General features: G+C 36.4%; 1 protein-coding gene across 4 annotated transcripts; it reads left to right on the forward strand.

Annotated features, from left to right (window-relative positions):
• The first annotated feature begins 17,748 nt into the window (after nt 1–17,748).
• Nucleotides 17,749–49,421, forward strand: chm (chameau). 4 transcript variants are annotated; one of them, XM_067126312.1, is made up of 17 exons: nt 17,749–17,975; nt 18,174–18,419; nt 21,279–21,424; nt 24,016–24,147; nt 29,497–29,735; nt 30,981–31,253; nt 31,799–32,074; nt 33,195–33,295; nt 33,669–33,824; nt 36,473–36,589; nt 36,981–37,130; nt 37,734–37,960; nt 40,096–40,282; nt 41,140–41,233; nt 42,643–42,789; nt 43,313–43,419; nt 48,027–49,421. In XM_067126312.1, the coding sequence occupies exons 2-17, from the start codon at nt 18,405–18,407 to the stop codon at nt 48,222–48,224; spliced, it is 2,565 nt and encodes an 854-aa protein (XP_066982413.1). In that variant the 5' UTR covers nt 17,749–17,975; nt 18,174–18,404; the 3' UTR covers nt 48,225–49,421. The 4 variants fall into 4 exon arrangements, with proteins under 4 accessions (XP_066982413.1, XP_066982415.1, XP_066982412.1 ...); XM_067126311.1 differs by lacking the exon at nt 17,749–17,975 and having other exon boundaries at nt 18,223–18,419; nt 30,981–31,257; nt 31,803–32,074; XM_067126314.1 differs by lacking the exons at nt 17,749–17,975; nt 24,016–24,147 and having other exon boundaries at nt 18,190–18,419.
• Nucleotides 49,422–72,089: the final 22,668 nt, after the last annotated feature.

Here is a 72,089-nt window from a genome sequence, read left to right on the forward strand (position 1 = left end):
AACAATGACACTTATTTATGTTTGTAAGCATTCAGGAAAGATATTCTTCTTTGTAAAAGCGTAAAGAAAGTGGTAAGAGAAACGTATAAAAGATGGGAGATGAACAGGTTAATTTAACAAAGTCAGCATTGAAAAATAAACAGGCCAAAACAACAACAAAAATATTTCAAAAATAAAGTCATGGATTATATATATATATATATATATATATATATATATATATATATATATATATATATATATATATATATATATATATATATATATATATATATATATATATATATATATATATATATATATATATATATATATATATATATATACAGTATATATATACTGTATATATATATACATACCCTGTCCTACTACGGATTGTTATAAAAAAATAGTTCCCTCAGCTGTGTGGACATCACGTATACTGACCTTAAAGTTTTACGGTCATTTTATGATCAATTTCACCTGAAATATGACACGGGTCAATTTCGTGGATTTTATAGTTTTACGTGTCAGCAAAAGGAATAGTTCAGATGGCTTTTATTTCATCGCTGTAGAACTTTGAGGTAATTTGAGTTAAGTTTATGAGTGAAGGAAGATTTACAGATGACTTATTAGTAATTTTATAGGATCAAAATCTGTTTGGCGACCCTCTATCTGTCTATCTATCTATCTATCTATCTATCTATCTATCTATCTATCTATCTATCTATCTATCTATCTATCTATCTTTCTAGCAATCTATCTATCTATCTATCTGTATGACAGATATAAACTGATTATGTTTAACAAGACTTCTTCTGTATTCTCAAAATATTAACCAACTACCTTTCATTGATATATTTTAAGACCTCTCTCTCTCTCTCTTTCTCTCTCTCTCTCTCTCTCTCTCTCTCTCTCTCTCTCTCTCAGGTTATCATATAAAGAAATTACAAATTTCATTAGGAAAAGCCCTTAATAATAGTAAATTTTCATTTTCATTTTTGTCTTCATACGAAGTATTATCCACTCCTCACTTATGTGAATATTATTATTATTATTATTATTATTATTATTATTATTATTATTATTATTATTATTATTATTATTATTATTATTATTATGATTGTGAATATATTCACAATAAACATCACAAGATATGTAGCATATGCTTTTAGAATATTCCATTCACTTCAATAACTCGAAGCGAATAGTGGATTTTTCCCCCGAAAGCAAAAGTAATATCAAGCAAGCGGTGCTCATAAGCTTGCATCCAATCTCACGTGGATTTTGCTTGAAACGAATCTCAAGCATGACTTCTGAGCGAGAGAATAACACGTGACTCTTTTTCTGAGCTCTTTCAAAAATAGGATTCTTTTAAACTTTTTGTTTTAGAGTTTCCTGTACAATACGTGTTGCTGAGGATTTGGTGAGATTGGGAATGTTACGCGGCTAGAGTTTCCCGGAATGAGAAAATGTGGCAGAAAGCTCCGTACGTATGTTCACACACATACACACACGCATATTTATATATACATTTAACTGTATGTATGTATGTACCGTGTATACAGTACATACATACATACAGTCATATGTATGTATGCACGGTGTATATACATCACCGTACATACATATAGCTGTATGTACGTACAGTTATACATATAACTGTATGTATGCACAGTGTATATACATACATCGTTCATACATAGATACAGTTATGTGTGGCAGAAAGCTCCGTACGTGTGTACACACACATACACAAACACATATTTATATATACGCCGTGCATACATATAGAACTGTATAATCATTTAACTTCACCCATTCATTGACTACCCATTATCCTAACACTATAAACCCACCTCCTTATTCACTTAAATGCTTCTCTATATCCATTTCATTTTTAAACGAAAAAAATCTTACCTTCCCAAAGGTAAGAATTTGGGTCACCCCTTGGCCTGCTGAAACAAACTGGCCCTATCCATCATTCTCGGAGATATTATTCATAGACTTGGGAAGGACGCCGTCCACATTTTTCGTAGGAGGCAAGCAAGCAGTCTGCTTTGCATGAAATATTTCATTTTTGGGACATACATTTTCCAAGACCTTCTGTCTTTAGAATGTACCTTATTCTAGATAGACTGTTTGTGTGTTGTCTACGTGCACACGCACACACACAAACACATACTATATATATATAATATATATATATATATATATATATATATATATATATATATATATATATATATATATATATATATATATATACATATAATTTTAATTTTTTTGTGCCCGGACGATGCATGAATTAATGTGAAAACGCTTCGTACTGAACTTCTGCCTGTCATTTTCCAGTGGGATTCGCTTATATACATAAAAATACATACATTCATATATCTATACATATATATATATATATATATATATATATATATATATATATATATATATATATATATATATATATATATATGTATGTATGTATGTCTATATGCTGCTACATACCTGATAAGTTTATGCAACATCTTATAAGGGAGATCTTTGTTTTTCCTACATCGCAATAGGAATATTTTCTAAGTTATAATCTTTTTCCGCTCTCTTCCTTGGTATAGGCTATGATATTTTTATCACTTCTTACCAATGATATTGTCTTCAAATCGAGAATTGCATATTACTCGGCAAAGCTATAAAAACAGTTATTGCAACTTACCTATTGACAGATGAACGAGAATGTTACACAAATTTGAAACTAGTGAAATTATTTTCCTTTTAACTATACCATCCAAAAACAAAAACATTCACAGCCAGATACTTAACAATTCTCTGTTTTTTTTATTATTATTATCATCTCTGTATCTCTATCCTATACACGCCTAGCCCTGACGCGCTGTCAGCTTCTACCACTATTAATAAGAGCCGCATTCGATCCCATCCTAACAGTCAGTACACCCGAGAGATAATTATTCGCAGATAAGCTTTTCCCACACGTAAATCAGAACCCACTCTCTTCATTACACTGCAACCCTCCTGCATCAGTGGATCTCGTTGACGCTACTTGTCGTCCAAAGGGAATGGAAGGCATTCGCCAGGTATCAACTTCACCAGAGAACCCTCGAGTCTGAACCGACGTTCCCGCCAGGGTTCTGTGCGGTGGAATTGTGCTGACGATTTTGTCCTGAGATAGGTGGATAAAGCGCATGGAGGTAGGGTAATAAGGTACAAAGTGCTTGAGAAGAATGTTTTCCTTAATTATAAAAGCTAGCGACTGAGTGTCTTTTTAACAAGCCTTTAGGTTTCATTTATGCTGTCCCAAAGGGGATTAGAATAAGGTTGAAGGTATAAAATGCTTGAGAAGAATGTTTCTTTATTCGACAAAGCTTTATTGAGTAAGGGTCTTTTAAACAGGTCTTTACATTTCATTTTCTAATAGGATTTTTTTTTTACAATACAAAGGGGAACATTTTAGTACAGGAGTACATATTACTATTATCGCTGCTATGCAGAAGATGAACTGCATTCATATGGAACAAGACCACAGGGGTCATTGCCTTGAAAACTAATATCAGATTTAAAAATCCTAGTATACATTCCATTACAATAGTGAGCTATTTCGTTGACAAAAGCAAGCAAACAACAGACGTCGTCCAAGGTATATGAATTCTCACGCTAGATACACCGACAACATTGTTCAATATCACAAATACTTGCGCTCTTTTTTATTCTGTTTTCCTTTTTTTTCAAATTAATTGTCGAGGCAGAGGAATAAAAAACTCTTATTGCACTAATTAAACTCGACAAGTTTCATTGGTATTTAAATGAATTCGCATTTTTGTCTGCTATCAAATGGAAAGTTGCGTGTTGTATTCAGTATATACTTCAAACTTTATCCACTGAATTGTTTAGTGGGAAATTATATCTGTCAGCAGCAAGTTCATTCATGAATTTAATTATATATTGGGCAGTTTGGTGGGACATATATATTTATATGTATATATATATATATATATATATATATATATATATATATATATATATATATATATATATATATGTGTGTGTATGTATGGGGTGTGTATATACATATACACACACACACACACACACACATATATATATATATATATATATATATATATATATATATATATATATATATATATATATATATATATATTTACATATATACATACATATATATATTTATATATATATATATATATATATATATATATATATATATATATATATATATATATATATATATATATATATATATATATATATATATATTTATATTTAAGATAAGTTTAAACGGCTGATATTTATTTTTGTAATTACAAACACAACATGCAAAATACCTAGACAAACCTTGGTAACTGAATACTCTCAGCTGTTTCCAAAATAAAAAAAAACCGTCTCAAAACAGGAAACCTGACAAGAAAACCACCAAGCAACCAATCAGGAATCCAACCAAGAAAAAAAGCAACCAAGCAACCAAACAAAGACAAAAAAAAAAAAACAAGAAACAAGAAGTGGCCAAACACGCTCAACCATCGAGATAAGCTACAGGAGCCGAGCTCCGAAGTTCCGGAGAGACGCTGAGCAAATGATTGCGCTGGATCATCGCGGGGTGATAAATTCTCTCTCGGCCTCTTAGGAAGGATGACGCGGGTGGGAGACTCGCGTGACAAGTGATGCCGAGGATCTTCTTCTTTCGATTTTTTTCCCAGAGATGGGGGACGCTTTCGCGAGCTGCGAAATACGGCAGATGGCCTGGAAATGTTTGTGTGTTTGTGTGTGTGTTTTTTTTTTTCTGGAGTTTACTTGTTAAGAAATATGTGCTTTTAAGGTATAGATAACTAAGGTGTGATTATTTCTGTACCAAAATGAAAAGTCAGAGGTTTAATTTTCAGGCGTGAATTAAAGTCGTAAGAAATGCTTTATGGGGAATTGTATTATTTATATATAATGCATGTATGAATATATACATACATATATATATATATATATATATATATATATATATATATATATATATATATATATATATATGTAGAATCTACTGGTCACTTTTTACCAGATACATATGCAACTGTAATCGCAACAGTGCCCTCTTAACTTCTCGAATTCTTCGCTACCGGACATTATAATTCCTTCAAATTTCTTGCACTTGGATCTAAGGCTTTGTAGTGGAAAGCGTATCCGAAAAATGCGAAGAATTCGAGATATTAAGAGGGCATTGTATATTACAATTACATATATATATATATATATATATATATATATATATATATATATATATATATATATATATATATATATATATATATATATATATATATATATATATATATATATATAATTTATATATAAATACATGTATAATATATATACTGTATATATATATATATATAGTGTGTGTGTGTGTGTTTGTCTGCACGTGTATAAAATAAATGGCGAAATCACAATGTAATTATTTATGAGCATACCTGCCATTCTTAACGCGATATTAACAAAAATTCGTAGAAAGCCAAAAAGGATTTCCGATAACTCATCTACGCAAAAAAAAAAAAAGGGATTCGCAAACAACAACCAGGAAACCGTTTACAGTGATTTACAGAACCAAACTCCAACTCCCTACTCAAAAAAAAGTTTTTTTAACAAACTATCACAAATAAAGATGCCCAGCGCAAAGCAGGAATCCTGTAATTAACCGGATTAAAAGTTTTCGTGAAAAAAGAAAAGTAAAAAAAAAAAAAAAAGTAAGCGCATTCAACTGCAAAACGTATTTACCCAGCTTCCGTATCGTTTCTCAATTAGCATACGTAATGAGGGAGGGGAAGGGAAGGGAGGGGAGGGAGGGTAATGGGAAGGGAGGGTGGGGGAAGGGGGACTTGTTGAAACTTGGCAGTCCCCCAGCGGGATTAAATGATCGCCGAAACTTTTTATGCAGGGGTTTTAGTAAGACCCACGCGCGGTACTGCTTCGATATAATGCTTACGTAAAACTCCCACTAAGTATGTCTGCAACTACTGAAGAATACACACATGTACACAAAAGTAATATATATATACATACATATATATATATATATATATATATATATATATATATATATATATATATATATATATATATATATATATATATATATATATATATATATGTATGTATATAGAACATATGTATTATATATATATATACATATATATATATATATATATATATATATATATATATATATATATATATATATATATATATATATATATATAAACAATCAATAGAAACCAAATTGAGATTGCATAAAAGCCTGTTTGACCCAACCTTTCTTTCCGACAACAAACTACATAATTTAAATACAAACGAAAGAAAAAATTTGAACGTGGTAATAACGACTTGTATATGAAACAACGTATCATCCAAAAGTCCTAAAAGAACGATAAAAGACGATATACGAGAGACGTGGTAAAACTAAAAAAAAAAAAAAAAAAAAAAAAGTTAATTTCGGCGGAGAGATGGACCACTTCTTCCGTGCGTCGGTTATGTCGCGGTGAAGGAGGTATTTGGTGATATGATGAGTGTCTGTCATTTTCAGTGGTAGAAGGGACCTCTTGGCTGACAGGACGAGTGATCTACGATAGGCTGAGAATACGCGTAAGGTAAAGGTGGGTCGGGAAATAACGCCATGTTGATCGTTTCCGGGAGAGAGAGAGAGAGAGAGAGAGAGAGAGAGAGAGAGAGAGAGAGAGAGAGAGAGAGAGAGAGAGAAGGAGAAATTACGGTTTTGAAAGACAGAAAGACAGAATTTGAGAGAGAGAGAGAGAGAGAGAGAGAGGGAGACATTTCGGTTTTGAAAGACAGAATTTAATAGAGAGAAAGAGAGAGAGAGAGAGAGAGAGAGAGAGAGAGAGAGAGAGAGAGAAAAAATTTCGGTTTTGAAAGACAGACAGACAGAATTTAGAAGGAGAGAGAGAGAGAGAGAGAGAGAGAGAGAGAGAGAGAGAGAGAGAGAGAGAGAGAGAGAGAGAGAGAGAGAAAGATTGCGAGTTTTAGAGAGACAGATTGAGAGATAGACTGAGAGAGTGAGAGAGAGGAAAAAAGAGAGAGGGGGAGAAATTGCGGGTTATAGAGAGAGAGAGAGAGAGAGACAGACAGAGAGAGAGACAACACGTCCCCTTGAACAATTTCCTGACGAACCGACCTTAGGAAATCAGCAAATGTAGAAGGAAATTGAGCACGATTGGAGCGTCTAAACAAGCCACAATCACTTCGACAGAAAACTTGAAAGAAAATAAAAGACCTTTTATTTATTTCGAGGTCCCATTTTAAATAACTAGGCATATAAACAAATTATAAATTCGACTTTGACAATCTGTTTTTCATCTCGGCATTCTAAATGAACTCTTTCCCTAAATAACATTCAGTTTCTTTTTGACTCATTGATGACTGCAGTTCCAGAGGTCCTTTGTTCCTCACACCTTTGGACTCTGGAACAGCCTCCCTGAGGATGTTGCGAAATCGGAACCTCAAAAGTTCAGTTCTCCTTGTAATTTAATAATCTATTCAAATTTTTACCTATTTATTGAATAATTTGTTAGTTTATCTTTTTACTGATAATTGATCTTTTCTCTCTATATTTCCTAGTATCTTATTCTACTTCTTCCTAATGAACACCATGTTCTTTGGAAGCTTGAATCTCAAGTCACTGGCCCCGATGGTGGGCTTATTTCCTTATGAATAGGGTTCATCTTCTGAATATTAATTATAATAACAATCAAGAAAGTTCTTATCTGAGTATCGTTATTGCCTGATATTAAGATATCTGGCGTCTCAGCTACCAAGGTCATGTGAAAAGCAGGCAATCGACTATTTAAACCACTTACTATCAAACTACGTTTGCCAAGTTCTAAAACCGAAGCTAAAACGTAACCCGGAGTCCCAACGCTAAAATCATTCCTTTAACGCAATCGACTATTTAAACCACTTACTATCAAACTACGTTTGCCAAGTTCTAAAACCGAAGCTAAAACGTAACCCGGAGTCCCAACGCTAAAATCATTCCTTTAACGCAATCGACTATTTAAACTGAACTATCAAACTACGTTTGCCAAGTTCTAAAACCGAAGCTAAAACGTAACCAGTCCCAACGCTAAAATCATTCCTTTAACGCAATCGACTCAAACCACTTCTCAAACTACGTTTGCCAAGTTCTAAAACCGAAGCTAAATAACCCGGAGTCCCAACGCTAAAATCATTCCTTTAACGCAATCGACTATTTAAACCACTTACTATCAAACTACGTTTGCCAAGTTCTAAAACCGAAGCTAAAACGTAACCGGAGTCCCAACGCTAAAATCATTCCTTTAACGCAATCGACTTTTAAACCACTTACTATCAAACTACGTTTGCCAAGTTCTAAAACCGAAGCTAAAACGTAACCCGGAGTCCCAACGCTGGCTCATTCCTTTAACGCAATCGACTATTTAAACCACTTACCATCAAACTACGTTTGCCAAGTTCTAAAACCGAAGCTAAAACGTAACCTGAGTCCCAACGCTAAAATCATTCCTTTAACGCAATCGACTATTTAAAACACTTACTATCAAACTACGTTTGCCAAGTTCTAAAACCGAAGCTAAAACGTAACCCGGAGTCCCAACGCTAAAATCATTCCTTTAACTGAACGAGGCAACTTTTTAAGTCGACTTTTCATTACCAGGAAAATCAATTTCCTTTCAATTCTCTGCGCCCAGACTCCGGAAAATACGGTTACATCTTTCTCTGCCTCACTAACCACCTACAGAAATATTACATTAGATTTCTTCTAAGGGGTTTCTTCTTTATTATTTTTTTGTATCTCCCCTTCCATGGCTTTCCTGAGAGAGAGAGAGAGAGAGAGAGAGAGAGAGAGAGAGAGAGAGAGAGAGAGAGAGAGAGAGAGAGAGAGAGAGAACGGAAAGGGAAAACGAAAGAGTGAAAAAACTCCTAAACTTGGCAGTGGAGTGAAAGAAATAATTATGAAAATAATTCTGGGAAAGGTGACTTGATTTTTTATATATACATATATATACATATACATTTATATACACACACATACATACATACACACACACATATACACATATATATATATATATATATATATATATATATATATATATATATATATATATATATATATGGTTTAGATTTTTATCGTGTTTCGATACCCGTGACAGGAGGTAGGCATACTTATCACTTTCTGTTTATTCATTATTTCATATACCTTTGTTGCATTTGTTATTGAATACGTTATTTATATTTGGATATAGTTTTGGTTTATGTTGTATATATTCGTTTCTTCTCAATTATCTTTTGCTGTTTTTTTCCCTTTTTCGCAAATGAGCATTTTATTGAAGACTGCTATAATGAGTGCGTGTCCTCGTTTCATTAGAATGAAAAACAGCAGCCATAATGATTATTATAATCGTTAATTAAATACCATGGCAGTTATTAAAAGTCCCCAATGACACAGAATAGTCCAATTACATCCCAAGTTATTCATTGCTGCAGAATTAAACTTGAAAAGTGTAGTGTAAATACCGTAGACTTTTTCATAAAATCGTGCCATGATCATTCTCGTTTGTATGAATCTCGAATCTGTTTAAAGAACCATTTCGAGTATTTTGACTAAGCCCTGGTGTTCCTTTCAGCCCAGCGCAGATGCAAACGTCTTTGAATGGTATGCAAAAACGTCACTTCCCGTTTTGGTTTTATTCTAAGACCTTATACTGGTCGCTGGTATAGTGGTTAGTGTCTTGGCATGCCACTCAGGCGTCATGAGTTCGCTCCTACCTCAGGGCGATGAAAAAATCACTGGCTCACTTACTGACCCCGTGCGGGGTCTGTGGTGGGAGACTGAAGCCAACATATTCTTTGGAAGCTCGAACTTCAATTCAATGGCCCTGTGAGCTTGTTCCTTATGAATACGTTTCATCTACTGGACAAAAATAAAAATAAATAGAAATCGAGAATTTCCCTAAAGCTTTCTGTTGACAAAATTGGAGATTGGTAAGTTACTGAGACAACAAGCCAGTTTCATTCGAAATTATTATAATTTAGAGAGGTATTCGCATCTATGTCTTACTTTATCTTTTACATTTTTGTGACCTTTGGACCTTGAAAATTGGTTTCTCATTAAGATTCAGGCTAAATCATTTTATGACAAATTAAACGGAGATCGGACAAGATAATAATAATAATAATAATAATAATAATAATAATAATAATAATAATAATAATAATAATAATAATAATAATAATAATATTGTTGAATAAAATGGCTCCATTTTGCGAATTGATTTTATACTGAGTTTTCTCAGTTCTTCTAATAATTCGCTTTCCCTGCACATCAATATTAGTCAACAATTGTTCAGGAACATTTCGTACAGACGAAATTAAAATCTGTTGCATATTCCTGAGGCATGAATGGAATTCATTCTTTTTATAAATGAAATTCTTTTCTTAACAAACGGGAAATCTTGAGGAACATTTCGCGCGGACGAAAATAAAATCTATTCTGTATTCTTGGACTGGAGAGGAATCTATAGTTTAAGGAAAATGTTTCCTTAATAAACGACAAAATCTTGAATGGAATGGAATGCAGAATTTAGGGCAAAGGCCAAGCACCGGAACCTATGAGGTCATTCAGCGCTGAAAGGGAAATTGAGAGTAGAAAGGTTTGAAAGGTGTAACGGGAGGAAAACCTCGCAGTTGCATTATTAATCAATTATTAGAAGAGGGTGGATAGCAAGATGGAAGAAAGGGAATAGGAATGGAGGTACAGTAAAAGGAATGAAAGGGGTTGCAGCTAGGGGCCGAAAGGGGCGCTGCAAAGAACCTCAAGTAATGCCTACAGTGCACCGCGTGAGGTTCACTGACGGCACTACGGGGACAAAATCTTGAAGAATATTTCAAACCGTTTTCTAGAGAAAATCTGCGAAAGAAAATATGTGGAAAAGTTTCGGTTCAGAAAGAATCAGACCCTTCTGATAATTATTCTTCCCTTTAAGCTGAGGGGAGGAAGCATTGTATTCTCTGGCAAAAAGCTCAGCTAGGGGAAAAGGCTTAGTGAGTGTCTGAAAAGGGAGTTTTTGTTTAGCCTTTTTTAAGAATTAAAAAATACATATTTTTACTGAGTACAGTGTTCTTTTACTGGCCACTTTTTTTTGTTTTGTTTTGCATAGACCTTGGTCGGTTTTACTGGTGTTGTAATATCTATTATTATTCAATATGTTTTTTTAGCGTAAGGCTGAATTGTTGGCTTACAAGATACTTAACAGAAGTGTCAGTTTTGATTCAGAGTCTTTTCTGTTTACAGAATCAGTCTTAGGTGTGAAGAAACTGGAATATTATGAGATTATTGTGACTATATATATATATATATATATATATATATATATATATATATATATATATATATATATATATATATATATATATATGTATATATATATACATACATACATATATGTATATATACAGTATACATACATATACATATATACTCTGTTTATGTATATATGCACATATACAATATATGCATATATACAGAGTATATATACATATATATGTATATATATACGATATATATATACACTCAGCAATTATGTTGAGCTCAGGTCACTACCCCCATGACTTTCTCGACCCAAGTCCAGCCCCATCACAGTCAAAATAATAGCCATGCCAAAGGTTATTCATCATTCTTTAACAGACAGTGCCCAAACCGTTCCACCTACATCAGGAATCGAACCCTGCCTCATCACACTTAGGAAGAGAGTGTAGTAACAACTGGAGTATAAAGAAATGGTACATTAAGTTCCAGAACCTCAAAGATTACGCACAGAGGGAGGATTGTTAAGAAAACTTTTCTCTTTTCTGGATAGAAGACTAATCTTACCTTTCACCGGGGCATTAGCATACAACCCAAGCAGCCAAGCAGCGGGGGTTGAGTTGCCTCCGGCGAGTCTGTCTTCGTCTCGAGAAATTGCGAAGCAATTCGTCACCAAAGTCGAAAAAGTTAGTTTGGGCCCCGCAACTTCGCTCGCACTTCATCACCGGTGCCTCAGAATTGTCGCTGCTGGAAGGAACACGCCCAAATGCCCTCACACACACACACACACACATCTTCCTGCTTGCGATAGGAATAGTTGAGGCTCTCTCTCTCTCTCTCTCTCTCTCTCTCTCTCTCTCTCTCAAAGATAGCATTAGCTCTGTCACACTGAGGTCACTTGCTAAATGGTTCTTAACAAGCGAGGAAAGAACTTAGCCACGTCTCCCCTAACGTCCAAATGACCACACGTCTTCCTGCTTGCGATAGGAATACTTGAGTCTCTCTCTCTCTCTCTCTCTCTCTCTCTCTCTCTCTCTCTCTCTCTCTCTCTCTCTCTCTCTCAAAGATAGTATTAACGTTGGCACACTGAGGACACTTGCCAGATGTAACTTAATACCTTCCATCAGGAATAAGGGAAGAATTTCGTCACGCTTTCCCCTAACTCATTTGACCCACGTTGACCTGAGTTGTGGGCTGTGTAACTGGTAGTTAGATGATTACTGTGAGTCATTGTATACGTGTATTGCCTCAACATGCGATCAAGATTCTGTCTCCGCTTGTATAATAACATTACTTTTCTTTATCTATCTCTAATTTTAGTTTTCTGTCAAAGAAAACTATTGGGATGGATATAATTATGTCTGTCCTTCCGCACTTTTTCTGTCCGCCCTCAGATCTTAAAAACTACTGAGGCTAGAGGGCTGCAAATTGGTGTGTTGGTCATCCACCCTCCAATCATCAAACATACCAAATTGCAGCCCTCTAGCCTCAGTAGTTTTTATATTATTTAAGGTTAAAGTTAGCCATGATCGTGCGTCTGGCATCGCCATAGGTGTCAATAACACAGGCCACCCCCGTGCCGTGGCTGAAAGTTTCATGGGGCGTGGCTGAGAGCTTCATGGGCCGTGGCTGAGAGTTTCATACAGCACTATACAGAAAGAAGAGATCCCGCTTATTGAGAAAGAAAAAATAAATTAATAAATTGATAAATAGATAAAGATATATGAAAATGCAAGGAAAATAGTATTAGGGTAGTAATGCATTGCATCTTCGCTTGAACTTCGGAAGTTCCAACTGCACGACATCCTTTGAAGGGAGGCTGTTCCACAGTCCAACAGTGAGAGGAATAAAGGACCTCTGGAACTTTGGAGAAGTTCGACAGCGAAGAACATTTACTGCATACTGGTGCTGCTGTTCAGTAAATCTAGTTAATGTTAAAGTGTTTCTTTTCCATCCCTAGGTCACAGAGACGGTAAGGTCGCGCTGCCAGTGAAAACTAATCAGGCCACGAGAGGGGGCTTGAACTCGAGACCACCACACTGTGAAGTCGTCTGGGCGAGCTTTGGATAACTTCTCGACATCCGTGAAAAATGTTATTTTCCTCTGGAGGTGAAAAACACCCAGCGTTAGTGTGAGTGTATAATAATCTTTCTCATTTATTTCAGAAGCTCACATTCACTTGCAAAAACTCTCAGTATTTTACACTAGTATCTGCAATTTTTCTTGGGATTGTCATTGCTCAGAATTCATCGCAATGTCTTTTGTTGCGAATGTTTTACAGATTATTATATCCGCTTCATTGCATCACAATCTTTTATATAAAAGGAACGAAATACAGAGAACAAACAATCAAAAATGGACCTGTATGGGTTGTCCTCTAAATGGAATACTTACATTCATATGCACCATACTATTTAGTCTATTCACTGCTACCGCCTCATTTGCAATGCTGTAATTAAACTGTAAATGTTCTCCCCGCTGCAGAAATTAACTTTTGAATTACGTTCGTGGAATTAAAAATATGAATTATGGAGAGTACAGGTCATCTCTAATGCTCCATGGATGAAAATTATGATTTAAATAAAGGACTGGCCAACTGAAATCCAGTTCAGTTATATATATATATATATATATATATATATATATATATATATATATATATATATATATATATATATATATATATATATATATACAGTATATCAAGCTCGATCAATCGTTCAATTGTGCTGTGTATTCTTACAAAGAATGACAGGACCTCTTTGAAACAGGATGGCGTTTAAATGAGATTTTACTCACGAAAGTTACAGGCTTTCGAGGGCTAACTGTCCCCATCGTCTGGTAGACTTTTGTGAGTGCATAACTTTATGTTCAGAGACTTATTTATTTATGTTATATCTTTTTATCATTTCATATTCTTCTATTCACGCTCTTTCTCAGCTGAAATTTGCCACCAGTTATAAAAATACATTATGAAGATACTTAGAGCTCTCGTTGATATGCTGTGTCATAAACCTTATAACATTATTCTCTCTTTCCCTTCTTCTTCTTCTTCTTCTTCTTCTTCTTCTTTCTTCTTCTTCTTCTTCTTCTTCCAATATTCATGCTTCATGTAAGTTCTTTATGACAGGACTTTGCGCCTCACCATGAATTCCACCCGTGGAAGTCCGTAAAACTCTTTGGTGTTATCGAATAATTAAATCTCGGTGTCTCATGTAAATTCCCGAGGATTAATCTCTCTCTCTCTCTCTCTCTCTCTCTCTCTCTCTCTCTCTCTCTCTCTCTCTCTCTCTCTCTCTCTCTCGTTCGGCCTGAGGAAGAACGACCTGGAAATGTTTCCGAGCACTTAATAGGAGACTTACCTCTTCGAAGTTACTCAAATATGTAGCCAGCTATGAACAGGCTTGTGTGTGTATGTGTGTGTAAGTGTGTGTTTGTGTGCGTGTGAGTGTGTGTATGGACATGTACCTAAGAAAGGATCATTAGAATTTAACTAAACTTACTAGGTATATTCCTTAGGCAGCCCTTTCGATGTTATCAAGTTTCGAAAAAATCGTCGATTATTCTTGCCGCGAACATCATCCCACCTCGAATCGATTTCTTCCAAACAGTCAGTCAACATAAAAAACTCCCTAAAGTATTTATGCGTCATGTTTCATGAAATGCCATCCACATGCTGAAGGAACTTTCTAATAAGTAACATAAAGAAGTCGGGAATATTGTTTCAGCAACTGAATGGCTCAATGGTTTAACGGGAGTCACTTAGGCCTAGAAGGACTAGCAACATCATTTGTGGCATAAACTCAGTGCCTAGACGACTGAACGGAGTTATCGGTGCTTTCGGAGGTTACACTAAGCATCAGGATGTGAACTGATGCTTAGTGAACTGGACTCGGCTAGACCAGTAACATTACCAGTAATTCATTTACGCTCAGGAAAAAACTTAGCCTCCCTCCAACATGGCCGGCGGAGGCAATAGTTCCAAAATATGGCTTCCGCGTCTCTTTGGCATACCTCTTCTTTCCCCGTTATTTTAACGGAAGCTTTTAGTGCAAGACTCCTTAATGCGATTGTGTTTTTATATGAAACTTGATGTCACACTAATATTGTATATGTTTCTTGTACATTTAGTGGATTTTTGAGTTTATAAGAAGAAGAAGAAGAAGAAGAAGAAGAAGAAGAAGAAGAAGAAGAAGAAGAAGAAGAAGAAGAAGAAGAAGAAGAAGAATATAATGCATAAATCGCGGATTATGGTTTTTTGGAAAACGCTGGGAAAGTGCTTGTTTCTCTTGTTCGAGAGTCTCTCTCTCTCTCTCTCTCTCTCTCTCTCTCTCTCTCTCTCTCTCTCTCTCTCTCTCTCTCTCTCTCTCTCCTTACCCATCCATATTTAATTGTAAGAAAATGTATAAAAGCAATTTTTAAAACACGCTTTTATTAAAATGCACTAAAAAGTACAAAATATTTTTTTTTACACAAACCATGATTTTCTTACAATTAATCATGTCTACAAAAATAAAAGCATGGGCACCAAACATGGAAGGAAATGCTACAAGAAAATAAATATATTTTTTTTTAATTTCTTCCAGCACTTCCTTCCATGTTTGGTGCCCACACTTCTATTTTTTTAGACATAATTAATTGTAAGAAAATCATGGTTTGTCTAAAAAAAAATTATTTTTTTTTTTTTTACTTTTTAGTGCAATTTGATAAAAGTGCATTTTAAAAAATGTTTTTCATAACTTTTGTTATTTTATACTTTTTAGTTTTGACAGAACTACTGCATGTGATTTCCTGTCGAGTCAAAGAAGGTTCGAAAAATCCGTAGAGTTATTAAATCATTCTACCGAGTTAAAGAAGGTATCAAAAATCTGCAGAGTTTCATACAAATCCTGAGATACTGGGAGAGGTCACTGTAGGGTCACTATAGGTCACTGCTAACCTACTGATCATGTAAGGTTGTATTGTCACTAGGTTTGAGTAAGCATGAAAAATTTAAAGTCCATAAGACAATGGGAACAGGTCGAAAATCGAGTTACAAGATTTGACCCAAACAGACTGACAGACAGACAGACAGGCTCAGAAGTCAAGTTAAATAAAAACATGTAAAATATTCCAATAGTCATCTTTCTTTTCCTTTTTTTTGTTTTTCTCTCTCCCTGATTCCTTCAAGGTAATAAACATCGGCTAATTTTCACAAACATGAGTACTCTTTTAACATGCATTCTGTACTCTGCTTTTGATTAACAAAGGTCGCTTTGTAAAGGTGTGCGTAAGCTTTGGTAATAATGTAGGTCAGATTTTGGTCATTAACTCTTCGTTCATTCAACAAAATTTTCAAAATTTTAATCAGTTTATTTGATTTATTTTTCATTCATTTGGTTGTGGAACCAAATCTTATTGTCAGAGTTATTCGCTCAGTTGTCATAGCAATTCGTTAACTTTCGTTTTTTGTCATCCGTTTTGCTGTGATTTTCTCTGGTTTGAGGTAGTTGTTAGTTGTCTCTGTCCACTCTTTTTCTTTTGTGATCACACACCCCAATGCCCTGCCCCTAGCCCCTAAAATTCATCCCTCTTTTTTACGGACTCCCTTGGCCCTTATCCAGTTACTAATCTGAGTGTTCGTAAGTGTTCAAGAGCTTAACTTTTAGTCTTAAGTTTCTTCTTCGTTGAATTTAATCGAATGAAGCAAAGCCTTCTATCTTACGTCTTTCCTATTTTTTTCTTATTCTTGTTGCTTCGTTAATCACTGAATCTTGTGAATATTGTTCTTTTAATCCTCGGAGTAATCTCGAGAATTACATCCCCTGAGGTGTTGTTAGTCCTGATTGTTCTAGACTCAGCAATGACGGATTGATTTTGAATTGCTCCTCGTCGTTCTATGGGCACGTCGTTTACTTTTAGGTGATTTTCAGCACATGAATTACAGGTACAAAAATTTACGGGCTGCCCAAGAGCAGGAGCCTGTGCTAGCATAAGGAGCGAAAGGAATGAAACGAGAGATTACAGGCAAGAGGCAAAGTTAATATTTCAGACGACATGAAACACATAATTATGCATATAAAAAAAAACTATGACACCGTAGACCAAGCTATCATAAATCATATAATCTTTCTTAAACACAGTAAATTAGGCCAATGATCAACCGAGATAAGAATGACTTGAGAATACACTAGGAATGATCAAGAAATTCGAGAGCGATTATGACGAAATTTGAAAAACCCGGTTCTTTTCCTGTAGTTACTTAAATTTCATTATGTTAGTTTAATTCAGGCGACCGTGAACAATGATACATGATTGCTGTTTAACGAATATTTTTTAGCTATTTGTGATAGGTTACCTTTTGAAATCAAGCTGCTGCAATCTTTTTTAAAAGTATATGAAATGTCTCGCCTTTTACTCGTTGCTGGAACCGTCAATTGTTTACAAAACAAACAAACTACAATCAATAGAACAACCAGGGAAAACGTTCCTTTAACGCTTGCTTATCTATTATTATCAAGATTATATTCTACGCATTTATGTTCATGTGGAATGTTAATTACCCTCCACAGGTATCGATATTTATTAGAAATCCCTCAACATCGACGGTGTGTTTGATTTAGAAGGTCGTCATCAACACTAAGTAAGCGAAACTAAGTAGGATTCCCTACGTAATAATGTGTTTAATCAACAATTAATTTCAGAATATATGTTAAATATGATGTTATCTTACACATAATAATTTAAAAAATATTAAATTTAATAAAAATACAGTAAAATTTGTTGGTTTTAATGGGTTTTTAATCATATTTTAATTTATTCTTAAACATTTTGTCTTAAGGAACGCTTTTTTGTTTACATCCGCAACCCACAACAACAAAGCCCCCCCCGAAGCGTAATGCCCCTTCTTCTTCAAGTCTAGAGGGATGCCTTCGGAGGATTTCAATTTGCTTTTGCTTCCATATATGACGGTGTGAAGTGGATTCTGCGTTAAAGCACGGACCTCTTTCGTACTGCGAGAAGTACCGCGAATTACACCTGTGTTACGGCAGCGCTCGGACGTCAAATCAATATGGCACGGAAGAAGGTTCGACCCTAAACTACTCGAGTGGTCCTCCCTATGTTTATTATATTATTTATTATGCTATTATTGCATAGGCTGGGTAATATTAACTTGTGTAGGTTAGGCGATCTATGGTTGGGCTTTAGGTTAGGCAGGGCTCGATATTCTACGGGAGGGAAGTCTGGTAGGTAGCTGGGTCTCGGCTACTCCTCTAGCCTAACGTGATCCCAGGGTCAGGTTAGCCTGACGTAGTTCATATCATCCTTATAGTAAAAATGTCAGATTTTTAATCTATCGTTAGGCTTAAGGTCAGGCTAAGCTCACTTTTCTACGTTGGTAAAGTCTATTTAAGGAAGCTGGGCCGCCTCTTGTCCTCTAGCCTAATGTGACCCCAGGGTTAGTCAGGCGTTATGTAGTTAACATCGTTGTACCCATTAGTTAGAACTAAGCATTAGCTCCACGTCGGGTATTTCCTTTAAAATTGACTTTTCATTTAGTATTTTGGTTGCCTGTCAAGAGTTTACCGTTATTTTTTGTCGCTTAATGGTGATTAACCTGCAGTTAACCTCAGAGCTGAGTATGTTTTTGTATGCTGGCCATCCTGGAATGCTATCGCGCATGCACAGTGTTATAGGGGAATTTTTGGTAAAAAGTGGTTTTCTATACCGGACTGTGTGGGGGGCGGAGCCCCTGCTAAATAACACGACCAGTACGGTTCCTTTTACAATAGATTTCCCTAGCCAGTCCCTTCTTGAACATATGGCTCCTTAATGACTCATATCCGTGGAACCATTCCATACAGTCCGTGCGGAGCTATTACTTAGTAATACCCTAAAATGTGTTGTTTTTATCAGCTTAATCTGAGCTTGGAGATACGAAATTTAGGTGAAACTACAGGGTAACTGTGCATGGACTGCCATGTTGTTGTTATGGAATGGTTCCGTTTATGCGCAAGTCATTAGGGAGCCATATGTTCAAGAATGGATTGGCTAAGGAAACCTGTTATTAAAGGAACTATACTAACCTAATGTACCCTAACCTAACCTAACCTAGCAGGCTGTGTCATTTAGCCAGGTGGAGCCCCCAGTGAAGGAAACTCCACTTCTTACCAAAACCTCCCCTATACACTGAGCATGCACAATAGCATTCTAGGATGGCCAGCATACAAAAACATACAAGTTCTGATGTTAATTACAGGTTAATTACAGTCGACTGCCAAAAAATAACAGTAAATTGGTAGTAAACAACCAAAATACTATAGGAAAAGTCAGTTTCCAGGGTAACACCCGATGCAGAGCAACCCCATAGTTCTACCTAAATTTATCTCAACATTGATTTAGTGGTCCACTAGGCTCGTATGTCTACTACAGTTGGCTCATCTTAGCCTAGAGGCTAATGCTGATATCCGTAAAACCAAGAGCACTAATGAGCCCCTCTGGTTCAGCAACTACTAGTTTATGTGCAAAATGGGCGCTGCGTTTAATACAAGACTCTTTTGGACGAATGCAAAAACATAAACAGAAGACAGTAAATAGCCAATCATAAACATTAACAAAAGGTGGTAAATATTCTGGTCAGTAACTTTCAGATAGGCCGTGGTAGTAGTTTTCAGTTTTACCGTCATATCAAGGTTTGGTGCGTTTGTCACTAACTCTTTGTACCTGAAGCCAAGGAACAGAGTGGGTTAGTATGTTTACAAGTTTTCAACAATGGCGTTCAGCCCAAAACATTTGCTATAGGCTGAGCCTATGGTTTTATTAAGCTTGGCGCTGATGTAGACAAAATGTTCACATAGTCTGGCTTAGGCTACCTCTTAACTGTAGTAGGCATTTCAGAGGTAATGCACCCTAACCAGACCTACCTTTACCTAACCTTACCTAGGATTTTGTGCCCTTACCTGACCAGGAAAGGAAGGGGGCTCTCTCTCTCTCTCTCTCTCTCTCTCTCTCTCTCTCTCTCTCTCTCTCTCTCTCTCTCTCTCTCAAGTAAGCCATGGTTCGTTTTTGTCAGGGATCTCTGAATCATGCCTAGTGTTCCTATGATTATGGGTACAATCTCCACTGGCATATTCCATATCCTTCTTATTTCTGTTTTCAGGCATTGGTACTTCAATTTTTTCTGTTTCTCATCTACTCTGGTGTCCCTTGGTACTGTGACGTCAATGAGTGATACTTTCTTCTTGATTTTGTCATTCAGCGTCAAGTCTGGTGTATTGGCACGTATCACCCTAGCTGTTCTGATACCATAGTTCCAGAGGATTTTTGCCAGATCATTTTCCATCTCTCCCTCAGGTTGGTGTTCGTACCACCTATTGCTGGAAGCTAGCTGGTGTTTCTTGCACAGGCTCCAGTGGAGGGCTTTTGCAACTGAATCATGCCTCTTTTTGTACTGGTTCTGTGTAATTGCCGGGCATTCACTTACTATGTGGTTTATGGTCTCATCTTTCATATTGCACTTCCTGCATATGGGTGAGATGTTATTTCCATCCATTGTTCTTTGGACATATGATTCTTAGGGCCTGATCCTGTGCCACTGTTAGTATTCCTTCTGTTTCTTTCTTGAGTCCTCCCCTCTGTAACTATTATTATTATTATTATTATTATTATTATTATTATTATTATGTAAATGTAACTGCCTTTATATAAGGACATATTTTCTAACTGACAAACCTGTAACATGCACCGGTAATGGGTTTTATATGGTGCATAATGCATCTGACCGGAAATGAGAGCAAATAATTGATAATTTGATCACAATGTTCGTCATGTATTAGTATTGTGTTAGTTTGTAATACAGTGCTTGATATAACATTCAAAACTGTAATTGGTAATTCAGATTAGTCTAATAAAATGACAAGATTTTTTTTTTTCATCCAATTTCAAGAATCGGAGTACAAGCTCAGAATCTGCAAGTTCAACCAGTGGGTCAACTACGTCATCATCGTCTTCCTCCTCTTCATCTTCTTCCTCCTCCTCTTCAGATTCTTCGTCCTCCTCTGACACTGATCAGTCTTCCGCTGTATCCACAAGGTTGGTGTTGTCAATTATCGAACTTTCTAGTGCTTTGTTTTTATGCATGTATTGTATTATTGTTATAGTTATTATAGAAGGTGAGATAAGACATTAAAGTTGGAAAAATTGCCTGAGATGATATGGCATTGTGTCATAAAACTGGTCCAGATAATGAAAAGGATCACGAAGAGTGAATTACTGTAAGAAGGAGGGTAATGCTTGTGTCCTAGTACACCCTGCAAACAGAAATACCAGAAGTGAAACAAAAATATTTGGGTAAAGGTTATCAGACGCCAAAGTCTGATACTAGTTTACTAGTTGAATGAGACCCAAACTGTGTTTAACCAGACCACTGATTTCAAGGTGTGTGGAAAGTAACCTTGGTGGTGCTGTGATAAAGGTGTAGTGGGGATAGCAATACAGTATATTGAACATAACAAATGGTGCCAGTGTTGGCAATCAGGTATGCAAGTTGTCAGTGGAGTAAGTAATTTTCCTTTCCTGGAATGTTTAAAAAGAAATAATGCTGAAGAGAGGGATGAATAGGAAGACCATGTTAATGTGAAATGGCAGAGGTTTGGGGAGGTAGACTTAGTCTTTTTTTTTTATTTATCTATTTATTATTATCATCATAATTTTAGGTTGCACTATCACATACTGTATGGCAGTAAGGAGAGGAATAGCAACAGCCTGGATGAAATGGAAAAGACTTGGACCATCTATAAGTAGCAAACAACCGAAGTCTAAGATGCCTGCATAAGGCCTTCACTTGCTTTTAGATGAGGCATGGTGATTTACAGAGAAAAAAAAATGAGAAAATTGTGAAATGTGAATATGCTAAATAAATAGAAAATTGTGAAATGTGAATATGCTAAATGGGGAGATTCATAATTGGAGAGCATTTAATTTAGATGGTGTTAAAAATAAGGAAGTTGCTGAGAGATGTTATGTTAGAAGGCTGGGAGGTAAACTTGGGATCATATGCATTGAGATAGTTTCAGGCACAGATTGTTCCTCTGCCAGCATATTATTGTCATGAAACAATTTATGTAGTATCCTAGTTTGATTTAGCCTGCTCTAAGCTAATTTTGATTTTGGCTAAATCTAGATAGCAATGGGAAGTAAACCACAATACTGTATAGTCAGGAGTTATGTACCGTATCAACAGTTACTCTACTGCTTTAACCTCCATCGTTAAGTAAAGGTACAAGCATGGAGTGTAGTTAGGCAAGATGTAGGTACACATGGCTGTACAGCCATGTAAATCACTGGAGTCTGCTGTACGTGTGAAAATTCAACCAGCACTTTCTTGACACTGCTCTTTGTGGGTAATGAGATATTTAAATAACCTTTAGAAACCTTAGGCAAGAAATTGAACTGCCTTACGCTCTGAAAAAGTGTTCTTTGAGTACGTTGTTATTTAACCAGATTTAAAGCCCTTGCTAAGTTGACTCACTCATGGAAAGTTGAACTCTTCAAGAATACTGTACAAAAAATAAGTCAATCCTGCAAGAATACAAACCTACTTTTCTGAAGTCTCCAGCTGGTAAGTATTGGTTAACCCTTAGCCTTTTCGGTGCACGATGGTTAACGCTATGGGAATGCATCACTGATCAGACACTTGTTGTAATCATAGTTACAGCCACAGATTTAACCCAAAAAAGAATCAAATCAATAGACAGACAAGAGAAGGCGGTGTTTATAGTGGAGTAAAAGTGCCTGCCAGGCACCACAATTTCTGTAGTCATTTAGGGCAGCTGGCAAATAATCAGGAAAGGATTTTTGCTCAATTTTAATGACTGACCACGTTCACCCAGGTGAATACCTTCTCATTGCACTCTTAACTGTATTATATGGATTAAAAGGCCCATGAAAGTTGCAAGGAATAAACATTACATATCTCACTAGAGCACTGGGGTTCCTTTTTTTGGTGGAAAGTGATAAGGTTATTGTTTTAGATTCCATACGACGACTATACCTAGATGTATTTAAGGTAAATTATATTTGTGTTGTTTGGGTGTACAATTTTTCACAAAATGGTAGAGAACATGTAAGCATCCTTCTTATATATTCTTGTTTGATTTATGATGGCAGATTTTAAGCTTTCTTCCTAAGGGAATCAATTATGTACTTTTAACCAGAGATGGTAACTTGCTGCGGTAAACACTTGTTACATTCCAACTTTTAAGAGGACCATTAGACAGTTGCTATAATATATAGTTTATATGTTTGCTCCTTTTTTTTGTATGCATACAATATATGTGCACAGTAGATTTCATATGTGTATACCTGTTTTAAAACACTGTTTACATACAAGCCTAAGAATTTTTTATAATTTTTGCTTCAAATTATTTGCATTTGTCACTTTAAATAAATTGTTGATCACTGTCAGTTTTAGCGTATACCTCACCAAATTTTTTTCTAGACTACGTTTGTCCTTTGTCTGTGTTTACGGAATGCATTTTGGTAGCCAGTTGCAAAGCAACAGCATGGGTTTCACTGCTGGTGTCATTATTTTGTTTTATGTTGACTTTTTAAAAATTTTTTGTTGATTCATCTGTTTTTTTTGCTGTACCTCCCTTCACTTACCACTGCTGCATGTGTTGCAGAAGCCGCGCTCGCTCCCGTGCCGCCTCCACTGACCAGGATTCCCCCCAGAAGCCTTCTCCCCCCACCCAAGCACCCAAAGGGGGAAGGGAACCCCCTCCTGCCAACCCCTCTCAGACCCGACCCCTCACCAGGTATCCACGGGGTTGTACCTCACCTTCTGACCTGTCCCTACACCTATATCCTCCATTTCATAATAATTTTCAAAGTTATGTTGTGTTATTTTCTTGTGAACGTTGACTAATGAAGTAGTAGGTATGGTATAAGTTTACTAACTCTTCATAAAAAAAGCTGTTCGTATTATAGTTCTCAAAGTTTGGCTCTTCTTGTGTAAGGCCTCGAGAAGTGTACCAGTACCCAAAGGAAAGATGTTTAAGTAAGCTTGCAAAAAGTATAATTTGTGTTAAAGGTTTTTCTTTGTTAATTGTCTTTATGAAAATTTTAAGATAGTTGGCAGTTAATGTTTTATTCACTTTTAAATTGAATTAAACATTTTTACGTGCAATTTTTTTATTTAGTTTCACATACAGAAATCTCTCTCTTAACTGTACTACAAGGTCCATATGTATAAGGTGCAGAAAACTGGAAAATAATGTCAAATAAAAATATTCATAACCAATGCTAGGCTACCCCAAAATCATAGCCAATCCTCACAGTTTACTTAGCCTGTCATATGTGTGCTCACAAGTCAGTAAAACCTATATAAGCCATAAGAATAAGAACAGTATGGCACTGCGTGGAATAAATAACTCTCATAAGCACATGCTTTAATATAAAATACACTCAGAAATACTGCCTAAGAGTATCAGATTAATCAAACAGTCATTCACAACCATGCGTGTACTTTATCTCAATACACAAGTGATAAGTAAAAGCTAAAATTACGGTACTGTTTGCAAGTTTTGTGCTATAAGTAAAAGTACAAGATTAAGCACTGAGCATGAGACTGAGGGTGTGTCATCATGTGGACTTCCTTCCACGTAATGTATTTTCATGAATCCCTGATGAGCCAGTCAGCCTACTTAAACTAAGGTCAAAAGAACACTATTTATGTTCCCACTCCAGTGTGTTGGGTGTTTGCTACTTACCTGACGTTGAGTCACTTTCCCAGTACGCAGTGTTTGATTTTTGTTGTTGTTGAAAGTGTGTACCCTTTAGCACTGAAAAAGTTTGTTAAAGGCGTAGTACAAGTGGAGAAAAGGCAGATAAGAGAGAGGTTACTGTATTTGATTTGTTACCTATTTTGCTGCATGCTGAGAGCTAGCTTTGTTGTCAGGTATTTGATACTGCACTAACATGTTTTTGTAAGTTTTTGGGTTTAATCACGTTGTTAAAGTTTTGTTGCAAGGTCAAAATAATGTTTTATTGTCTGGTGAAATGCCGTTGCTGGTACATCATCTGAATCTTGCAGTTAAAAAGTTATTTTGTGTAATCATTCTATCTATATTTTCGTCAGTAGGGAATGGCATGTAAGTTTTTATAGTGTTTTTAAAAGCAGAAACATTTTTAAAAAGTTGATTGCTGTACCTGACATTTTATAGAAAAGTTATCTTTACCTGAACGACCAAGAAAATTCATGAGACAGTAGTCTCTAGTAACTTCATTGTAATCTAAGCCATCTGAAAACAAGGGACCATAGTTATCCATTCCAGAAATGCCTGAATTGGATGGTAGAAGTCTTGTTAAATTTACAGAGCAATGTTGTATATAGTCTGTTTCATTGTTACACAAGAGGTGGTTGGATGGTGGATGTTGCTCCATACTGTTGTATTGTTTAATTCTGGCCCTCATAAACTTGCCAATATGTGAACGTTGTTCTACAAAAAATACTCTGTGTTCAGAATATACACTGTAACTTTTCAAGGTTAGAAATTGCCAGATCTCTGGAAATCACCAGTCTTATTTTTTTCTTTATATTTTATTTTATATTTTCCATTGTACATCAATGCAAACAATGATTTTTTCTTGTGTAAACATCAACCCTACATTTCACATGTTCTTTAATTTTCTAAAGAAATAAGACTGAGAAAATTTGTAATTGGTATCAGTTACAGATATGTTATCTATAGCTGTTTGAAGAACCCTAAAAGAGTTCAGAGGTCTGGTTAAACAAATCATTTATAACTAACTAACTAATTAGTGAGGCTGTTTTTTGTTAATAGTTAAGAGACCACATTCTCCTCTATTACATTTTGCTAATGATTGCTAGTATTTTCTGAGTGGGCATTCTAGTTGAAATGGCACGCTAAATGTTTGCATAATTTTGTATTTCATCTCTCATCATCATTATCTTATGCTTTTCATTCTTTTATGTGAAAAGGAAAGATTCTTTTTGTTTTCATGCTAGTCCAATTCCTTTTGAAAGCTATCGCCTCCAGGTAACTTACTCTGTTCTCTACACTGTATTTAATTCAGTGCCATCTTGCAATTACCGAAATGATCCTAAAGCCATGGGTATACAAAAGCTTCATTTTTCATCTGTCATTCTCAGGGAACTTCTTTCTAAGTAGGGATGAGATTATTAAAATTTAGACCCATGCATTATCTAGGTTTTAGATGAAGTGCTCTTATGGAGGGCAAAATGCAAAACAATAACCTTGGTTTTTCCTCGGGTGCTATGAATTGCCTCGTTTACAGAAAACTTCACTTGAGCTACAAAATTATGATTACTCATCCTGTAATTGAATGAGCTGATGTGATCTGAAGTTTGCTGCTTCACCTCAGTTTAAGAAGAATGGAGACGACAGGACTGCATTAGTATAAGTAAAACACAGGTTCTTGTGGCTGGAAAGGAAGTGAAAGTAAAAGAACAGTCAGGAAAGTGGTCATGTGGTAGTTTTGCAAAGTGTGGGCTGAAAACTACCAAGCACCAATCATAATAGATGGTGTCACATGGGGTTCATGTATTAAGGGATCAAGAGGTTTCAGTGCCTGAAGTGCATTGCAAGAGCAAACGGAGATAAGAGTGGAATTGATAACTCTGTTGTGATAGACGAGCAGGTCTTAGACAGAGCGTTTCTGTTATCTTGGGGGCATACAGGCCTATAAGTAAAATTTGAGATGGCAGTTAAAAAGAGTAGCTGCAGTAAAGGCGTATGATGGCTACATAGGTCTGCAGTACTTTATGTAATGTTCACAAGGAAATGGAGAATACCTTGTAAATGTGTGACCATAGAATTTTAAGATTCATTACCACCTACAATGAAGAAACAACATTATGAATGAGGAATTGGTAGAGATGTATTGCATGAAGAGGCTGGAAAAATACTGAAATGGGAATTCGAGAAGAACAAGCACAGGACAGAGGATAGTGGAGAGAACGCCCGTCATGGCTGACTTGTTAAAATGAAAAGCAGATGTCAAAATGATGTTGAGGAACCTAACTCAAAAATATATGTATGTTATCCTTGTTTAGTTATAATAATTTCAACTGTTCAAGTATAAAGACGTAAGCCTTGTTCATTTGTGCATGATCTTACCATTTCACACACATTAGAAGAGCTTTCCCAAGGTTTGGTTGTGTTGCAGGGACTGAACAAAGATTACTTCTCAACAAAGATTACCTCTCCAGACTGTATGGCACATCAGGTACATTCCCCAATGTGTTCTACATAGCAGAAGTTACTATGTCAACCTCAGGCTTTGTTGGTCTCATGAGAACTGGAAAATTAGGTATTCGTCATTTGGAGATGCTTTGCTAACTACTGAAGGAGTTTTCCAGCAGTCATAGTTATACTACCACCATAGGTTTGCCTCATGTAAGGGCAACCATACTGATGGGCCAGAGCACTATTTGCAACCATGGTCGCTAAGAGGCACCAAACTGCAGAAGCAGAGGCCTCCCTGCAAACGTTTATGCTCCTTTTCAGCAAGTTGGTGACTTTCAGATGCAGTATTCATCGAGACGTTCGTTTTTGATTGGTTGTCCTTAAGGTAGATATAGGAGTTAGGCATCCTCCTTGAGTATCCTTCCCACATGAGGTAGACAAGAGGTCTAGCTGTTGCAGCTCGGCCAACAGCAGAGATACAGTTCCAGACAACTAGAATCAACTTTTGCAACCTTCACCTTTCTAGAGTCAAAGAAGCTCTTTCCCTCACTAGGACCGAATAATGTGCTTCTTCCCTGTGAAGTTCAAATCACCTATTGAACATCAGGCTGTTCCACTTAATTAGAATTTTCCCCTTCTTGTCCCCTAAGGAAAATGTTGATATCAATTCCTCATGGTACAATAGTTGTGAGATTTGTGATTCCCACTTTACTTAAAAATCGACGTTCTAGCTCCATTATAGCCTTCCCCAGTTTCATGATAATATCCATTAGGATGTTATCATATTTGCTTCTACTGTACACAGTGATGAGTCCAGCCATATACGACACTTTTATTTGTAATAGCAATTTATGGAATTGCAATGACAGACCTCCTAATATAATGTCTTCAAAAGATATCTACCTTACATTGCAACGTCTTGTCCGTTTGAGCCTTGAGTCCCTTGCTAATCACAACTCCATAATCTGGGCTACTGTAAATGGAAGGTTTGTTGTGAAACAAATTAATTTCTTTTAAAATTACACAAAATTTTCCCATACAAATCCATTACTTACATCAAAATTCCAGCCCTCCAATACCACCAATGGCTTGCAGATATAGCCCTAGACTACATGAGAAATGGGGGTACTACCTCCCTGGAACCCGGGATCCATGAGGAACCTGTGCTCTCAGGCAATCCAGTCAGCAGAGAACCTTCTTTTAAATCAGAAATAAGATGTCTAGGATTTGTAAAGACGAGTGTGGTCTGATGAAAAAAATTAGTATTGATTTTGAAAATTAATATATCTTCAATATCTGAAAGGGACTGCACTTCACCATGTACAGGAATAAAATGAAGATTAAATAGACTACCTACAAAGTTACATCTGTGGATTTCAGTAGATAAAATCTTTTGTAACAGTCCAGTATCCACTTGCTCTTCTTGTTATAAAAGGCATTAATTAAAGCAGTGAATGTTGGTGTCTCACCTTATAACCTTTCAACCTTAAGAAGTTAGGACATTCTTCCTCTTTTTCTTTAGACTTATTACTTTTCCCATTTTTCTTGTTTATTTAGGGCCATTTATCCATCTGTCTTTTTTCTTTAAGTTGATATCAATTAACATTGGATTAGGAGGGAAATCAGTCTGTCATATGTCACAAAGCTTTGTCAGTATTAACATATCAAGTTTGAGTAAAGAGCCTACTTTTGGTATGTCCAGTATCTGATATATTCTTGACTGCACTCATGATTTATTAAAAGGTCAATATATGCAGTATAATACCTGTCTTTTCTGAAATGTTGTACTTGTCCTGAATTATAGCCTTGTATTCCTTTGTTTTGGACTATAGCCTCGTGTTTGATTTTATTTGAAAGCAGGAATGGAGCTGACAATAAATTTTCCATTTTGTAAATGAATAAACTTTCTTTTTTTGGCTTTTAATGGTTACACAGGGGGTCATCAGAATCAGAACCTGAGGAGGCTGCTGCACCCAACAAAAGAGGGCCGAAAACTTCAGCAACATCGGTGCCTAAGAGCAACGCAGCCGCGGCAAATAACCAACGCAAGAATGGCCCCAAGGCAGCTGCTCGTCCCCAGAAATCTGCAACGCAGAAACCGCCGGCTAAGGCCCAGCCACAGAAGGTGTCTACTGTTCAGCAGAAGAAAACAGTCAAAAATAAAAAGAATTTAGGTGGGTAGCCTCACCGCGACTTCCATTTTATTATTGTACGTTTTGAGTGTGTATTTCATTTTTACTGTCTGCTTTTTCTTTTATTACGGTCATCTAACTTTAACATATTCAAGAAGATAGGGTTAGTTGGGATAGAGCATTGTATTACAGAATGGTTGCGTAATTGTATGGTAGATGAAGTGTATATTTATTTGTAGATGATATTCCTTAGCTTTTACTGTGGAACCACAATATATTGAATTTTTTCTTGGAGAAGAATTGTTGTAGACAGTTTAGTAAGGATGTAACAGTCTTGAGGAAATTCTTGATCCAAAGCATTTGTTGATTTGAACCATTTTGGTAGCAGATACCAGGAAATGTTTCTGTTGTGCACCAAGTAAAGGAGCAGCTATCATTGCAAGCCAATGCTGTTTCTTGAAGGATTTTAACATTTATTTCAAATTCATCCGTCATATCTGTCTCTCTTTTCACTGTGTTGTCTTGTCAGCAAATAAATTTTCATCCCACCATTTTATAAAGTTTGTGCGAAGTCGAAATCACCAGGAAACAATTTGTTTGAAGATGCTAAAGCCACAACTACTATGACCAGATTATTGTATATTAACTATAGTACTGTACTTTTTAAAATGTATTTTATTTACTGTACTAATATTACACAAACAGTATATTTCTGTTGTTTGTACAATGCTGGAGTTGACACTGTCTTCAAGATTTTTTGGGCCTTCAAATTGGTTTTTGCCCATTGTCAATGCAGTTGTTAAAAAGTAGACCTTAGTTTAACCAGACCACTGAGCAGTTGTGGATAGTTGAAGAAATATATCCGTGTGCTTACTAACTGCAGGCAGCTTGCATCAAAATTTATAGTAGTAGCCAGAGTTATTAAAGATGGAATTCTACTTTTTTATTGTGCCTTTCTTTCAAACTAGCCTCAGTATTGAAATTTCAATATATATATAACACAGTATAGCTGGTATGTAAAGTGGGTAAAAATAGCTTTTCATTTTTTTTTTGTAAATTGTTTATTTACATGTAAATCCAGATTATACTTTGAAGCTTCTAATTCTTATCTAAAACTTTCTATTTGACTGCTCACTTCTGAGAAGGCTTATCAGAATCAGAACAAAAGTACACATTATTATTTGCCCAAAAAGTCCCGTAAACAAAACAATATGATAGGAGCAAAGACTCATGCACTTTTTTCAAAGCTCACTACAATATACCACAAATTGTTTTGTCAATCAACAGGTAATTCAAATGCAGTTTCCGCAGACAAGATATCCAAAAAGAAGTCCATATTCTCTCCGGACAATACTACCGACTCGGAGAGTGAAGCAAAGAAGCCTGTTGGCAAGAAAGTCCCAAAGCCTCAACCAAAACCCCAGCCTAAGCAACAGTCCAAGTCAGCGATGGTTCAGAAAGGGGGTTTGCAACAGGCCAGAAAAGGCACTACAAAGGTCATCGAAAAGTCTTCGGAAAAGTCGTCAGAGTCCTCAACAAATTCGTCGACGGCTTCTTCAGGCATGTCTTCGTTTCCCATCAACATAATATTTTCAGTTGGTGTATAGTGTAGTCGTGTGAAGTAGGAATTTAATGCGTGTAGATATAAATGAGATATGGTATGATGAATAATGCCGGTTTGTTATATAAGGAACTTATTTATATTTTGGAAATGCTAATTACAAAATTTTTCATCATTGTGAAATGGTTTCTCGTGATACTTTTTGTTAACATACTCTATACTGTATTAAACAATACTCTTTTTACCACTATTAGGATGTATTACTTAAGGCTAGGTACTAACGTACAGGTTTTTTGGGAACCAGAATTTTGCCACTAGATTTGCTTTAGTATGCTTTGAAGACCAAGAATAGTCAGCTGCTCAAGTACTGTTTTAGTATTGACCTCACTGAAGTACCTTCAAAGCCTTTTGTAATGAAACTCTTCTTATCTGATTTGGTTATGTTCCTGGGCCCTTTTGTGCACAGTGCACATGTTATATCTCTAGTAGGCTCAGCTGATTTATGGTAGTTATTGTTGTAAGATTTGTACACATCCTGTTACAGAGAGTGATAGCGACAGTTCATCTGAATCGTCTGCCTCTGCAAAGTCATCCTCCGAAAAGCCTGTCGTTCAGCAAATAGTCCGCAGAAAGTCTCAGACGAAGCCCACCCCTGCATCTTCTGAAACTGATAAGGAAGAGGATGAGGAGGAAGAGGAGGAGGAAGAAGATGAGGATGACACCCCAAGGAAACACATTACCAGGTCGTCTAGTGTTCGTACAAAGAGAGGCTCTCTTTTGGGTATCCAGAAAGGGACTGAATCGGATTCTGAAAATAATGGTTTGTACCAGTTGCTCTCTCTTTTTATTGCTTAGTGTCATTGACAGTGTTTGTACATACGTAATATCTGTAGTAGGCTGTTTTTATATTGCTAGAATGTATTGTATTATAGTTCCGGAGTGAACCTCTTTCATTTCAAGGTTTTTGTTTTTTCATACTAATTTATTTCACATATTGTTAAACCAGATTTTCCTCTCTCCATATTTCCTCTGTTTTTTCCTAAAGTATTGCTCATACTCTTTTCATCTTGAGTAATGACTTACTGGTTTTCATATTCATGCATTTGCTAATCCTTCTAAATTTTATCTTATTGGGTTAATCTTCAGCCCTCTTCGGTCATATGCACTCAAATCTTGAAATGCTTTCTACTGCAGTCGGCTATGATTTTGAGAGCGTACCTCTTGAGAATAGCATACCCTCAGGTCAAGCACAGTGTCTAATTTTAAGTTGTTTCATCTCAGACTTATTACTAGAGTTTGCCTCTTTTTTTGGTGTTTGAATACTTCAGTTTTTTGCCCAAAATAAGAAAAAGATTGGAGTAGCATGTGTATAAGCATATGGATCCCCAGATCCTCAGCAGCCTACTGCCTCATTTTTTGTTTGTGATGATGCACAAGCTCACTGAACTCTTCAGACATTTACTGATTTTCTGGAATTTCCAGGTTTACCTTTAGATTTCAAGACTTTGAGTCATATAATTCATTATGTCATGCACTCTTATTTTGGCAGCATTAGAGACAGATTAGTGGTAACTCTTGCCTTGTAGGTACCATATTCTGTGCCCACATGAAAAATGAGTTGACTAACCACTTGGGACCTGGGATTCATTAATATACCATGTACAGAGCTACGGACACTTCTTTTGTATTTAATAAAAAAGGCTTAAGTATTTATAGCAATCCAAGACTACAAATATGAACTAAATATAAATAATGGGCTTATATGAAAAAGGTTTTTTGTTTTTAAAAACCTAGATACTGCTGTTTTTTAAATTTTATTTTGCCTGTTCCTTTAAACAGCTGTATTGTAGAGTCAGTATTTCAATATCCTGGTTATTGTGAATTGTTCTTGCAGATTCAGCTGGATAATATCAAGAGGTAATATTTATTTGATTTAACAGGGAAGGTACGCAGAGCCGGAAGAAATGGGGGTCCAAAGAAACCAGCAGGACCACCCTCTAAGTCAGGAGCTCGGGCTAAGACAAAGAAACCGATTCCTCTGGTAAGTTTAGTGTACGTTAATTTGCACCCAAAAACGCCTGGTTTACGTTTTGTAATCATATTGTGCAGTTAGACAAGGCAATCCTATATACAGCAGTAGTTGCGTTTAGTCACCATAGTAATAGTATAAGTGTTTAATATGAGAAATTGTGTGAGTTATTACGGATAATTTGCTTTTTATTCAACTCCTTGCCTTGCCTTGTAATTGGAAAATTCCTAAATAATGTTTATTAGGATATTCTTATCACAACTAAAAGTCTCTCTCTCTCTCTCTCTCTCTCTCTCTCTCTCTCTCTCTCTCTGTTAAGCCGTGTAAATGCATTTTGTGTTCTTATGACTTTAAGTAAATATTTGAACGTTCTCTTTTCTCCAAGGACATCTTGGAAAATACACCATTGCCACCTATAGAAAATCGCAAGTGCCCTGTTGAAGGTTGTGACTCGACCGGTCATCTTGGAGGGTTATACGAGAAGCATTTTTCAGTGGAAGCATGCCCGGTTTTCCATAATTTAACGAAAGATGAGTCCAAGGTAATTATTATACAATATCATTTCAGCAGCATGCGTAAGTATTCTATTAATATTGTACTTGTATTTTTAAGCCATAGGAATGTTTTATAAAGCTATGTAGTGTGACATTTGTTCCAGTGGGGATACAAACCTACGCCTTCAAGGCTGTCACTTACTAAACAAAAATCAAAATCCTATCGAGTAGACCTAGGTATCGCCTGACCTGTGTTGGCCTACTTCGATCATTGTGTTCTCAGCTAAGCTTGCTAACAGACACTACTGCATCAGGATAACTTTGTTTTATCACCTTTTGAGTGCATTCATTTCTGGGGTTTTCAAGTAGCTGGGTGTGTTTTTTCATTGTGTTTTTTTATATGGCTTTGTGTTTTGTGTGCTGTTTTCTTTATTCACTGTGTGTAGGCCACTTGTGCCCTTCTGTTTGTGAGATGGCTATCCCAGGAAGTGAAGCATGACCTGCGTAGTTGCTTGGGTATGGATAAACCTTGCAGCAAGTTCATGTGCCTGTTGTGGAATATCCACACTCTGTGGTTATTTCCTGTCGGGGAATTTTTCAAATCGAGATTAGTGGGTGTAGATAAACATTTCCATTAAATTCAAAGCTATGAGATGTGAACATAATTATATTTTATGTATAAAGTACATATAAAAAAAGTTTATCAAGTTTTAGTCTAGTTATAAGTAAAATGTAACATTACTGTACTTGGAATTACAGCCTATGCTACCTGGTTGAATGTTAAACCTACCTACAGCTGTAGCTATAACTGATTGAGATATATAGAAATCTTGGGAAAAAACTTGAAGCCAAATAACCATTCTGCAAGTGCTGTAGATGTTCTTTTACATTATCTTTTATACTGGCATGTCAAATAGGTGTTCAAGTGAGTTTTAACATAATTTATTAACATTGTCTATATATACACTGTGCAGGTTTGCAAACCAATCTTTCTTCAGATAACGATACGGAGGGTGTCTGGTAATGTGTACATATAGTGGTACATCCATTGGATCATAAGGATTACTTTTATCCTGTAATTATTCATAATTCTACATCAGAAGTCTTGAGCACCATTTGCCTGACTTCTCATGTGGTCTAGGTCTGTATGTATGGCCTTTTTCCATGATTTTCTTGGCTTACAGATTTGAAATACCTGCTCGTGATTTCATTGGAGAACTTTGGGAGGATTGTGTAGGCTGAGTTATCAGCAATTTTTGTTCTTTTAAAAAGTTTATTTTATTTAAAAACTTTGTCAGTCTGTTTATGGAGTGTAGCTGTATGTGTTGGTCCACTATCACTTTTTATTTGTAAGATGTCACACATAGTAATGCCGTTGTCTGTGTAGGTCATGTAAAATCATTTAGGCATATGTCATAGCTTATTACATCTTCAGCCTTCATTTAGGTAACCATCACCAACTAGGAAGTCCACACCTTGCTGTGGGATAAGATTCCTTTTCATGGGTAACAATCTTGCTGTGTTTTGAAGCTCTTGCTTTAGGTCTTGTTCCTGTGAGACTCAAAATGTTATTGAATCCTTGTGAATTGCCAACATTGGAAATTGTGTATAGTTCTGATGAGACTAGAGAATATAGTAAATAAAAGCAGACTAGCCAGTAAGGTGAAACTGTGGCTTGATCTAAATATAAATGTTGTAGGAACCATAGACCTAGTTTAAGTCCCCAGGACTCCTTGATCTGAGTTGAGTGGCATCTTTCTCAACTAAGGGTGTAGTCCTCCTTCTGAAATAGTTGTTTTACTGTTTCAGGATAAGAGTATTGTATTTCATATAAATATGTAAAATATTTGTACTAATGCTTTTTCTTGATTCAGATAACTTTCTGTAAGTGTTCCTTTTCCAAAAGAGCACAAGGTTTTTAAATGTAACCAGGTTAATGCAAAAGTTAGTTTGAGGGTGGGATGGTTCTAATGTCCTACTTCAGCCAGTTGAAATGGCTTTTTCAATTAGTGGTTTGTATGAAACATTATCATCACTATTATCATGATTAGTATTTTTGTCTTAAGAAGTTTCCTGATAGGATTAAACATTTGATGTTGTCACTTCTATTTGACACATACTATGCCTGAATCCCCATGTGATCTGAGCCCTCATCTGTACTCTTTAGTTGCCCTGTTACCTCTGTAACTACTTCTTGAACTACATGTTCCTTCCCCTTTCTATCACATTCCCAGGTGATTTCAATATGTATTCCAGCCTCATAAAATACCACATCTCTGTTCTCTCTTCTTCTTTCGCATTTGTAATAGGATATTTCCATTACCCCTGGCTATGAATTTAGGTTCCAGTGCTTTATGTTCAGCCTAAACTCCATATTCCATTCCATTCCATTCCATTTGGTTAGGAATTTCAACATTTTGTACTCTTAGTTCTTGAGAATCTCCTCATTTGCTTTTGAAGTCATTTGTTTATTTTGTGTAGAGAATTGAAGTTCTTATGTAATGTGTACATCAGACATTTGTGCCCTTTTTGTCAGTAGGATACTTTCATCTTAATTTTTACCTAACCAATGTCTACCCTACTACCATAAAGCATTCTTCTCCTTCCTGTTCATCATTATTCTTCTCACATGTTGAATAATGAAATACCCATGATCCCTCAGACAGAAGTTTTAAAAATATTTTATTATTGCTAGATCAACCGCAAGCTCAGGGAAGACGACAACATTGAAAGAGAAAAGGCCAGGCTTCTCATAGGAAATAAATCTCCAAGAAATGGACCTAATGCCGAACAAAGAAATTATTGCAATAAGGTGAGCAAATCAGCAAAGGTAGGATTTAAATGATTTTTAGCCTTTAGGTAATTTGAAATAAAATACAGTATTATTTTGATACAGGTAATGTATGTGTTTGGCAGTGAGTATGTAGGTATGCCTTCCTAATGTAAAAAAATTCATGTTGATTGTTGATAATACCTCCTCAAATTTTTTTCTTGTAAAATATACTTGTTCAGTGTAATGGTCTTGGTAGCTCAGAAGCATCACATGCAAGTGTTCACTCATTTGTTTTCTGAACTCAACCTTACTGTATTTGGGAGCTAAGGATAGGGATTTAGAAACACATTAAGTTTCAAGCAAATGACAAACTATTTTTGATTTTTTGCTTTTTGATAATAAATTGCTAAATTCTTGTATTCATTTTCAGATAAGAGAATCGAGGGACAAGCTGAGTGAACCTCGGCCTGGGGAAGATGAGATGGCTGACAGAGATCGCCAGCCATCTCTTCGAGGTTACACCCCAGAGTGGGATCTTCAGTTGTTCATTGAAGCTCAGTCAGCTGCTAGTGAAAAAATTGTAAGTTATGATATTACATTATAGCTTACATGGTAACTAGGAACAAGTCTCTTGTTTTGTAAGTTGTTGACAGCAGTAACATAGTTTGATTTTACCAAGTGTTTATAGGGGATTCAGAATTCTGAAATGGTATTTATGGGATAGAAGAATGGTCAGTCTCAAGTTTTATGTTAATAATCACCCAGTATGTCTTGTTCTCTAGAGCTCTTCATACAACTAAGGGCCATTATTCCTCGTGTACTGTCGGGCATTTATCTTGTTTTCCTGTTCATGCTTCTTGTTGCCAGTTAAATGAATTAAGATTCTGTTTGTATTGTTAGATATAATATCCACCTTGTGTAGTTTTTTTCTGTTAACAGAATGAATGACTCACTCTGTGAGAGAGTTGGTATGAGCTACCTCTATTAGAATAGGTCACATCCATATTGTTTAATACATATTACACTGCTTACTCAGAAAATGGGGTGCGTTTATTGTGAAAACATTTTTTTTTTTTTTAGAAAATGTCACATTGTTTAAGATGTTTCAGTTCTGGAGATAGAAATGTGTAATTTTTTGAGAGTAAATGAATTCTGATTTTAAACGTTTTGTGTAATTCAACAGGAAGACGACCTACGAGGACTACCCGATACCAAAGGAATTCGTTACATTGAAATGGGCCGGTATGAAATGGAAGCCTGGTATCAATCTCAGTATCCTGATGATTATAATCAGCAACCAAAAATTTATATATGCGAGTTTTGTTTGAAGTACATGAGGTCAAAAACAATACTACAGAGACATGCAGCAAAGTGTGTGTGGAAGCATCCTCCTGGAGACGAAATATATAGGTAAAGTATGAATGGATGCTGTATTATGATGGTAGTAGCAGTATTATGATGATAACTCATTTAAATTAGTTTAAGTACTGTGTTAAAATAACAGATCTCGTGGGATTACACTGAAAGCATTGTTTCTGAATTGAATTGCTGGAATGATTCTGTCTTTGTTTTTTTAGTTCCTCTAGTTTTAGATGATCTGTTTACAGCATTTGAAAATATTTGTCAATAAAGACATTGTCATTTAAGTTAGTGTAACCTCTGCGCTTAAATAACAAATCTCATGGGATTAAACTGAAAGCATTGTTTTGTGAACAGTGTTTCTGAATGATTTTGTCGTTTCTGAGTTCCTATAGTTTTAGATGATCTGTTTACAGCAGTTTAAAATAGACCCATCAGTCAAAATGAGCATCAATTGGCAATGCTGACTTTCCCTGACACAAAGTTTCTGAAGTCTTAAAGGTGAAAGAAGAATAATAGGAAATTAACCACCATTTGACAGTGATCCATTGGTGTAGAGAGACTGGCAGCTTTGTATTCTTTGTGTTCTACCTTTGATAAGATTGTTATTATAATACGCTGTTTATAAGATTGTTATTGTATTGTGCTATTTGCTGTGGTTTAGTAGTAGGTCCTGGACTTACGGCGGGGATCCGTTCCAGCACCGTGCTGTAAGTTAATTTTTGCCGTAAGTCGGTGTTTCACCATTATAAGCGCTTACAGCACCTTAACTTGGTGTTTGTGCTGTAACTTGATGAAGCATCAAGTTACTGCACCATAAGCACCGTTAACTCGATGCCTATTGCCATTAGCACTGTCAAAAGTGCTTACAATGTCATTACTTGATGCAACATGTAGTTACGGCACTGTAAAATGCCGTTAACCTTGCTAAAAAAGCGCCCTAAGATCGAATCCACTGTAAGTCGGTGGTGCACTGTATGTGGTTATGATTATGCTTAGTAGACTTCTGTTCTTATCAGCTGCTATATATGTATTAGGATTACTGTTTCCTATGCTGACATTGTAGATTGATACATTTTTAGGTAAATCTCTTGTATTGAATGTCAAGTGTAGAGCTCTGGTTATTTTACGTTAGTAATTATGTGGAATTGCTGTTAGCTGTAAGATAGCTAGAAAATATTCAGGTGCTACCTATAAAATAGGGACTTTGTTACATAACAGACTTGCTTACTTATCAGAAAGGCCAGACCCCTAAGTCTCTGTTAAGTCAAGGTGCTACTCTGTATACCATCACCAGCCAGGATTTTGCCAACTGAGATGGATGACACAGAGAGGTCTGTTGCCTTTAGAAGGAATCTTATGATTCCAGCTCTCTCAGAGCAGAAACATCAAGATGTCAGTGTACTTTTTCAGAGCTCTGTTTAAGGGTTGGTACTCATAAGGAATTAGGTGTATAAATGATTCGGACTTTTGGCTGTGGCAGGACATTTTATCTTGGTAGATGATGTTACACACTTCCTCCTTCTCATCAGTTTTGTTTATTAATTCATCCTTTATACATAGTCTTCAGGGCAGCAAGTTACAACTAGTAGTCACTTGAACAGTTAGTTGTTTTAGCATGTTGTATTAAGTACTCATGGTAGAAGCCATTACTTCACACTCAAGTTTTAATTGTGGCTTGGGATCATTTTCTCTTGTCTTCCCACCTGAACAGCAGTTCAGGTTAATTATGGTTGCTGTTTGTCATGAAACAATTGCAATTTTTATAAATTTTTAAAGTATTTTACAGTTTTTAAGTGAGAGAATAAGGCTAGGTATATATCTTGACCAATGAGTCAGAGGTGCGCTTGTTCTTGCAGTTACTCGGTGGTTGAATTTTCTAGCTGTTCATTTTGTCTCCAAGGCTTCAGAAGTTAAGCTATTGAGGAAATATGACTCACGAATAAAATCTAATTATGATTGATAAGCTTGCATGAAAAAATTTATTGTATGAAACAAGTTTGATGTTAGCTTTTAAATTATTTCCATAATTTCTATTACTATAATTTCCATAGCCTTGTTCACAAAGATGTTTGTTATGTACTCTTCTTTTTCACGTTTAATCCATACTGTACAATTTATGCATTTTCACAATTTTTCCATTGCATGATGTACAAATTTTTCATTATTTACTTTATGTTTTGCAGAAAAGACAAACTTTCAGTGTGGGAAGTAGACGGCAAAAAATACAAAATTTACTGTCAAAATTTATGCCTTCTTGCCATGCTGTTCCTCGATCACAAAACGCTTTACTACGATGTTGAGCCATTCTTGTTTTACATTATGACTCAAGCTGATGGGGAGGGCTGCCATATCATAGGTTACTTTAGTAAGGTGCGTACTTCTGCCAGTGTACGTTATGTTTGCTCACTGTTACACTTTTGTAACTTTCCCTGATGCACACATGCCAGAAGAAATGTGAAATTAAAGGTATAGTCGAGAAAGTAAAGTAAAGCTTGAAGATATTGACAGGACAAAACTAGCTAAGTAGAATCATTTTAAACAATAATTTACACTTGAAATGAACAAGTTTTACATGATAGTAGAGATAAGTAGCAAGATGCAAAGCCCATGTAAATTATTTCAAGTAAATACAGTATAACAGTTTCTGCAATCTCCTCCTTCTCCTGTAGTGTTGCAGCAATTCTGAATCAGGAGTTTGTTCTTCATTTGAGCGTAGGGAAACATTTTTAATTGGATTCTAGTTTCTTGCATATGTACCATTAAGATAAAAAGAATTCCTAGGTAAAAGTTATTGCTGCAAGAATGGAGGAAGATGGTATTCCATTATAGGGCTTTTTTCAGGCTTATTCCCACAGTGTGAAATGAACACAGTATTGCTGTTAATCCAAGTGTCAGGAAAATGAAGCCTTGCACTTTATTTTATGTTATACTTTGCGTTATTATTTTAAGGTAGTTTGCAGGTCTTAAATAGGTATTGCTCTGCTGCATATTTTTGTTGCTTAGTCTCCTTTGGTACAGTTTGTTTTATCAGTAAAGTTCACTGGCTAATTTGAAACATTTTGTAAATGTTTGCCAAAAATTCATTTGAAGGTTCTGTTGATAATCATTATAGTACAGCAGTAGTTTTAAATTACCTAATGAAAGTTGTCAGTTAAAGTTTGTATTTTAAAAGCATAAAACTAGATTTTCACTTTTGGCTGCTTAAGAATTCTGTTTCATCTTTCCAGGAGAAAAACAGCTTTCTTAACTACAATGTGTCATGTATCATGACACTTCCTCCGTATCAGAGACAAGGCTATGGTCGATTGCTTATTGATTTTAGTAAGTACTTTGCCAGTGCATTTATAGGCTTTTTTTTAGTTGAATTTATATTGATACACTAGCAAAAAGTACTTTTAAACTTTCTATTATGTATTCTGACATTTTGTTTTTAGGTTTTGTGATTTTAAACTTTCTATTATGTATTCTGACATTTTGTTTTTAGGTTTTGTAATTAAAAATGTATTGATATGAGTGCAATTGGAACTTCAGAAGCTCATGCAAAGATACAATGCACTATTACCCAAAAAAATTTTCCATGTATTTTATAATCTATTTACATTTTTATGCATTTATTTATTAATTTGTTATTAGATAAAAAAAGATAAATTAATAAAATACAAGATGAAAAGAGTGTTAAAAGAATTGTCCACATTTAGCTTCCTATCCCTTACTTCAGAGACTCAGAATTTTTTAAAGTGCTGGTTCGTAAAAGTGATGCTACATTAAAATCATTGAAAGACCAATACAAACCACATCCCCTGTAGTTGTGTTCTCTCACTGAGGAGATAAGGAGATAACTAGCCCCCTTTTCAGGTAAAAACTTTGTGTAGATTACTTTGTAAATCTAGCTCTTAGTGACTTGAGTTTTTCTAAGGGTCTGTCAGACAGGGAAACTTCTAAACCTCTTGAAGAATTGAATCTTGCTGACAAGGCCACCTCTTTCCTTGGTGAGAGACCATTAGATAATACAGGTATTATGAGGTTCAGGTTGGTGTTTTATAAGCACCATTAAAACCTAGGAAATAGCAAAACGCTGAAATCTTGAAAGGTAAAGGGTACAAAACCAGTACTTGTGTGTGGAGAATACTTTTACCATTTTTGATTAATATTTTGATGTGATTTTGTTTTCTGTGTAAAACTTATCAGGAAGATTGTCAGTAACTAGGATCTATCTGGCAAATGTAACCTTTCTTTTTATCCTGCAAATGTTTGTGTCATCATAGTTTTTTATCAGCTGATGCTATGGTAAGGATTGAGTGAATCCATGATGTAAGATTATTTTGTCTAGTATTTTGCTCTACGTAACATCTCTTCCATTGAGATGTTTATTTGATATTGATTGATTTGTTAATATTAATTATCTTTGTCATGCATCCATATTTAAAGCTTCCATAATTTTTTTGAATCATGGTTTTTACATAATCAACAAAAATTTTCATCGAAACATTTTAATTTTGTGGGTTCTCACAAAGCATTAACAGAAATGTTTTTGTTCGGTCAGTTGAATGTGATTTCTAACTTATTTTCCTGTATACAGAATAAGTCACAGTACAATTAATGACAGGTGGTTTAAGTATTCTAACAATGGAAAGACCAAAATGGACGCAGCATTTGTTGGAAATTTCAGTGCATTTGTTGTTCTGTACCTTAATTACAGTTTTACAATACCATAATTTTTTCTCCTCCAGGTTACTTGTTGACAAAGACTGAGGGGAAAATAGGATCTCCAGAAAAGCCTCTCAGTGACTTGGGATTAATATCTTATAGATCATATTGGAAGGACCTGCTTTTGAACTACTTGGCAAGTTATACCGAGAAAAACGTGTACATAAAAGGTACGTTTGAATGTCGCTGCACTGTAATGTAGCCTTTTCAAATACCTGTACCTCAGTTTTTACTTATTCTGTTTTTGGTAAAATATTTTGATATATGAATAAATTATATTCAGTATTTGTCACTTCATTTGTTAAATTTCCTGCTTGTGTGCTTAATATATTTAATGATAATCATATTTAATTCACTTATGATTAGTTATTTTTGGCTATTAAGGAGTTACTAAAATAACCAGTAACATCAATTAAGTACAAAAATTCAGTGTAAGGATCAGTACCTTCTGTCCTTTTAAGTAATAGGTAACATTTTCCTATTTTACTGAATCTTTGCATAAAATAAGCTGTATGGATAGACCTACAATAATGGCTTTGAAAATAACACTTTAAAATTCACAATATCATTTGACATTGGTCCATGTTTCATTGTGTAGTGTGATTACTCTAAGAATGTAAGATCTCCACCACGAAGAAAATATTTTTACAGAGCATACTCGCTTGTATTCTAAAAACTTACCCTCATTTTTAGATATGAGTGCTGAGATGGCTGTGAATTCGTACGACATTGTCAGTACTTTCCAAGCGATGGGGATGATGAAGTACTGGAAAGGCAAGCACATTCTACTGAAGAGACAGGTAAGGAGAACGTTTCACGTTGCATTCAGTATTTATGTTTTGAAAATTGCTGCTGTGGGTGGTATGTAATAGTATGTAACACTCGTTACAAAAATTCTTTTAAGTTGTCCATCCACAGGATCTTAATGGCCACAGGGACAATATTTGATGCTTTAACCATTCACTAAGTATAAGCAGTACAGGCAGTCCCTGGTTTATGGGGGTGTTCTGTTCCCGGTGGCGCGCTGTAACCCGGGTACGGCAGTGTAAAACCGCTTACGGCGCTGTAAAATCAGGTTAATGGCACCATAAGCCAAGCACCATAAAGTCGGAATGCCGTAACCCGGGGACTGCCTGTATTCTGTTTCAGCAGACTCGGGTAAACACCCAACTTTATTTTCTTGTAAGAAAAATTGCTGCTGGTATTTTTTGTTTTCGTGAACAGTTCAATTTTATAATATCTTAGAACATGTGACTATCGGTTGGGAAAGCAAACATCATCATACATTTAAACTTTGATTTCATTTTTTTTTTTTTTTACGTTTAAGGTCAAATAATGAGGATAGAAATTAAAGCCCATGAAATTCTAACTGCTGCCAACAGTAACCAAATCTTTTTACTATATGGTAACTAGTTAATAAATCCTGATGAAACAACTTACTTCATAAATTTCAGTGAAAAGAATGGAATACCCTGCAAGAACTCATTACAAAATATGCTACAGACAGGGTAGTTTTGTTAGTTCAGAAACATTGAAGATTGAAAAATGGGAATAGGAAGCCAAAGAAATTTACTTTTTGTGATATCACAGTACAGTAATCCTTCAATTATCTGGATCACCTTTATCCACAACCTGACATTATCCAACACACCCAGAAAAGGGATCAAGGCACCAAAGATATACGAATATATAAATTTAAAAATATTTTAAAAAACTGCCTTCCTATGGTTGGCAATGCTGTGTGGCCTCAAGAAAATGTTGGTAACACTGTTGATGCTTCGACTGACCAGGAAAAATTTTGGGGGGTTGGGTGAGGCCTCGAGAAGTTTCCAAGGTGGGGGCCGGTCAGATGTTGTGGTGCCATTGGAGGGAAGGAGCAGTAAGGCTGGGGAGAGGAAGGCTCAGAGGTGTTGTTTTGGAAGGTGGCTGGAGCTGGGGACCAGTTTCTGTGGCTGGCAGGGGGTGGGGATGCAGTGTTGGATGGGTGAAGAGGGCTGCGTAGACCTTACTTGATAGAGCTTGTTTGGTTTTGTGTTTTTATTTGTATGATGTAGTAATTCACATTTTATTAAAGGTTATGAACAGTGCTGAGAGAGAGAGAGAGAGAGAGAACAAGAACCAAGGTACGTTTACATCAAAGTCTAAGTACAGTAACATACACACTCCTTCACTTTTTATTTATATTTTTTTGCTGTAGAATTATCATTTATATTTTTACTGTATTTTCTCATTTTTTATTCTTTCAAACCAAAAGATAAATGCAACTATGTCCATTAGGTATGAGAGAGAGAGAGAGAGAGAGAGAGAGAGAGAGAGAGAGAGAGAGAGAGAGAGAGAGAGAGAGAGAGAGAGAGAAACAGCGAAGATGAAATATCAAGTGATAAAATATTCTCTTGTGTACTGTTATAATACATGTGATGATCATACTTCGAATCAACTAAACTTGTTATGAAATATGGTATATACAGTAAACCAAGCATAGCAAAAAAAAGAAGAAAAATGGCAACACGTACTTACCCACTAATTCCTTTGCGTGAGTAAACTCGCTACAGCCTACTTGGTTTTGTCATGCCTACATATGAAATTTGTATTTTAAATATTTTTACAGTGATTAGAAATTATATGAACAGTGGTAAAGTATTTTCTTTTGTACTGTTATGATATGAGTGATAATGCTTAAAGTCAACTGAACTTGTAATGAAGGTGCGGTACATTAAATCGATCAAAGCAAAAAAAAAATGGCAATACGTATGTACACACGAATTCCATGGCGTGGGAAAAATAAAATTTCTACAACCTGTTTGGTTTTGTGATGTGTACATGTGAAATTCGGATTTTAAATATTGTCACGGTAATTACAAGTGGAACTTAACAGTGATAAAATATTCTCTTGTGTACCGTTATAATATGTGTGGTAATCATGCTTAGAGTCAACTAAATTTGTAATGAAATTTGGTACAGTAAATCAGGCAAAGCAAAAAATATAACAACATGTACGTACATATGCACACACTCATTCGTTGGTGTCGTTAACTTCCTGGAGTTTATTTAGTTGTTTTTATGTTTATGGTACAGTAATTGATGTTTCATTAAAGATTATGTATAGTACTGGTATATGAGAAAGAGAGAGAGAGAGAGAACTGAGGTATGTGTACATTAAAGCCTAATACAGTAACACACACACTCCTACACTATTTTGTTTGTATTTTATGCTACAGTATTCTCGTAAATATTTTTACTGTATTTTTTATTTTTTTTTTTTTTTTTTTAGTTACAAACCAAAAGATAAATGCAGTCGTGAGTAGGGTATGTATATATGCACACACTCACTCCATGACGTCAGTGAACTTGGTAAAGCCTGTTTGGTTTCGTCTTGCCTTACATGTGAAATTCGCATTTCAAATATTTTTACAGTGATTAGAGATGAAATATCAACAGTTATAAAGTATTCTCTTATGTACTGTTATAATATATGTGATAATCATACTCAGTCAACTAAGCTTGTAATAAGAACAGTACAGCAAATCAAGCAAAGAAAAAAAATGGTAATGTATGTACGTATGCACATACTCATTCGATGGTGTCGTAAGCTTCCCAGAGTCTTAGTTTTGTGTTTTTATGTTTATGGTACAGTAATTCTTATTTCATTAAAGGATAAGTACAGTACTAAGAGAAAGAAAGAGAGAGCGGGGGGGGAACTGAAGTTTGTTTCCATCGGTAAACAAACGAATCAGGAAACAGCTGTTTTGCGATTTTGAGGGATTTTCCTTTAACATAAAGTATGTTAGTTTACCTTTGTATACCCATTTTACATTTAATAATGTACAAAAATAAAAATAAAATAACTCCATTAATACTTTTGTTTCTTTAAGCAGCTAAAAAATTACTTTCCTAATTCTTTTGGTAGTAGGCCCTATCAGCTGATTCTGAGAACGTAAACATTACAAATGGCAGGACAGTCTTTTTTTTTTATACGCATTACGATGATAATATCAGTATAATAATACAGCATAAATGGATTCTGTAAATAAAATAACACTTTCATTACCATTACCTTTTAAATACAGCTGTAATAGCTTATTTGACTTTTACAAATGGATACTATTAGTTAAACATCTGGGCTAGCCGAGGTCCATAGTTCACACATAGCCTACAAATTTTTATTTCGTGTATGGTAATACAATATGGTAACAAGTGATAAGGAAGTTGCTGTATAAAAGTACATTGACGGTCATAAAACCATGGTAGGCTGTAGGTAAAAATAAGTATGCAGTGTATTTTGTTATAGATATTGGGAAAAAGGTAGATAATTGCCTTTTGCATAAAGTTTTCAGTGTAAAGTGGTGTTGGTTGTTGTTTATAAGCATACTGAGTGTTTCCAGTTACATGTGGTATTGACAAGGTTAGTTGAGGAAGGTTACCCCTGGATTTTCTTACTCGCCCTTATTCAGATTTTGCCATTATCCAGTGGACCCTTGGCTCTATTAATTTGGATAATTGAAGGATTACCGTAATTGAATTATATTTACCCGTTTTGTAATTATAGCTATCATGATGATAAAAATTTGCATTGGTGTTTTAGTATTCTTTACAGTTTCAGGTCATCAGAAAATTCATGGATAAGGAAAAAACTTTAGCTCATTTTATATGTACCTGTAACACGGCACCAAAAACAGTATATCATGAAATTAGCTATAAATGACACTTGAAATCAAAACACAATTTTCAATTTGCAGTGATGGGTATTCAGTTTCAGCACATAAAGGATGTTACTATGTTGGATTTCATAGTTGCATAACATAGAGTGCATAAGCATCCTTGGAAATGATGAATGGGAAATAAAATGTTTGTTGCAGAGTAATTGTGTTGCCGTTGCTCACATGCGGCCTGATTGGATGGATTCTCTAGGACAATGCTGCATGGCAAAAATTCTTGCATTTGCTTTAGATATGAAGCTTGTTCTTTATTGTATTAGTAAATATAATGAATTTCACGAGTTAAGTGAGAATCGTCTAAACTTGTCCCGTATATTCTTGTAGATTTAAAAATATAAGTGATATATCTTTGGTTTACCTTTTGATATGAATTATATTGAGTTCATTAAGTGCCTTTCCCCTATAGGGGGTAGTGTGTCAATGCACCTCATGCTGTGCACTGTAGGCAGTGCTTAAGGTTCTTTGCAGCATTCTTTCGGCACCTAGCTGCAACCCCTTTCGTTACTTTTGCTGCACTTCACTTCATACACTCTGTCTTCCATCTTACTTTCCACCTTCTCTTAACAGTTGCCTCAACATTATTTTACAGCGCTGAATGACTTAATAGATCACAGCACTTGGTCTTAGCACTAAATTTTTTTTTCCAGTTCCAATTAAGCGCATTTCTGTATACATAATTGTAAATTCAACAGGACTTACTGGAAGAATTCCTTGAACGTCAAAAACGCCGGCGAGCCGACTACAAGGAGATCGATCCGAAGTGTCTGAATTGGCGTCCTTACGTCCCGCCGCCTCCGTCGGAAGAACCACAAACCAATGCAAATAAAAACAAAGCAAACAAAGCTGCCGCTGACAGGAAGAAGGCTCAAGCGGCAGCAGCATCGCAATAGCACTGGGACTGGAGAATTTATTTGTGCCATGTACACACAGTTCTCTATCTTTATTTCATTCTCACAACGGGGGAGTTAGAATTGATCGAGTGTGCCCTACAATATTTGTAGCAACAATGCCCTTCATTTTAGCGGCCCAGCGATCCCGTCCGTTCCCCCTGTACACTGCCCTGCCGTGCTCAAAAACTTTTCTTCTCTTTATATTTGGTGTGCAGAATCTACTGTCGTTGTTTTATTGCTGGGCTACCAATTGAGAGACGTACCTAGATTTGATACTCATACTTTTATTGTTGTTGAAAATCTGCAAAGGAAAAAATTTATAACTTTCAGGAGAAATTTTTTAAGTTTAAATATACGCCTGAAAGGAAAGGCTAGTGTGTGGAAGAGTTTTATTTTCTGGATGCAGTGAGTCCGTTGTGTATCAAACACTTTCGAGTACCTGAAATGTTGACTTGCAGTTGTCCCTGTGCTGTGTTGTATACTTGTTAATGTAGTATTTACTATGTGTCACATACATTGTCAGTGATCTAAGGAATAAGAATCAGGGATGCAATGTCAGGTTTAAGGGGTCAATAATGAAAATCCAAAACCTCTTGCCTGCATCGTCCGTTAAACCCCTCCTTAAGAAGAGTTCAGTTCGATTACTAATGTGAAATGTCTTGTTTTAGGCAAGAAAATAGCATATTTTTTACATGAAATCATATTATTTTACAAAAAGAAATAAAGTTTTTGGTTTTTATTTACCCGTGAATACCATAACTTGTTACTTATTATCAGGTTGTCATTAAAATTTTTAATGTTTTTCTTTTGTTTTATTTACTTTTTAAAGGAAACAGTGACAAAACTTGTGTTTAGACTTTGGTAACCATCAAGATTCAAAAGTCTCTGAAATATTGATGTGGAGGAAGACATTTTGAAAATAATTCTCAAACTTATGCATTAGTAAATGTATATAACAAAATTGTCCGGTATTTACCTGGAATAGTGAGACACGGAATTTTTGAATTCAATTGAAATATATTTCTCAAGTTTTGTAATGTTAGGCATATTTACAATGATTTATATTAATGTACTGTACAGATCTGTAAATGTGTTGAAATTTATGCTAATTTTTTTCCAGATTTTATGATACATTGTACAAACGTATTGAAGCCAATGTTTTGCTTTTTCTCAATAAAGACATATTTTTAGAATAAACAGTTTTTTGTTAATTTCCTGTGTGGTTTATGATTTACCAGTTTCATGATTATACAATTTCTGTTGAAGTCGGTGTCATTATTTTCAGAGGCTACCTTTTTATTTACTGTAGACCTTGAATTAGTCTGCACTTCTTCATCCCCGTAGGCATTACTTAAGGTTCTTTGCAGTGTCCCATCGTCTCCTAACTGCAACCCCTTCCATTCCTTGTAGTGTACCTCCATTCATGTTCTCTTTCTTCCATCTTACTTTGCACCCTCTCCTAACAATTGTTTCATGGTGCAACTGTAAGGTTTTCTTCTTGTTACACCTTTAGAACCTTTTTATTCTCAGTGTCCCTTTCAGCACTAAGTGACCTTATAGGTCCCAGTGCTTGGCCTTTGGCCTAAGCTCAGTACTCCATTCCATTCCATCCTACAACAATTACAGTGACCATGTAATGAAGGGGATATTTAGGGGACTTTTTGCTTCAGTGATGGTCATATCAGTTTCAAACCATAAATGAGGTCATGACAAATTCATGTGGCATGAATCACTTCTAAAGTTCAATCCGACTTCTTAATACAAGGAATTTACACTAGGAGATAGTACTGGAACTAGGAATATGGTGGGTAATGTTGTGACTTATTTAAATCCAAGTTGTATCTTCAGAATGTAAGACATTATTTAGATAATAGTAATGTTAACTTAAAGGGAAATGATATGCCTTAAAACATAGACTTGGAATTGAGAGAACTATGTTTTACAGGAGCATACTTCATTGGTTATTAAGTACATGGAATTGTTCTCAGAAGATTTCTATGCTAATCTTAGAGAATACAATCATGAAATGGCATTATTATATTTATTAACAAACGTGATTTTTAAAAACAAAATGATTCCTTTTTGCACATACCTATTTTCCCGTCCTCGTGAATCCTGGACACTTCATTCATGAATATCAGTAGATCAGTTGCTGTAATGAGTACTGTTGGGAGGCAGGACATCACATAAATGATGGGTATATCATGCACCTAGAAAAATTAAATTGATTTGTTGTACAAATCCATCTTTCGTAATTGCCTGGGCAACTCAGTTGACACATTGCTGCCCTGTCAGGAATGGAAGGTAAAGCAGATTCGACACTTCTTTCCAGCAAAATTATATTAGCTAAAGGCTGTGTGAATGCTCCTGGCATGATTAAGACGGTACTCTGGTGACCCTGTTGGGTGGTAGTGCTGTCAGTTAACCTCATGCAATGCACTATAAGCATTACTCAGGTTCTGTACAGCATCCCCTTGGCCCCAAGATGCAACCCCTTCCATTAATTTTACTCTACCTTGTTGATATCCTCTTTCCTCCATCTTACTTTTCACCCTCTCCTAGAGTTGTTTCATAGTGCAACTACGAGGCTTTTCTCCAGTTACACCGTTAAATTCTTTTTAACTTCCAGTTTCCCCTTTCAGCACTGACTGACCACGTAGGTCCCAGCACTTGGCCACTGGCCTAAATTTTATATTCCATTCCATTCCAACACTGATTAGGCCAATGGGACCATGTTAGAGGAACTCAACTACCATCAGCGAGTACTGGTACTTCTTACACTTCACAGCTTCAAGGAAAACCAGTTCCTAGAGGTTAAAGAGTACCTGTTGAGGGTCCCCACACTGTGATGATGCTCTCTTAGGAAAGTAAGTACTCTGTTTCCTATGGGCAATCAGATTGCTTCAACATCTGACTCAGGTAGGTATAGATTCATTGAAGGTCAGTGAGTCTGTCATGATAGGATGGATCATCTGCCATGTGATCTAAGGGATGGCCAAGATGAATTGATCACCAGTGCAACAGTATGGCCTTTGTGAAGAAACATAGATCAGAGGAATATTTCTATGATATTTTGGCCTCTGTCATGAGAGTAATAAGTTTTAGAGGGGATATCATCCTCTTAAATTTGATCTTTGGGAAGCATTTAAGAAAGTATATAAATCAATTATAAAACTTTTAAGAAAGAAGAACCTTCATAGTAGTGTAATAACAGAAAGTTATTAACAGTGATAGTAATAATGAATAATATCAAGCAGAACAGAGTAGCAACATAAAGTCATTTAATAAATATATATAAACAGTCAAACCTTGGTTTTCGTGTGCCCTAGTTTTCATACGATTCTGTTTTCGTAGACTTTTTTCGTTGAAATTTTGTCCCAGTTTTTGTACATCTGCTCAGTTATCGTACAGTTGAAAATGGTCTATACCAAACTCATATGCCTGACCACATGACTTGGCCACTCATTCCCAGGAATCAAGTGCCCACACAAAGTATCCCATGCGTTCATTACCCAGTCTGCCTTTGTTTCTCGTTGAGTGAGCATCACCCCGCACATTCATCAGAAACATTTCATAATAATCCATTGTTTTTGTGCTTTTTAATTGAGTGCAACTGCTAAATAAGCCACCATGGGTCCAAATAAAGTTCCGAGTGTCAACCCTTCAATAAAGAAGTGAGAAACACAATTGAATTCAAGAAAGAACTTGTAGCAAAGTATGAAAGTGGTGTATGCGTGGCCAATGTCTCCAGGATGTATGGGATTCCCCTACCAAACAATAACCTCTCCTCCTCCCTCTCCCCTCCTTGCCTTCTTCCATACACCAACAAGAGTCTTCAATAAAGGCAAAAAGTGATGTTAAATGTTCATTTATCCATTTCATTAGTCATTTATATTTATTTCTCATTGTATTCTGTATGTAAAACTATAGTTATTCTTTATAAAATGTCGTTTTTGTTAATATTTTTGGGTGTCTGGAATGAACTAATGGGATTTTCATTATTTCTTGTGGGTATTATTGCTTCAGTTTTCGTATGACTTGGTTTTCGTCAGACTTTCTGGAATGGGTTACGACAAAACTGAAGTTCTACTGTATGTGTATATATATATATATAAACTGATATATTCTATATATATATATATATATATATATATATATATATATATATATATATATATATATATATATATATATATATATATATATATATATATATATATATATATATATATATATATATATATATATATATATATATATATATATATTTGGTCTTACAGCTCTCAGATGGTAATTAGGGATGAAGTTGCTAGGCCCAATCCTTTTCCTTGTCTCCGATACCCATTCACAGGTAGGTTGACTTATGGGACCATACCAAGATTGAACCACAGGCCCTGCAAATGTGAGCCCAGTGGTCTGAAGAGTAAAGAGGTTGCCATAAGCAGGAGGATGGATTGGAGTGTTTTGAGATGGCTCAGTCATGTGGGAAGAAGAGAAGCACTAGATAGTGTTGGATAGAGTGACAGGGGTATTGGGAAGGATGGGTCCTAATTTCTAGGAAATGTGAGAGTTCATTAGGGAAGAGGAGAATGGAACCCATGTATTTAGGAGTCTGTCTCCTACGCTCAGCTTATGCACCTTCCCTGCTGATGGATGAAGGGGCTAACTGTGTGAAGTCTAAGGTCACGAGGAAGATGAAACAATGGAAGGCGAGATCTTTAGCTTTAATACTACCCTCGTGGATACATAGATACTCTGTTAGTTTTTTGTATAAGGTTTTAATTCCAGTAATAAGAAATATAAGCTTTATTTCTTGCAATAATCTCTGATCTATTTACCTCTAAGTATATAGGTGCATATATATATATATATATATATATATATATATATATATATATATATATATATATATATATATATATGTATGTATGTATGTATGTATATAATATATAATGTGTGTACTTATTTACCGTGACCGCGGCATTTACTTCTTAATTGTTGTTTTTCCCCTCCACCCCTATATGTTTTATGACAGGGACTAATTTAAAAATAATTTAACCCTTGTTAACCATAAGAAAGCTGTTTGCTCGCGAAGGAGAGGCGTGATCGGTCGGAATTCCCATACTGGCCAGTGGAAAACTCAACCTTAAGGTTCCTCCGTCCATCGCCTCTTGCTTACCGCCGTGATGGAAGATTTGACAGCTATGGCTGGCAGGAAGATGGCAGCTTCCGGTCATTAGCTCCAACCGTGGCACTAAAACACCTGATTAGACTATTTGTTAGTTAAGCCGAGGTATCACACGCCCGCTTCTTCCGACGACGTAAGGGTCGTTTTCATTTCACCTGTCCAAGGAGGGTGATGGCCCCCTTCCTGCGAGGGAAAAGAGTAGCACGTACAGAGCCGATGGGTTTAATCGTATATAGGAATGTTTAATAGTGATATTCTGTGGATAAGTGATTTACTGTTCCTTCTGTATTAGTGACCAGTAGTGCAGACGATGTTTATTTTTGTCTGGCAATCTGCAGATGGATTTGAAACTTCTAAATAGGTTCAATATGTATAGATAGCATTCGATCCTAGTGTATTTTTCTCCCTAGAAAACTTTACACTTGAAAATTTTTCAGGGTTACGTCTATAAGAATATTTAACAACGATAATCTACGTGTAATTGACCTGTTGGTTTATTGGGAAGAATGACCAGTAGTACAGAAGATTATTCCTTTTTTGCGTTCTGCAAATGGATTTTAGTTCCTTAATAGGTTTAAGAAATATAAATAGGATTCGATCCCAGTACACTTTCCTCCGTAGAAAACTTTACGCTTATAATTTGTTAGGGTTACGTCTATAAGAATGTTTAACAGTTACAGTCCATGGGTCATTGACTAATTGTTCCTTTGGGAATAAAGACGAACAGTACAAACGATGTTTACTTTTGTTTGGCAGTCTGCAAATGGATTTCAGCTTCTAAATAGTTTCAAGATTTATAGACCGGATTCGATATAGTATATTTTCCTTCCTAGAAAACTTTACACTTAAAATTCAAATGGGGTTTTCCTTCTGAACAGGTTCAAGATGTGTAGATAGGATTCGATATAGTACTTTTCTGAATAGGTTCAAGATCTGTAAACTTTCAGTAAACTTTTCTTCCTACTTTATTAATCAAATGGTTTTAAGCTTCTAAATAGGTTCAAGATAAGATAGGATTTGATAAACAGGGTTCTTAAAACTTTATCTATAATTCTAAGTAGATTCAGTTTCTTCTTCCCAGAAAACTTTGCACTTATAATTCAAATGGATTTTGGGAACAGGTTCAAGGTATGTAGACAGGACTCGTTCCTATCATATTTTTGTCCATATAAACTTTATACTGTTAATTTTCTGGGTTAGCAGCTGCTATAAACGATGACGCAATGGTGAGGGTGGGTCTATTCCATCCCAAATAAAAGTGATCTGGTATATATGAGCTGAAATAGATTTCTGTAGTTCTTTGTTCTTTGTTGGATAGAAGGTTCAGTGGTAGCTTGGCTGTTAAAAGGCCGTTGGGGTTTGAATCCCATCACGTAAGTTTTCTTTATTCAGTTCCCACCTGGATTCAAATCGTTTAGTGATAGATGTAAACCAGAAGTGAGGATTTTGAGATCTCAAGAGTTCACTGTAGATATTAAAAGAACACATATACTCACTCTCTCTCTCTCTCTCTCTCTCTCTCTCTCTCTCTCTCTCTCTCTCTCTCTCTCTCTCTCTCTCTCTATATATATATATATATATATATATATATATATATATATATATATATATATATATATATATATATATATATATATATATATATATATATATATATATATACATATATATACAGTATATATATATATATGTGTGTTTGTGTGTGTATGTGTCTGTCTGTTCAGATACGGAACAGCAGCTCCACTGGGATGAGCTGGGATGTGATAAGTACAGTTGACAGTCAGGCTATCTATCAACTATGAAACTCGAAGCGTCCAATGGATGCCTTCATTAGCACTGATGAAAACTCCGTCACCGCGATGACACTCGATGCGACTCCATCAGTCATTAATGAAATGGCAACTTGGAGAGGGAAATATTTAATTACAGAAACGAATACTTATTTTCTGCAGCTCTACGAGCGTCCGCAGGTCGAAGTGAGGTTGTAAGAGTGTGTGTTTGCAATGGCCGGACTTTCCTTGTTGAAACACTTTGTTCATGGTAATGTGAAACTGATCAGAAGAGAGCTACTTATTATTATTATTATTATTATTATTATTATTATTATTATTATTATTATTATTATTATTATTATTATTATTATTATTAATCAGAAGATGAACCATATTCTTATGGAACAAGCCCACTGACTTGAAATTCAGGCTTCCAAAGAACATTGTATTCGTGAGAAAGAAGTAACAGAAGGACGTGGTCAGTTAATAGAAAAAAAATGAATGAACAAATTAATTAAATGATAGATAAAGATGTATTTAGATTATTAAAATACAAGGAGAGTTGTTCCACAGTCCAGCGGTGTGAGGAATAAAGTACCTCTGGAACTGAGAAGTTTGACAGCTAGGCACATTAATGATGTGACTTGAGGACAAATAGATGCTAGGCACATTAATGATGTGACTTGAGGACAAATATGATGTTAGGCACATTAATGATGTGACTTTGGACAGATAGATGCTAGGCACATTAATGATGTGACTTGAGAACAAATAGATTCTAGGCACATTAATGATGTGACTTGAGTACATATATGATGCCAGGCACATGCTGAGGACAAATATGATACTCGGCACATTAATGATGTGATTTGAGGACAAATAGATTCTAGGCACATTAATGATGTGACTTGAGGACAAATAGATGCTAGGCACATTAATGATGTGACTTGAGGATAAATTCTATGATGTTTTGAGGACAAATAGATGCTAGGCATTAATGATGTGTTTGACAAATAGATGCTAGTCAAGACAAATATGATGGTCTAGGCATTTATTAAACAATAATAACTTATAATGAATATAGAAGAAGGCTGTAGATTGAACGTAGCCTCTATATGTATATGATTAAATACTCAACAGTAACCCCGATAATGATAAGATACTGGACATAATGAGAAATATACCAGTATGAGAAATAAGACAGAGGATCATCATATTGAATATATATATATATAATATATATAAACACAAAATTGACATTTTTATATGAAAAGAATATTCTCAAAATAACATTTAAGGGATGTTAAGATTGTCGAGTTGAAATAAGAATTTTAATTTTGCTTAATGCAAACCTAAACATACAAGACCTAAAGAATGGAGAGAGAGTTTATTAACACAAATTGTTTATCAACAAAAATTTTTTTTTCTGAACAATATTCTCATCATAACTTTGAGATAAGAATAAATGTCCCTAAAGAATGAACTTAACACAAGAATGAATGTTCTTAAACAATGAGGAAAGAGAGAGAGTTTATTAACACAAAATTACTCTTTTTCTGAACAATATTGTCAACATAACTTCGAAATAAGAGGCTGAACAAGGTCCCTAACGAATGGAAAGCAAAGAGAGAATAGAGATAACTTTGAAATAAGAGGTGAACAGGTCCAACGTTTGGATAGGGTTTGCATAGGGGTCGGCCATTACGTCCAAATTAAGACGTTGAAATTACCCTTAAAGAGCTTAGGGGATTAAATGAATTCGACGCATACTTCCTTTTCCCTACAAACGTGGAAACGAGACTCGAAACTCGAGAGCCAAATTGCAAATTCCTTCTTTTTTCCAAGAGTTTCTTGTCTTTTAACTCTTGTACACAGGTTTTCTACGACTTGTGAATAACACCCAATAATATTTGCGTCTTACTGCATGCTTTGTTGTATATAGATATATTTAACAAACTCAAAGAACTTGACTCGATTCAATACCAAAGCAAGTTGTCTTGTATGCATGTCCAGAACGATTTCCGAGAGGCAATGGTGCTGCGTGAATGCTTAGGAGATATATAAGATTTTGTAGGTGAAGTCTGCATTTCTAATTATCTGTCGATTGGTAACGACGTGGAATATAATTGGTTCTTGTATTCTTGTTGTTGCCAGTGAATAGAATCATTGAACAGAACTGGAGGCTTCAGCCACGAAATCTTACATATTTCTTAAGCATTCACGTAGTACTACTTGCTCTTGGGACTGGTTCCTGACATGTACAAGACACTCAGCCTATTTTGTGTTGAATCGAGGCGAGTTCTTTGAGGTTATTAAATATACTTAGATACAGAACATGGAAGAAAATGTCCACACCTAAACATGAACATAAAAAGTGAGTAAAAACGATTCAGTAAATATTCCCATTGATATTGATGAATTGTCTTGTAACGCATCGTTTCAATGACAAAACACCCAAAGTAAATCAGTCCCCATAGGTTGATAGTGCCGTCAGTGCACCTCACGGGGTGCACTGTAGGCATTATTAAAAAGGGTTTTTGCAGCGTCCCTTCGGTCCCTAGCTGCAACCCCTATCATCCCTTTTACTGTACCTCCATTCATATTATCTTTCGTCCATCTTGTTACCCACCCTCTCCTAACAATTGTTCCATACTCTCTCTCTCTCTCTCTCTCTCTCTCTCTCTCTCTCTCTCTCTCTCTCTCTCTCTCTCTCGTGCAGCTGCGAGGTTTGCCCCCTGTTACACCTTTCAAACCTCCTTTGCTCTCAATTTCCCCTTCAGCGCTGAATGACCTTAGGCCTAAACTCTACATTCCATTCCATTCCCAAGTAAATCAGGTTATTGTAGCATCAGCTCTTTATTCAGAACCAGAGAAGCTAAACGAACCAAGAATGTCACTTTAAGCCGGATTAAGGCGAATTTTCAAGAAAACTGTCCTGTAAAATAAAACTATTGTGCCGCCTTTGTCTGTCCATCCGCACTTTCTTCTGTCCGAACTTTTCTGTCCGCACTTTTTCTGTCATTCCGCTGAAGGGGAAATTGAGAGCAGATTTTAAAACTACTGAGGCTAGAGGGCTGCAAATTGGTATGTTGATCATCCACCCTCCAATCATCAAACATACCAAACTGCAGCCCTCTAGCCTCAGTAGTTTTTATTTTACTTAAGGTTAAAGTTAGCGATAATCGTGCTTCTGGCAACGATATAGGATAAGCCACCACCGGGCCGTGATTAAAATTTCACGGGCCACGGCTCATACAGCATTATACCGAGACCACCGAAAGATAGATCTATTTTCGGTGGCCTTGATCATACACTGTAGCGGCTGTACAGAAAACTCGATTGCGCATTTTTTACCAGTTTGAAATTGTGTAAAAGTTTCTCGCCGACGCTCCCGAACAGGAGGGATTTCTTTTTTTTTTTTATGTTTTATTAGTCTGTCCTTGTATCTGTTATCTGCCTGGTCATGGACTCAGCCAAGCACGGAAATTTCCTGTTGCTGCTACCACATCCGATGTGACTTCAAAAAAAAAAAAAAATAGATGTAAAAAAAAAGTGGCAGTGAAGTACAGGTCTTTGTTGTTCGGTCAGAATGATATTTTCCTTCGGGAGATTTCTGTGGCCAGGTAAAAACATGTAAGAAATGCGCAGAAGTTTCTTTGGCGCGATCGAGTTTTCCGTACAGCTGCTACAGCGTGTAATCAAGGCCACCGAAAATAGATTTATCTTTCTGTGGTCTTGGTATAATGCTTTATGAGCCGCGGTCCATGAAACTCTAACCACTGCTAGGTGGTGGCCTGGCCTATATCGTTGCCAAATGCACGAGCATGGCTAACTTTAACCTCAAATAAAAAAAAAACCCACTGAGGCTAGAATGCTGTAATTTGGTGTGTATTGGAGGGTGGATGATCAACATACCAATTTGCAGCCCTCTAGCCTCAGTAGTTTTTAAGATCTGAAGCCGGACAGAAAAAGTGCAGACAGAAAAAAGTGCGGACAGAAAAAAGTGCGGACGGACAGACAAAGCCGGCACAACAGTTTTCTTTTCAGAAAACTAAAAATGGCGTGGCAGAATAAAAGGTGAAATTATGTAGTGATTAGCGTTTTAATGTATTGCATTGAATAATCATTAGAAAGATTATGCCTAGGAGTAAAATAATCCGTTGGCAATCATTATATTCCTTTCATATCTTGGTTGGCTGGCTAAGTATTGCAAATTTCATCCGAACGACAAATCCAGTGAGAGACTTTTGTCTGCTGAAATGGGCCTTTAGCCCACTGTAGTAGCCCTCGCCTACTTTACTAATCTGGGGAATCAAAACCACAGTTATGTATGGGAACCAATATATTTGAGAATGAAGCTAAATAGAGAACTTTCGAGATTCTGTACGATTCCCCTTGTCAGTGGGTACCCATACATGATTGTGGATTTCTTTCTCCAATTAAAGACTCATGCTGCTATGATTATTTTTTGAACGTTACAGATCTGTCTGCAAGAAAGTGATCACCTTTTGTTCTTTTCTGTCAATATGTTAAAATTTCCGGAGACTTTCAGTTAGAGCAGTTTTTGCTCATAGAATCCTATTATTTTCTGGATCTCTGTATCTTGCTGTCCAGCCACTCTAACTCCCTATTTTCACTGTCTTAAGCGTTGAATAACCGAAAGTGCCTACCACAGTGCTTGGCTTGACGGCTTCAATTTCATAGAATAAAATTAAACTCCCAGGATCTCTGCGAATATAGGAGGAAAAAACTCAAGAAAAACTCGCCTAATCAGGTTAAAATCTTTATTGATAGTATTGTAGTCCCATGAACAAGGTAGGTTGGTTACAGCAATCTCTCGATACCTGATTTTCTACCCGTTCATCAGTTATTCGGTTCTTTTAATCCCCTTTTCTCTTCTTTTGTTCCGGCTATCCATATTTATTGTGTCAGTGTTACGTCTACTCCGAGTTACTAAGACCAGCATTAAAGCTGTGCTCTCTCTCTCTCTCTCTCTCTCTCTCTCCGCGAAACGACTTGGAAGTTATTACAGCAGACAGAACTATGATACAAAATTTTCCCCGTACGCATAATAGCTTTTTTCTCCTCACAGTCGTATCCCCCAGAAAGGGGAAGGTAAGATAGCCTAGTGTTCCCCCCCCCCGGCCCCCGTGCTATATCCTGTCAAGTGTTCCAGTATCCTGTGCAGGGTGACAAAATTCGTCAGCTGACTCCCAAAATTAGCTCCTAACTCTTCCAGTTTCTGTTTCGACTCGACATTTTTTATTTTAGTTTTTTTTTAGCGTAACATCCACTTGGGCGAGGAGCCCATGCGAATGTCATTTGTTCTAGCCTTATATCATCTGTGTAATTACACGTTATTTCCTGGTCCCATTTTTCTTTTTTTTTTTTTTTTTTAATCGCAGTTGTAATTTGTGTATATATCCTGCGAATGTCATTGCTGGTAATAGGGGCGGTTTTTTTTTGCAGTCCTGATAGGGTTCGGTTACTGCAGGAGATGACATGTCATTGACTATTTTAATCTATTATTTTCCTGGAGTGTCGGAGAGAATCTGACCCCCTTTTCACCATCAACGGTTGCCTCGAGCTAGAATGAGTATTTTTGGCCCGTACCTCGTTCTAGAGTGAGTATTTTTGGCCCATACCTCGTCCTAGAGTGAGTATTTTTGGCCCAGACCTCGTTCTAGAATATTTTCGGCCCATAGCTTTTTCTAGAGTATTTTTGGCCCATACCTCGTTCTAGAATATTTTCGGCCCATACCTCGTTCTAGAATATTTTCGGCCCATACCTCGTTCTAGAATATTTTCGGCCCATAGCTTTTTCTAGAGTATTTTTGGCCCATACCTCGTTCTAGAATATTTTCGGCCCATAGCTTTTTCTAGAATATTTTCGGCCCATAGCTTTTTCTAAAGTATTTTTGGCCCATACCTCGTTCTAGAATATTTTCGGCCCATAACTTTTTCTAGAGTATTTTTGGCCCATACCTCGTTCTAGAATATTTCGGCCCATAGCTTTTTCTAGAGTATTTTTGGCCCATACCTCGTTCTAGAATATTTTCGGCCCATAGCTTTTTCTAGAGTATTTTTGGCCCATACCTCGTCCTAGAGTATGATATTTTTGGTCCATACCTCGTCCTAAAGTGAGTATATCTGGCCCATACCTCTTCCTAGAGTGAGTATTTTTGGCCCGTACCTCGTCCTTAGAGTGAATATTTTTGGCCTGTACCACGTCCTAGAGTGAAATTTTTTAGCCAGTACCTCGTCGTAGAGTGAGCTTTGTCTTTCCATATCAGTCTTTCCATATCACACCTCGTCAAGCAAGCATGCAACACAAAGCTATCCACAACATCTTTCGAAGCTGTATCTCATATTTCCCTTCCCCAGAGCGCAGGAACCTCAACCGCTCTTTCATACAACTCTTTCGCTATCCCCTGAGAAATCAGTGGTTTCCAGCAGTCCAAGTCCAGCTGCTGGACTCCTGGACAATCCAGACCTCTAGCTTTTAAGTTCATTTTCTTAATCATGGAACACTTATAAAATGGAAAGGTTAGTATTTTATCTAAACCTTTTGCCTCAATGTCTTGGAAATTCTAGACTTGGACAAAAGTAGTGTTTTTTTTTTTTTTTTAGTTTTCTGCAAAAGAAAACTATTGTGCCGGCTCTGTTTGTCCGTCCGCACTTTTTTCTGTCCGCACTTTTTTTCTATCTGCACTTTTTCTGTCCGCCCTCAGGTCTTAAAAACTACTGAGGCTAGAGGGCTGCAAATTGGGATGTTGACCATCCACCCTCCAATCACCAAACATACCAAATTGCAGCCCTTTGCCATAGTAATTTTTATTTTATATAAGGTTAACGTTAACCATAATCGTGCATCTGGCAACGATATAGGCCAGGCCACCACCGGGCGGTGGATAAAGTTTCATGGGCCGCAGCTCATACAGCGTTATACCGAGACCAGCGAAAGATAGATCTATTTACGGTGGCCTTGATTTTACGATGTAGCAGCTGTACAGAAAACTCGATTGCGCTGAAGAATCTTCGGGGCATTTTTTTACTTGTTTACCTTTCCCAAGCACTGTCCGAGGAGGAGAGAACGTTTTGCTGGAAGTATTTAAGCTTCAACGTTTTCCTTGAAATCGAAGCATCAACGTCCTTACTTCAGGGCAACGTTTTCACTTTAAAACGTTTTCCTAGATGTCCAAGCATCAAAGTCCTTATTACATTCACTTTAAAGCGTTTTCCAAGCATCAAAGTCCTTACTTCAGGACAACGTTTTCACTTTAAAACGTTTTCATAGAAGTCCAAGCATCAAAGTCCTTATTTTCAGGGGAACGTTTTCACTTTAAAACGTTTTCCTAGAAGTCCAAGCATCAGCGTCCTTACTTCAGGCCAACGTTTTCACTTTAAAACGTTTTCCTGGAAGTCCAAGCGTGAAAGTCCTTATTTTCAGGGCAACGTTTTCACTTTAAAACGTTTTCCCGAAGTCAAAGCATCAAAGTTCTTAATTCAGAACAACGTTTATATTTTAAACGTTTTCCTGGAAGTCGATACATCAAGGAAACGTTTATACTTTACGACGTTTTCTTAGGGCGTCTTTTCTTCGTGACAACACTGTCACTTTAAAACGTTTTCCTGGAAGTCGAAACATCAAGGCAACGTTTATTTTTTTAAAAGTTTTCCTAGCGAGTCTTGACTTCATGGCAACATTGGCATTTTAGTAAAACGTTTTCCTGGAAGTCGAAAAACAGCAAGGCAAGTTTATACTTTAAAACGTTTTTATATGGAGTCTTTTGACAACACTTACACTTTAAAACGTTTTCCTCGGGAGTCGAAAACATCAAGGAAACGTTTATGCTTTACAACGTTTTCCCGGGAGTCGAAAAATCAAAGCAGCGTTTATAGTTTAAAACGTTTTCCTAAGGATTCTTTCCCCGTAGGGGGGGTTAGTGCCGTTAATGCACCTCATGCGGTGCACTGTAGACATTACGTAAGATTCTTTGCAGCGTGCCTTCGGCCCCTAGTTACAACTCCTTTCGTTCCTTTTACTGTACCTCCCTTCATATTCTCTTTCTTCCATCTTACTTTCCACCCTCTCCTAACAATCATTTCACTGTGCAACTGCGAGGTTTTCCTCCTGTTACACCTTTCAAATCTTTTACCGTCAGTTTCCGTTTCAGCGCTGAATGACCTTATAGGTCCCAGTGCTTCGCCTTTGGCCTAAATTCTATATTCAGTTCAATTCTAAGGAGCCTTCACTTCATAGCAACATTTATACTTTAAAAACGTTTTCCTGGAAACCGAAACATCAAGACAACGTTTATGTCCAGGCAACGTTTGGTATACTTTTCCCCTCGCTTCTGGAATAGAATGGAATGGAATATAGAGTTTAGGCCAAAGGCCAAGCACTGGGACCTATGAGGTCATTCACCGCTGGAAAGGAAATTGAGAGTGGGAGGTTTGAAAGGTGTAACAGGAGGAAAACCTCAAAGCAGTTACACTATGAATTGTGAGGGGAGGCTGGCTAGCAAGAAAGGAAGAGAGAATATGAAAGGAGGTACAGTAAAAGGAATGAAAGGGGTTGCAGCTAGGGGCCAAAGGGACGCTGCAAAGAAACTTTAGTAATACCTACAGTGCACCCCGTGAGGCGCACTGACGGCACTACCCATGCCCAAATCCAAGCAGGACTTCCTGTTTTGACGAGGGCCAATTAAATCTTACTAGTTAACGGACGCAGTGTAATAGCGAAACAGTAATAAAGGAGGAAATATAAAAAAAACGAAAAATATAGAAATAATAAAAAAAGATACATTTGATGGCGATGGATACTAGTTAGCGGACGCAGTGTACAAACGAAGCAATAATAATGGAAGAAAAGTAAAAAAAAAAAAATGAAAAATAAAAAGATACATTTGATGGCGCTGGATATGGAACGGTCAAAAACACTGCACATACGACCCGATGCTTTGATTTAATTAGAGAAGTGGGGGGGTTGGCCTGTCATAAACAAACGTCCCGTGCAAACAATCGCACACAAGCAGGCAAAACAAACACTGACACCCCCAGACGACCCGAATTTTTGATGGCTAGACGAGACGAGGTTGTTAAAAACAGGACTGTGTCTCGCTGGCGCCCCGTGATTATTGGGAAATGGCGCTCGCGACAAATATTCGACAATTGTCAGTCGATATCTTCGCATTTAATGATGTTTCTTAGGGTTATCGATTGGTTTCTCTCAGCGTTGCTAGTGAGGTAGGATTTACATTCAAATTTGTTCGCTCTCTCATGTGGATGCGTATGAATTATATTTATATTGTTTTAAGGTTTGACAGATAGGGATAGATATATATATATATATATATATATATATATATATATATATATATATATATATATATATATATATATATATATATATATATATATATATATATATATATATATATATATATATATATATATATATATATATATATATATATATATATATATAATAATATATATATATTTATAATATATATCAATAATCTATCTTTCAAAGCATCTCTGTCCTCAAAAACAAAAATAGTGACCTGAATCCTCAGGCGATTCCTTCACTATAACCTGAAACATTTCTTCACGAACCTACACGAAATCATTAACGAAATAGTAGGAGGTAAATTCGTAGTGACATAATTCACTTTAATAACCGTCCCCTTTTTTTTTCGTGTGTTATTTTCTTTGGTGTTTTTTTCCCTTGTGTTTTTTCCCCCCTCTGATAAAAAAACACGCACGGACAATAAAACCTGAGGCTTAGATAATTTGGTTATTCCGTTCTAGGGCCTTCCAGTTTTTTTTTTTTTTAATTATTATTTCCTTTATTTTTTCTTCTTCTTTTTTTTGACGCAACCGGATGTCTGGATTCTCGACCCCGTTTCTGTTGGCGCCGGAGGAGAGAGAGAGAGAGAGAGAGAGAGAGAGAGAGAGACTCAGGATGGGAGGGGAAACAGGGAGGAAAGATTGGAGGGTCACGAGCTGGAAAGAGGAGGGAGGGAAGGAAAGAGGGGGTTGAGGAGGAGGAGGAGGAGGAGGGGGGAGGGGAGGGTCAATTGAGGATTCGAAAGAAGTGAGGAAAGAATGGATAGGGAGGAGGAGGAGGAGGAGGTGTGGGAAAGGAGGGAGAGGAAGTTGCGTAAGAGGTGGAGAGAGAGAGAGAGAGAGAAGAGAGAGAAAATAAGTTTGGATTGAGGGATGTTCCAGCGGGAAGGAAACACAGGGGAAATCGCAAGGGAGGGGGGAGATAGGAGGAGGAGGAGGAAGGGTAGGAAGATGGAAGAAGGAGGGAGGCGATGAGGAGGAGGAGGTGGAGGAATAGGAGGAGGAGAGAGACCGTGGCGGCCATGAGAGGCGATGGGACAAGACCAAAAGACAGACATTTTTGGGGGAGGGGTCGAAGTTAATACCGAGTGAAGAAGAGGTAAAAAAGCCTGGAAGAGAGAGAGAGAGAGAGAGAGAGAGAGAGAGAGAGAGATCAGACGTAATGAGTCACGTACCATTCTGTCAAAGAGGACGCAGGATTCAGGGGTGAAGGTATTCGGCCCATCGACAACCAGAAGTGACGAAAGTCTCTGTGTCATTCTCTGAAGGCCAAGCAGCTGATGGTCTTCGAAAGCATGACCAGAGACGGACCCCGTCATCCATCCATCCAGACAGCCAGACAGACAGAGACACAGACAAACAAACATGCAGACAGACAGCCAGACAGACAGAGACAAAGACAAACAAACATCCAGACAGCCAAACAGCGAGGATCCTTCGCTGGCGTGTCAACAATACCTCGCAATGCCTCACGTCTCTCAGTCAGGGGGTGATACGATTATACCAGGCAAAAATGGCTCCGAAACATTGGATCATCTGCATCTCATTGTGTTTGGGATAAGAAGGGTCTCACATACACACACACACACACACACACACACACATACGCACACACACACATGGCATTCGATCCCCGTAAGTCAAGCGGAAGGGTGAGTGATTCGAGCGTTTGTGTGTGTGTATGTGTGAATTTTGGTTATTGCTGTTGCTTGATCCCGATGGTCATGATGATCACCTACTTCCCCCCCCTCCCCCTCCCCTCATTACAACCCCCCCCCCATACCTCCTGAAACCCTCCCGATCATATCATAGCTGATGCATGGCGTCGGCCCATGGGCATAAATGCTTTGAATAGTTCCCCCTACCACGGGAGGCTGCTGGATTATTATTATTATTATTATTATTATTATTATTATTATTATTATTATTATTCAGCAGATGAACCCTATCCAAATGGGACAAGCCCACCAAAGGGGCCATTGACTTGAAATTCAAGCTTCCAAAGAATATGGAAGGATTAAGAAGAGACATCCCTTATAAAAAGAGACAATATCAATTAATAGGTTAATAAGCAGATAAAAATGTATTAAAGTGCAAGATGAATTGTGTTAGGGTAGTTAAAGCATTGCATCCTCGCTTGAACTTTCAAAGTTCCAAAAATTACGATTGCGATCAGCGCGATTGTATAACCTCGATTCCAGTCTTTCAAAATAATAATTCAGGGTTGCCAGATTGGCCATTTCGTGGCCAAATTTTTAAAATTTGGCCATTTTCTGAACTCTGTGACCATGAAAAATCAGTTTGGCCATTTATGCAAATGTTCTCCCGAAATGCTGCAAATGCACAACAGCAAACCCTCTACGACTCGACTGCAGAAAAAGAACAAGGTATTCAATATCTTGAGAAGTGCTGTCAATTCAACAGCCGTGTTTCCCAGTAAGTATTTTAAGGTTTAACTTTAAAATATTTTGAATGACATGCAGTCGAATATATAGACATAATTTATGCACAGTTAATTGTTGGTATGTTAATTCACACAATTCAATCATTTTATATCTTTGGCCACATTTTTGGTTAAATACTTTTCTTCCAGAAGTGGCCATTTTCGGCCATATTTTCTGTAAATTCTGGCCATAAGCTGCTGTGTTCATCTGGCAACCCAATAATCATAAAGTATTTTTGGAGACATGTAATCGAATATATAGGCATAATTTATGCACAGTCGTTGGTATGGTAATTCACACAATTCAATCATTTTCTATCTTTGGCCACATTTTTGGCCAAAACTTTTCCAAAGTGGCCATTTTCGGCCGTATCTTCTCTAAATTCTGACCATAAGCTGTTGTGTTCATCTGGCAACCCAATTCGAATTGTTTTATGATCTGCAGCAAACGTTTTAAGAGAATATTTATCGGCACACGACGGCAAACACCTTTTTGAATTCGTTCCATCGCATCGAGAGTCTGCATCTTTCGAGAAGCGAGAATTCGGCATTTCTTCGGGCCAGATGTTTCGAATTTCGTCTCCCTCTGAGGTCTGGAGTTTGTGATTGAGCGGTGTTTGTCCGGTGTGCTTCGCTTTCTTGAGTCGTGTTGTGTCTACCGAAGGTCCTCGTAATCTTATTTCCTTTCTCTTCATTTGTCAGTTTGTGAACACTCCAAGACCTGTTTGTTTTGTAGATACCGTTCAAAAAATGCTTTCTTGGATGATTAATACACTCGGGGAATTATTTTGTAAATATAAATTCTTTCCTACAAAAGATCATTTAAAAATATATTAATTCATCGCTAGTTTTTAGTTTTCTGTAAAAGAAAACTATTGAGATGGCTATTTATCTGTCCGTCCGCACTTTTTTCTGTCCGCACGTTTTTCTGTCCGCCCTCAGATCTTCAAAACTACTGAGGCTAGAAGGCTGTAAATTGGTATGTTGATCATCCTAGATTATTTAGAACCGCAGTTGTCCTCACTTAAATTAAGAAAACTTGAAACCTGTGGTATTAATCGTCGGAGAATCTTCCCGAGAAACGTATAGACCTGACAAATTTGGAAAACATTTCACTTTATAAGGTAAATAATGTAACTTTTTATTTTTACCAAATTACAAAGCATAAGACAGACTCCATTACAATTCAGACAATCCGGGAAAAGATGGAAAAACCAGTTACGTTTTCGTTTCAGAACAAAATAGAACGATTCTTATCGAGATTGACTGAACCAAAAAGGTAAAGCAATAGAAAGTTAATATCTTAAGCTCGAGGACACACTTGGTCATGAGTGACTTTCCCGCCGTATACCCACCGGCAGGCAAGTATGCCCAGGCTAACAGGGCATTCTGTTAAAAGTTCTTCGACCAACTTCTCACTCTCACCTTCATTCCATACCCTGTCCTTTCCTTGCCCCTGAAGGGTGAGAGAGGAAAAAGGTTAAAAAATGAGAAAGGAAACTGGTGGATAACATTTGACCGAGGGGATGAGGATGGGTATGAGAAAGATGTGGAAATTTGTTGATGGCAGAAGAAGAGGAAATGAAACCTGGATATGAAGGAAGTTCGAGGAAATGAAGATATAACGATGGAAAAGAATGAAAGACGCTCTTGAATTACATTCTAAGTACTCAGTGACCTCTTCCATGAGAAGTTTATTCTGCACAGAGCTTTCAAGAGCATTTTCATAAGACTTACATTCAGCCCAATTATGCGGCAGTCACATAATGAAGAGTAAATATGCCAACTCCTCGTGCTTGATATATATATATATATATATATATATATATATATATATATATATATATATATATATATATATATATATATATATACTGTATAAACACACACACACACACACACACACACATATATATATATATATATATATATATATATATATATATATATATATATATATATATATATATATATATATATATATATATATATATACATACTATCCCATTTCATAACCCTATATACTAGGTAAATTTACTCTGTATTACCTGCACATCTATCTACAAAATTTCTTTCATTGATAGATAGATAGGTAAATAGATAGAAGTTTATTTATCACAATATTATACATTCATCAAAAATACAAGTTATCAAAAATAGTCCAACAAAAGGACATAAGAAATCACTTGTAAATCTTAAAAATGAAAAAAAAATCGAAAACTATGTTGAATAACATTCTCAACATTTTTAACTTTTTTACAGATTAAACTTCAAATGCAAGTTTTCTATCAGTTTCTGGATCCAAATAGGGACATCTGAGCAAGATGGTTGTCGTGCTGGGTAAGTAGTGAAAATTATTTTGTGTTAAGTTTCAATTTTATGAAGCAATGCTAATTCATTATTTTACGTAACTCCAAAGAGATTTGGAATCAATCTCGGGTCCGCATAAAAAAAAAGCAACTTCAGTCACGGTTTTGCTTTCGGTTAATTTCGTGAATTTTGATTCCAGTGGACGTCAGTTGAGTTTTTGCTCTTTTTAAAAACAACATTTTGTATCTATATGACTCAAAGAATTCATTGCTTCGAATTCAGGTTACAATATATATATTGGTTTTTTTTTTTCGTGATGTTAGTTGGTATTACACTACTGATGAGTATGGACTGACACTAACTCATTGCCAAGTGAATAATTTGTTACAGACTGCAGTTACGTTTACAAGGTGATAGACAATTCTCAAATCTTAAACGAGAGAGAGAGAGAGAGAGAGAGAGAGAGATAGAGAGAGAGAGTTGACTGTAAATAGTCAAATTATTTTGTTATGAGAGAGAGAGAGAGAGTTGACTGTTAATAGTTAAATTATTTTGTTATGAGAGAGAGAGAGAGAGAGAGAGAGAGAGAGAGAGAGAGAGAGAGAGAGAGAGAGAGAGAGAGAGTTGACTGTAAATAGTCAAATTATTTTGTTATGAGTCTCTCTCTCTCTCTCTCTCTCTCTCTCTCTCTCTCTCTCTCTCTCTCTCTCTCGTTCAAGATTTAATTCACTATGCCTTGAGAATAAACTACCCCTGAAAAGGGTATAATGACTGATAAGTCTTCGACCTCGAGCCAAGATTCGAACCACTGCCATTTAGTATAGAAACAACGATAAACAGTCGTCACTAAACGTGTTATTTGTGCATAGTATTCATCACTAAACATGTCACCAATATTCGGTAAATATTCAGAAGTTCAAGCGAAGATGCAAGGCATTACTACCCGAAAACAAATCTCCCTGTATTTTAATAATTTACTGAAATGTTTATCTATTTATTTATTCATTTGTTAATTTATTTTTCCTATTTTAATAACTTATCTACCTTTTTGTATTCCTTCTGACCTTCTGTTACTTCTTTCTAATGAACACCATAATATTCTTTGGAATATTATGGTGGGCTTGTTCCATATCAATGGATTTATCTCCTGAATAATAATAATAATAATAATAATAATAATAATAATAATAATAATAATAATAATAATAATAATAATAATAATAATAATAATGCACAACGGCAGTGGGTTCACAATTCCCTGAGTGGCTCCAAGATCGTGACATACAAGGGCTGAGGTTGGAGTAGGTTCTGGGAAAATGGAGGGGGAGAGAGAGAGAGAGAGAGAGAGAGAGAGAGAGAGAGAGAGAGAGAGAGAGAGAGAGAGAGAGAGAGAGAAAGAGAGAGAGAGAGGAATATATTTTACAAAATATAGATAAACAAAATCTATACCTTACTGAAGGAGAGAGAGAGAGAGAGAGAGTTATTTACAAAATATGTAAATCTTTTGAGAAACAAAGACTGTAGCTTGCTGAGGAGAGAGAGAGAGAGAGAGAGAGAGAGAGAGAGAGAGAGAGAGAGAGAGAGAGAGAGAGAGAGAGAGAGAGAGAGAGAGAGAGAGAGATTTTACAAAATACAGAGAAATAAAATATGTAGGTTACTGGAGAGAGAGAGAGAGAGAGAGAGAGAGAGAGAGAGAGAGAGATTTTACAAAATACAGAGAGATAAAATATGTAGCTTACTGAAGAGAGAGAGAGAGAGAGAGAGATTTTACAAAATATAGAGCAATAAAATATGTAGCTTACTGAGGAGAGAGAGTGGGAGAGAGATAGAAGACATATATTTTACAAAATATGGAAATCTCCTGAGATACAAAACCTGTAACTTGCTGAAGGGCCTGTTTCTTTCTGTAAGAGAGAAAGAGAGAGAGAGAGAGAGAGAGAGAGAGATAGAGAGAAATGTATTTTACAAAATATAGAGAAACAAAATCTGTAGGTTACTGAAGGGAGAGAGAGAGAGAGATATTTTACAAAATATAGAGAAAAAATCTGTAACTTATTAAAGGGGGAGAGAGAGAGAGAGAGAGAGAGAGAGAGAGAGAGAGAGAGAGAGAGAGAGAAATATCTTTTATAGAATATAAAAATCCTTTCAGAACCAAAACCTGCAGCTTGCTGATTGATCAGTTTTTTCCTTGTAAGAGAGAGAGAGAGAGAGAGAGAGAGAGAGAGAGAGAGAGAGAGAGAGAGAGAGAGAGATGACAAAAAATAGATATCTTTTGAGATACGAAATCTGTAGCATGCTAAAGGGCCTGCTTTTTCCTGTAGGAGGCAGAGAGAGAGAGAGAGAGAGAGAGAGAGAGAGAGAGAGAGAGAGAGAGAGAGAGAGAGATCACGAATCGAAGGGAAACTGCCAGCAGACTGATGTGATTTCACAAGGATATTAAGAGAAAATTGTGGTGCTGGTGGTTGACGTGTAGGGGAGGAGGGGGATGTGGGAAAGAGGTTTTGGGTGAGGCGGAGGGGTGGGAGGGAGGGGTGGTGGTTAAGGGACCAATGAAGACACGCCGTGGTACAGTGATTGTGAGAGTATCTCCTTCCGTTGTCGTGAGTGAGAGTTCCTTGTCGCCTTTCTCTCTCTCTCTCTCTCTCTCTCTCTCTCTCTCTCTCTCTCTCTCTGTCGCTCTACCTTTGGTGGCGTTCTCCAAGGACTCCTTTAGGACGGACAAGGTCACAAGCACAAGCAAAAGCACACAGGCATCCTACGGCCGACTTTCCTTCAGCCCCTAAACGTCAGACATCCTA

Source organism: Macrobrachium rosenbergii, chromosome 24, assembly GCF_040412425.1.
Source record: "Macrobrachium rosenbergii isolate ZJJX-2024 chromosome 24, ASM4041242v1, whole genome shotgun sequence".
Taxonomy (NCBI): Eukaryota; Metazoa; Arthropoda; class Malacostraca; order Decapoda; family Palaemonidae; genus Macrobrachium; species Macrobrachium rosenbergii.

Coding starts and splice junctions, on each gene's coding strand:
- chm (XM_067126312.1), top strand. Junction 21,425..24,015: donor TCTTCCGCTGTATCCACAAG/GTTGGTGTTGTC, acceptor CATGTGTTGCAG/AAGCCGCGCTCGCTCCCGTG. Junction 32,075..33,194: donor ATCGGATTCTGAAAATAATG/GTTTGTACCAGT, acceptor TTGATTTAACAG/GGAAGGTACGCAGAGCCGGA.